At 36.9% G+C, this 72,089-nt stretch overlaps 1 protein-coding gene across 1 annotated transcript; it reads right to left on the minus strand.

Annotated features, from left to right (window-relative positions):
* Nucleotides 1-13,575: 13,575 nt before the first annotated feature.
* LYPLAL1 (lysophospholipase like 1) lies at nucleotides 13,576-43,270 on the minus strand. Its single transcript, XM_065890110.1, has 5 exons — nucleotides 43,177-43,270; nucleotides 38,623-38,722; nucleotides 24,262-24,431; nucleotides 14,600-14,715; nucleotides 13,576-13,794 (listed from the first exon to the last, which is right to left on the minus strand). The coding sequence occupies exons 1-5, from the start codon at nucleotides 43,268-43,270 to the stop codon at nucleotides 13,576-13,578; spliced, it is 699 nt and encodes a 232-aa protein (XP_065746182.1).
* Nucleotides 43,271-72,089: the final 28,819 nt, after the last annotated feature.

The following is a 72,089-nucleotide window of genomic DNA, read 5'->3' on the forward strand; positions in this document are numbered from 1 at the left end:
TAAGATAATATTTTACATTTTTGTAAAAGTGCACTCAATATTTCAAATTAAATTTCACACTCATTTTCTAAAATGCTGAAGTATGAGAAAGGAAAGAATGAAGGCTTTGCAGGATGATGAACAGAATTTGAGGGAAGTCCATGGGAAATGGCAGCAAACACATTGAAGAAATTGTATGTCAACTGGGCAATAAATGGTCTTCCAGTGTATTTATTCTTAATGAAAAGAAATTATGTAATAGAGAATAACAAATCTGACTCCATATTAGATCTGTTTTGTTGCCTGTGCTTAGTCATGCTGGCTCTGCACCTTTTGCAAAACAATGTTGCCTGAAATACACAGGATAGACTATTCTCAGGGCTCCGATCTTTGAGTCCATTCATATAGAGATAAAAAGTTGCAGAACAGGGAATAATATTTGTCTTGTTGCAGGGTTACAGGAACATCGTGACCTGACAAACACGGACAGCTGCAAGAACAAAGGAATCCTACCCCAAGAAGTCTGCAACAACTAACCATGCCCCTCCCTCACCTTGCCTTTAAAAGTGCTTTGCTGAAACCCTTCAAGAAACTCGCAGTTTTTTGGGCACGAGCCACCCATCTCCTTGCATGACCTTGCAATAAACCTTTCTCTGATCCAAACTCCAACCTTTCAGTTTGTTTGGCTGTGCATCGGGCACACAAACTTGTGTTCAGTAACAGTTGGAGGGGGCATTGCAGGCTAAGGAACGGGATCCAGACAACTATCCAATTGGTACCCTATCCATTGCTAATTCTCCTTCAGTGGAAGGACCTCGGTCAGCCTCAGCTTCGGGCCCACCCCTTTAGAATAGCTGATAGTAACATTCATTCTGTATGGGTAGAAGTATCTTTTCTCTTTCAGACAACAGTTACAGAGACACATATCTGCCTTGAGTGTGAAAGGAGCGAAATTCACAATCCCTAAGAGGAGAAACCAGGCAAATCTTTAGAACGTTCCCTGGTTCACCTGGTAGATAGACAGCATCGTGCAAGGATGCTCCTTAAGGAAGAACAGAACAGCTAGGTCGGCTTATGGCTCAGACCCTCCTGTAGTCTGTTATGCCAACCTTAGATCCATTTGAAGATGGCAGTAAAAAGTCTCAGAGCTTTGTCTTATTTTTTTGCAGTGGGTCCTGCCTGCTTTCAGGGAGTTTTGGCCCCCTGGGAAAACTACCCTGAGACAATTTCCCATGGGAAGCCACAGAGAGGGCATTGACTGGTATTCAGGCTTTTAGTGTCCTAGGTTTGGTTTACAATGCTGTTGAGGCGGATCCCCTGAAGAATGAGAAACTGACTCCAACAATCTAAATAAATTATTGCTTGCTGCTGACATGCCTCCCTAAACTGAAATGTGACTTGCTTACTGCGTGGAGTCACCCTCCCTCTCCATACGCCTGTGACCCATCCTGTCTCCTTTCGCTGACCTCAGCTGGTTTAAGGAGTAAGATGGTTGGGGCTAGGTGACATTGCTGTGTTCCCAAAAGGGATGAGAAGCCATAATCTATCAAAGGGGTTAGGGAATGTCGGGAAGAGAAAGGATTCAAACTTTTGTGGCTCTGGTGGATACTGGCACCTGAGTTACCATCCAACTGGGTCCCATTAGTGAGTTTATGCCCAAATTCAACTGCTGGGGTCGGGACAGAGTTCACAGTAAGAAAGGAATGTTAACGTGACCAGGGAGTGGAGTCCTCTGTGTTAATGCAATCCATTGTTCTGGCTTCCACTGCTGACTGTGTAATTGGTATTTATGTTCTATATTCTTATACTGTAAATGCCCATAAGATCCAAAAGGGAGTCTCCTGTTTGGGAAGAGCTGCACGTAGAGAGGTACTGATGCTTCTGGGGCCTACATCCTCAATGATCCCTTTGAGCTACAAGTCTCTGTGAGTAATGATGCTACCAGTTGGAGCGTCTGGCAAAGGGAGATGGCCTCTATTTGGAGGTGCCCCTTAGGGTTTAGACTCCTTGACACAGCTACCAGTTTTACTTCTTTTGAAAGCAGCTCTTACCTCACTATTGGGCTCTTACTGAAACTGAGTGCCTGACCCCTGGAGCAACTGACTCTGGCCTGGTATTTCCATTTTGGGATGGATCAATTCAGACTCAATGACTAACAAAGTGAAAAAGGATCTGGTAATGGAAATGGTACATTCAAGAATGTAGCCAGCCTGGCCCCAGAAGCATCTTGGCTCTACATGAAAAAATGGCAGCTATTCCACTCCACCACCTGTAGCAAAGTTGCTGGCTCATTGGGGCCCTTGATTCACAGAGGGAAGTTCCCCATAATGTCTGGGACTGCTTCACTGATGGTTTGGCTAAGCTGACAGCTGGTGGTGTCCACTGGGCAGCTGCAGTTGTTCAGGCTCAGGGCCAACTTATTCAGAACTCAAAGTGGACAGGGTCATTCTGCTCAGTGGGCAAAATCCAAGGTCGTTCTTATAGCTCTGAGAAATACGACACTTGATAAATCTCATTGTATTTTTATCGACTCTTGCGTTGTTGCCATGGCCTGATTATTTGGACTGTCACTTGGAAAATCACAGACTGTAAGATTCAAGACTACCCCCTTTGGCACTGAAACCAACTGGAATCAAGCTGCTGGTTGAGTCTGCACTGCCAGACTGCAAGTGTTGCTTACTTGAACCATCATCAGACCAGACAGAGTGACACATCAACCATCTTGTTGGGTACAAGGTAAAACAGCTTCTGTTCTTGATACACAGGCTACCACTACATGCCAAACTTTTGAGTCCTGACAAAAGCTGACCCAGTTGTCTGGCAGTGAAGGCAACCACATAGCAGGGGGCACTGCCCATACTTGTTCCTGACACACTGATTACATCTGACCCTTCACCTCTTCTTGGGGTTATAGGTGGTGCCTCACTACTTATTAACACTTTTTCAGGTTATATGTTGACGTTCCAGTGTGATAAGTTTACGCTGGCCACACTATTGTGGGTCCTGAAACTCATCTGTGTTATATTTTTGGCTTATATTTCTGGACGGCTTTCAGTCTGGCAATGGTGTGCCTTTTGTTGCAAAACAGTGGGCTGGTAGTCAGGTATTCGGTAGTCTTTGAACATTCCCTGCAATTCACTGGGATTTGGTATTGTTGAGAATTGGGGGATTCTTGTCAAAAATTGACTCAAAAGATGTCTGGCTCTACCTCCTTCACTTTCTTCTGGTCCAGGCACCTTGGTAAGGTCAAGGAATACACCTGTCCTCAGAAAGGGATCATCTCCTCTCAGCTGTTTCCTGGGTAAGGGTCAGAATAAAAGTGTTGGGAGATTATATAAAGTGCTTTTGAAAATTTGTTGTTCCTTCTGACCACCGAAGTGTAATGCTTCTTCTTTCCCCTAATGGCAACCCAGGCCGATCTGGTTGGTACACCTTCCCGGAGGTTGCTTAGTCAAAAGCAGGAAGGAGATTTAAACTTCCTTCTGGTTTACAAGTATGGATTTATCTGTTTCAATGACATGATCTTGGAGAAACAAGATCATGACTAATTGGTTGAACACAGTGTTTGCTGAGTCCCCCTATAGTGGTCCATGTGGCCCAAAGTGGGGGGCATAATGGGTCTCTGTAGGTTTTATAAAAATGTCTTTGCCCTTGTTGTACCCAACCCTTCTGGATGAAAGGTCTGGGCGTGAGTAAGGGGCAACTAGAAAAAAGATGAAGTTATAGCTACTGGAATAGGACATAAATTATGTATAAGTGGAGAGAAAGCAATAGGAGAGAGCATCTTAGACCCCAGGAACTTATGGGGAAGAGAGGGACATTAATGATTGTTGTCTTTTAGGACCACCCTGGAGCTTTCCTCAAGCTGGAAAACACCCTGGTGAGGTTTCCCACACTGTTACAAGCACCTTAGATTTAACTGACTGCCGGGTCTGCCATCTCTCTACAGAGGATTCAAGATTTGATCACCATTCTTCTTAACCTTACTAAGTCTGTGGAAACAGCAAAGGATGGCCCCAGCCCCTGTACCAAACCCTTCCCTCACAAAAGACAAAAACCAACCATCTGTCAGCACACTCCCCAAATATCTCCTCCATACCCATTCCCATAACTGTCACTTATTCAGTCTGTGGTATGGACAAACGCAACACAGCTCGTGGTGTGGACAAACAGCACAGGCTGGGGTGACTTCTCCTGGGCATTCTCTGCAAAAACAAGGACTAGACTCAATTGCTGAACTGAACTGGGAACACTAAGGCTTCTCAGCTGGCCAGGAGTCATGCTGGAGACACTGTCACCTATGCCTTTGGCTGATGTAGTGTAGGTCCCATTTGAGGGGGCCTCAGAATTGCAAAGTAGGTATTAACTTGTATCGCTGGAAAACATGGTGACTTTCACCTGTCATAAATAGACTTTCAAGCGTTTTAGGAAATACCACAAACAGCTCATGCAGATGTAAGATGACTGGAGATCTCTCCAAAACGAAGCTACCTTGATCATTCGGGAAAGCTTTCTAGAGAGATGACAACCAATCTGCTATTTATGTACAGCCTAAGGGCTGTGACCTTACCATGGGAACCATCCAATTGGAAAAACTGGTATGAAATTTGCGTGTATCTTTAGCTAAAATGATCAATGATACCTTCTTGTTCCTGGAAGCATTCAGGTCCACCTCAGTTCATGGCCATGGTTGCTGTGGAGGATACCTTGTCCTAGACTGTGTCCTCGCAGGCCAAGGTGGAGTCTGTGCAATTGCTCCTGCAATGCCTGGATTAATGCTTTGGTTCAAGTAGGAAGGTTAATACAGAAACTTAAGGAGAAGGACAGCTGGCCTCCTAAGGCACATCCTTACTAGGCCATGCAATTTGTTCAGCTGGGTGGCACCAGGGCCCTGGGGAGCACAGCTGAGAGCAGGGCTGTAGGTTGACCTCATTCTGGTGCTTGGAGTCCTGTTCATAGCCTTACTGCTGTATGAAACAAACTGAGCTGATTTGGTTGCAGCTAAATGGCAGAATTTAACAAATATGACAGAGAAAACACATGCATGGGTCTGCATCTTACCCTCAGTGTAGGAACATGCTGAGGCGACACTCCCTTCAGAAGACTGTACATGTGTACACTCACAGAAACATATTTCTAAAGGGTACATTTTAAAGGAGAATCAAAATGTACATAACAGTACATTTGTTCTCTGTAAATATAATTCTAGCTTTTCATGTATTAAACTTATATACAAAGTCTTGTGAACCAGCGGTCTTTGTGTATCATATAATCTGACTTTTCTTGAAATGTTTACCTGGCTTTCTGTTCTCTTATTGTATATCAGGAAATTCCTTTTATATGATAAAGACGTATTGTTTAAATATATTCTGGCTAAGTGATATCTGGACTTTTTTTTTTTAACGTATTAAAGTACTTTAAATTCTCAATAGCCAAATTGCCAGTCTGTTTCATATTTTGTTCTCAGTTCATTTTGTTAATTGAAATTCTTAACTTCCTATAAAGAATACATTTAATTTTCCTACCACTGATGGTGATCTTTCCTATTCAGTCCTTAGTTGAGAAAAACTGCCATCAATAAACATTTTACTTCACTTTAAGGATTACAAAACCAATAAAGCTCATTATAAAAATTCAAACAGAAGAAATATATAGTAAAAAGTGAAACATCTCCCTTCACTTACATACTAGCTTTATCTCTCCTCTCTTGAAAAATTCCAGTTTCCCCAATATATAAACATATATAATTTACTGTGATACTGATTTATGCTTTCTTCTTGTTGCTATTCTTCCTCTCCCATGTAAGAAAGTATCAAGACCATTTCAACTCTCTTGCCTTAGGAAATGTTTATGTGGGTGAAGCAACAGAACATGAGGAAAATGGCTGAGCTGTTTCCTTAGGAGGATAAAACCTTAAACCCTCGTGTGCCTAGCCTTAGCAATCAATGACTTTTCAGCCTCAAATACTTGGCTTTAAGAGACCTCATGCGTATGGACAATAGGTGTCTCAAGGTGAGTGAGCACTGGATAATGGAGGGCCTCCCCTAAAGATACTGCCCTTTGCAAGGGGGCCCAGACTGGCATGATTTGGAATGAGGTAAAGCAACAAATGATAACTAAGATTGAATATCCTATCAGCCCAATGGGTAGGGGAGTAGAATTGGATCGAAGATTATCATATAAAATATTTAGATATATCTTCCATGCATAGATCAGTTTGTGGAGAAAGATTTATAACCATTACACACATACATTCCTCCATTTCTCGCAAAACAATACAGGTAATACCTTCAATTTCTTTAACTTTACATTTTATTAAAGGCTTTTACACATGCTATACAACTTGATCCTCACACAACAATTTCACAAGAGTATACTGTAGCAGAGGCTGAGATTTATCCAAGAATACATAATTATCAAGTGATAGGACAAATATTCACCAAAAAAATCTGGATTCCTTTCTCTTATATTTGGTATGTATATACTCAACACATATAAGCCTGACACCCTTATCTATGATACGTATATATGTTACTCTTAAGGCAAATTGCAGCCATAAGGGCTTTAAACATGAGTGATACCATGTATATTCAAGCCAGGGCATTTAAAATTTCAAGAAGTTGAAGGTCATTAAAAGCTTAAGATAATTAAAACACTGCACGAACTGAGTCTTCTCTGAGGGGATTTGGACTTTATTAGTTAAAGTCTCAGTCTCTGTCTCTCTTCCTCTCTCCTTCCTACCCTTTCTTTCTCCTTCCCTCCCTCTTCAAATTTACAGTTTATAGCTTCAAATAAAAGGGGAATGAAGGGACTTCCACTTATGACCAAGACGGCCAAGGTGGAACAGGGACCAGATTTATTTTTTGACCTAGAACAACTGAAAAGGTGGGCCACGTATATATTTTCAGATATTGGGCACTAGCAGTGCAGGAGAGTCATCCCTTAAGAAGGAGAAGCAAAGGCAGTGAGCTCTACAAATGCCCAGCTTACTGTGTGAAGAGTTTCAAGGCTACAGCATGGAGACGGAGACCCAGATGGAGCTGAAGGAAGAGACAGAGTTGGGAGTCCAGAAAGTCAAGGAGCTTCGAGTTCACATGACAGAGTACTGGACGGCTGCAAGACTGCCAGAGATCTTCAGAGGGTCCCCCTGAAATCTTCAGCAGAGTACTAACCAACAGATTTGTGTAAGGCAAGTATGAACTACCTAGAAGGAACAGAAGGAATGATCACTGAGGCTCAGAGAGGACTGGGAAAAATTTGAGTTCCCACTAGTCAGAGTGTAAAACCTCACAATCCAGTGAGTATCAGCTAGAGTACTCAAACATGTGTTGCTTGAATGGTGGGGCAAAGTTAGTCCTGGAGCAAACCCTGCTCTAGTACTACCTAAGAAAGCTTAAAAGGAAGCCTGAAAGGATCAAAATACTTCTAAGTACTTTCCAAGTAACTTAATTGCATTCCATGGCAAAGCTCATAAATATTTATAGAAATGCAAACTGATCTAGCACTTAACAATGTAGAATTCACAATGTCTGAAATTCAGTAGAAAATCACTAGGCATATAAAGGAAGCAAAAAAACTTATCCTTAATAAAAAGAAAAATTAATTGAAACAAAGTCAAAAATGACAGAGATGACAGACTCAACAAATAAAGATATTAAAACTGCTATTAAAACCATATCCCATATATTCCAGAAGGTGGAGAAAAAACTAAGCATATTAATTATATGAATTCAAGAAATTAAAAAAAAGAACTTCTAGAGATAGGCAATATCTGAGATAAAAAAGATGGGATTAATGACAAATAACTGCAGAAGAGAACATCAGTGAAATTCACAACAGGAATAGAAACTATCCAAAATAAAATGGAGAGTGAAAACAAATTTAAAAAAAGAAAAAAATAAGTACCAGTAAGCTGTGAAACAACTTCAAATAGTCTAATATAAGTATAATTGAATTCCTACAAAAAAGGGACAGGAGATAGGCAAACAAATATTTGAAAATGCAATGGCCAAAACATCTCCAAATTTCATGAAAACTATAAATCCACAGATTAGAAACTCAAGAAATTCCAAGCACAAAGAAACTGGAAAAAACAACACCAACGCACATCATAATCATATCGCTTAAAACTAAAAATAGAGAAAATTGTAAAAGCAGCCAGAGGATAAAAGATTAGAACGACAGTAGAAAAAATGCAAACTAGAAGATGACAGCATAAGATCTTTAAAGTAATGAAAGAAAGAAAACCCTGTCAAGTTAGAATTCTATACAGCTCTCAAAAATAAAAAACAAAATAATACTTTTTCAGATAGAAAAATGTTGAAAGAATTTAACAGCAGCAGACATGTCTGTCATAAATGTTAATGTATTTCAGGCAGAAGGAAAATGATACCATATGAAAATCTGAAGCTATATTAAGGAATGAAGAACATTAGAAAAGGAAAGAATATGGGTAAATATAAAAGACTTTAAAAAACTTTAAAAAAATCTCTTTAAAGGATAATTTAGCATTCAGATATAATGTTATTAATAAACAGGGACTAGATGGATTCTTTCACCTGAAACAAACAGAAAACAAAAACAAAACAAACAAACAAAGGCAAAGTACTGGAGATAATGTTTTTCAAAGCAGCATACATCAGGCAATGAAGGATAGTGATCACTGAGAGAAGGAAAGGAAACACGGTGGGCCTTATAATGTCCCTAGCTTACTGCCTTGAGAGAGTTCCCAGACTGCAGAACAGAGAGGAAAAATCCATGCAGAGCCTGGTGGACTCCCTGAGTTGACATGCAGAGCTAAGAGTCTGAGTAGATGATGTTGGCTAGAATTGAGAGGACAGAGTACCAGAGAAGAGTAAGTTTCACAGAGACAGAACTCCAGAGATCTAGAGATGGTCCACCTGGAGTATTCACAGAGAAAACTATCTGGGGCCAGAAAGAACCACCTAAAAAGATTAGCAGGAACCCCTGGGATAAGAAACATGAAAAACTATACCAACCAATATATGTCATAATCAAATTGCTCAATATCAGTGACAAGAGAAACTCTTAAAAACAGCAAGAGTAAAAACACATACCAGATACAGAAGAACATATTATTAACAGGCTAAAGAGAATAATTTTATATTATTAATAACTATAATATAATAATAAATTATATCATTAATAATTATACATAATTTTAACCCTTGTTGTGGAAAAAGCATTTGATAAAATTCAACAACCATTCATGATAAAAACTCTTAGAAAACTAGGAATAGAGAGGAGTTTCATTGACTTGATAAAGAACATCTACAAAAAACCCTACAGCTAACATATTTACCAATGAAAGACTGAATGCTTTCCCCCTAAGGCTGGGAACAAGACAAGGATGTCTGCTCTCACTGTTCTCATCCGGCATGGTGCTGGAAGTTCTAGCCAGTGTAATAAGCAACGAAAAGGCAATACAAGGACTTCATTTGGAAAGGAAGAAATAAATTGATTCCAATTTGCAAGTGACATTTTCTTTGTAGAAAATCCCAAGGAATTTACAGAAAACCTCCTAGAATTAGTAACTGACCTAAACAAGATCATATGATATAAGACACCCACACAAAAAACAACTGTATTTCAATAAGCTAGCAATGTACACAGGGAAACTGTATTTAATAATACAGTACCATTTATAATTCCTCAAAAAATAAAATACTCAGGTACAAATCTAACAAAACATGTACAGAACTTGTGTGTTAAATGCTACAAAAAAATAATGAAAGAAACTCCAGAAGACCTAAATAAGTGGAGTAATATATCATGTTCATGAATTGGAAGATTCAATATGGAAAGGATGTCAATTCTCTCTAAATTGTTATACAAATTTAACACACTTCCTTTCAAAATTCCAGCAAGATTTCTTGGGTGGATATAGATTAGTGTATTTTAAAATTTATATGGAAAGGAAGGGAACTAAAATAGCTAATACAATTTTGAAAAGGAGAATATATTAGGAAGAATTAAGTGTAACTGACTGCAAGAATTACATAACTATAGTAATTAACGTTATGTGGACAGACACAGAGATCAATGGAACAGAACAGATAAACAAGAAACAGACACACAAGCAACAGACAACTGATTTTTGATAAAGGTACAAAAATAATTCAATGAAGGATAGTTTTTTCACCAAACAGTGCTGGGCAACTTGGTATCTATAGGCAAAAACAAAATGAATGTCAACCTAAATCTCACACCTTGTACAAAAATTAACTCACAATAGCTCACTAACACCAAAAGCATAATCCACGAAAGAAAAAGTCAGTAAACTGGACTTCATTAAAATTTAGAACTTTTGCATAAAAGGACCTAAGAAGTTGCAAAGACAAGCTACAGACAGTGAAAAAATATTTGAAAACTATATAACTAACAAAAGACTCACATCTAGAAGATATTAAAAGAAACTTTCAAAACTCAACAGTTAACGCAAACAAAAAAGAAAATCCAATTTGATCATGGGCAAAAGACATGAAGAAACATCTACCAAATAGGATATAGAGATGGCAAGCAAGTAAGCTTATGAAAATAGGCTCAAAATCGCTAGCCATTAGGGAATGCACATTTTGACCACAATGAGATTTCATTATATACCTATTAGAACAGCTAAAATAAAAAAAAAATAGTGAAACTACAAAATGCTGATGAGGATGCAGAGAATATTTATCTCTCCTGCCTTGCTGGTAGGAATATAAGTTGGCACAGCTACTCTGGAAAAGTCTGGTAGTTTCTTAAACATACACTTATTATACAACCCAGGAATCACTCTCTTGGGTATTTATCCCAGAGAGAAAAAAAATTACGGCTAGACAAAAATCTATACAAGAGTGTTCAAGGCAGCTTTATTCGTAGTAGCCAAAAAAACTGTGTTTTAATTGGAGAACAGTTTAACAAACTATAATACTGAATACATTCATGTCATGGCATACTACGCAGCAATAAAAAGAAGTAAACTATTGATGGTTGCAACAATTTGGATGGAGTGAAAAAAGTCAATCTCAAAATGTCACATACTGTATAGTTCTACTTCTGTAACATTCTCACAATGTCCAGTTATAGAGATGGAGTACAAATCAGTGGTTGTTATGGGTTAGATGGTGACAGAGGAAGGGATGGATATGACTATAGGCAGCACAATGGGCATCTTTGTGGTGATGGAACAGTTCTGCATATTGATTGTAGTGGTGGATACATGAATCCATGCAGCCATGTGGAAAAATGGCATATAACTATACACACACATTGTACCAATGTCAGTTTCCTGGTTTTGACATTATACTATAGTTATGTAAGATGTAACCACTGGGCGCAGGGTACATGGGGCTCCTCTGTACTACCGTTAACACTTCCTGTGAGCTTGTAATTATTTCAAAATTTTAAGAAGTTTATAAAAATTATATGCTATAAACCCTAAAGTAATCATTAAAATAAAAGTACAAAGTATCATAACTAAGAAGCCAGCAAAAGAACACATAATCCAAGAAAAAAAGGGGGAGTAGAAAGAGAGGAATAAGGGAGCAAAGAAGAAGAGATGGAATATAGAGAACATAAACAGTTAAGATGGTAGCTTGAAATCCAAACATGCCAACAATCACATTAAAATGTTCTAAATAATCAATTAAAAAGCAGGGATGATCATACTGGATAGAAAAGGAAGGCCTAACTGTGCTCTGCCTGATGGCATTGCTCTTTACGGATAAAGACACAAATAGGTTAAAAGAGAAGTATGGAAAAAGATGCTAGTCTAAAGGGAGCTGGAAGGACTATATCAATATCACACAATGAGTATTTCAGAGCAAAAAAAATCTATCACGGATAGAGATGATCAGTTCATAAAGAAGAAGAGGCCAGTTCATCAGGGGAACATAATAGTCCTACATGTTTGCGCATCTAATAATGGAGCCTCATAGTACATGAAGCAAAAACTGAGGGAACGGCAAAGTGAAACAAATTCAGTTATACTTGGAACGTTCAATATTCCCCTCTCAATAATTTATAAAACAAGCAGGCAGAAAATCAGCAAGGATATCGTAGATTTAAACAAGGATATCAACCAACTTGACCTGACTGATATGTAGAGAACACTCCACCCAACACTGGCATCATACATATTTTTCTAAAGTGCACACAAAACATTTACCAAGATAGACCATCTTCTGGGCTATAAAACAAGTCACAATAAATTTAAAAGGTTTCAAGCCATACAAAGTATGCTCTCTTGACCCACAATGGAATTAACTTAGAAATCAATAGCAAAGATCTCTAGAAAATTCCCAATATACTGAAACAAAATAACACAATTTTAAGTAACCCAAGGGTTAAAGAAGAAATCAAAAGGGAATTTAGAAAGATTTGACCTGAATGAAAATGAAAACACAAAATATAAAAGATCGTGGGATGTTGCTAATATAATACTTGCGGGAAGATTTATAGCACTAAAGGAGTGTATTAGTTGAAGAAAATATACGAGAAAATCTTAGTGACCTAGGATTTCTTAAGATTGCTTAAATATGACATCAAAAGCACAAAGTATAAATGAAAAAAAAATGAATAAACTGGACGTCATCAAATTAAAAACTTCTGCTCTTTTGAATTACACTGTAAAGAAAATAAGGCAAGCCACAGACTAAGAAAAAAAAAAAAGGTAAAACATCTGGCTAACAAAGGACTTCTATCCAGCATATATAAACAGCTCTTACAATGCAAGCTCTTACAATGCCCTAATAAAAAATGGGCAAAAGATCTGAATAGAGATATCATCAGAATTTATACAGATCACAAATAAGCATATAGAAATTGCTTAACATCATTAGGTTAGGAAAATGCAGATGAAAACCACAAAGTGTTACCACTGTATACCCACTAGAATGGATAAAACTGAAAAGACTGGCCATACTGAGTGCTGACAAGGATCTGAAGAGCAACCGGAACCCTAGGACTGGAGCAGAGCAGCAATCTGGTCTCAGAGAAAGGGAGCTCCACTGGGACCAGAAGGTCCGGATTCTAGTTTTTACTCTTGGGGCTTTGGGAAAGTTTTCAATCTTTCTATCCCTATTATAAAATACCAGTAACAACTACTCAGTCTGCTTCATCAAGCTCTTGTGATGGTCAGGTGAGGTAACGGGAAACTACTCTATAAATGTGGGGTACTAATGTTATTCTGTCAAAAACTACACGAGCATGAATATCTCCGGAAAGGCAATTTAAACAAAGTGATAACAAAGATAAAATAATATCATGTTAAAACTTTTCCTGGTTTCTCATTGCCTTTATTTAAGCTAGTTTAATTACTTTCTAATATTTCAATATTTACTTACTTACAAGGCCTTCAAATATTTATAAAAATGTATCTGCCAAATAATACACAGATGTTTGCCTAAATTAACGTTACCCATTAATAAGATTATACTACTCTCTATGGTGCTAAGCATTTCAATAACTAAGAAGTCAGTAAACTGCTGGTATTTTTTAATATTTTAATTATTGTTTATCAAATTAGAATTTGGCAGTAAAAATCACTTTTCATAAAGACATTACTCATATATTAACAAATCAATCTTGACTCATTCAGTCTGGTAGCTTTGTAAGAATCCATGACTTCAGTTTTTCTAGCTCAGCTTTGCTTAACTCATGGTAAACACCTGGGAAACTATGAAACTTTGTCCTCACTCCTAGAGATTTCAACACTGAGTTTGTCTCTTCACCCCAAGAATGAAGAACTAACTCATCTGCGGTACCATGACACTGAAATAATTCAGGGAGGACACCATCACTTTTCTGAAGAGCCTAGAGAAGAGAACATAAAAATGGAGAAGTTTAAGAAATTCATTTAAGAACGTTATTCTTAGAAATCAGAGGGGGCAGAAAAACTCCAATTTAACCAAAGCGTCAATATTTAAAGGGGAAAAAGAGGCAGTGGTAGAGCTCTCTGAGGTATATATTGATGGGCCAGGACCAGGAGCTTAGCTGGTTGCTGGCACCGCTGGAGCTGCAGTTGTACGTGATCTGAATTTACTCTGTAGAGGACTGTCTCAAAAGTGGTCAAAGCATTTCCCGAAGAAACCTTGTGTCGTGGGAAGACAAACCTCTTCACATGGAGTGGAAAGAGGGAGGAACACAGAGCTCAGGTACAATCAAGGGAAAAAAAGCATTCTTGTTTTCATTTCCAGACCTACTGGTTCTACTTCTTGTAATGAGGCTGAGGCACTATAGTATGCCATACTCATAAGTCAGGATATTGCTGAAAAATAGGTATCAGCCATGTAACTGATTCTCTGGTGTGATTATGTTCATGACATAATAAGCAAACCTAGTTGTAATCATCTATATTTTTAATATGTATGCAGGATACATATATAGCATACACATATTTTTTATCCTTTTCTCTTTGATACTTTAGTTAACAATAATCTCTGTACAAGGCACTTCCTAAACATGAATGACCAGCTGGAATTTATCAATATAACTAATTTGAATTCCCAGGAATGCTCTGTGAATCAATTGCTATTGTGTAATTATCAATGTTGTTTTAGTTTCAATGTGTGAATGTCTCATTTTCTTTTTTTTTTTTTTTTTTAAATCTGGAACTTACCTGGTAAACAGCAGATGTCTTATTCAGAAAACTAGAAAGAGCAAATACTCCTGCCACATCTTGATGATTTCTGTATGCTAAATGCATTGCCATGCACCCTCCCATAGAAAATCCTCCTAAAAGAAGCAAAAATTCACTTATCAGAAAAAGCAGAATATATGTACGATAATTTAGACCAAGATATAGCTATGCCAATCTTCCATAAATATTTGGAGACCTAAAAGAGATACAATGCTAAAGAGAATTTTAGCCTACTTTAGATCTCATGGAAAAAAACCTGCTATGAGTAAATAACACTGTTCTATCTATGCCATCACTGGTAAAATAATTTGTTATAAAAGGAGCTAGAATTGAAAAAATAAATTTTGGTCATCAAGTAAAAATATTTATTATATTTCAAAATATGAGTCATAGCACAAGTGTTATTTATTTAAACTTCTAGTGTCTACTTACATTTTGTTTATACTTATAGGAGTCCTCACACTGCAGCTACAATTAATAACATGCACCTTTCTGTCTTACTTGCCAAGCTACAAGCTCCATGAGGATTATATTTCTAGAGTTTGCCATATAATAGATGCTTAGTGATCTCTGAATTAGGAAGGATGATCAAAAATTTGGTGAGAAAGATAAAACATCTTCGTATTATAATATTATTTTGAAAACTGACTTGTGATGGTATAATTCAAACATATGTACCCATATGTCCTTTTAAAAAAGAGTTTGGGGAAAAAATATTCACTTGACAAACTTTTATGTTCTTTTATGTGCCAAACACTGTCACTGGAGTGACACCAGTCACCAGAGGTATGCAGATTAAAATACCTGGACCCTTCTGTTCAAAGGCGAAAACCGACACAACACAGAATATGGAGGTAGGTACCTGACCGTGACATAGCAGAGAGGATGGCCCAGCTTCAGCTTAGAGACTCGGTGTGATATTCCCCAGCATGACTGAGAGTTAAAAGACATCTCATGATTTAAAAGAAATCCATATGTTGGAGATAACAAGGCTGTAGGAACACAGTTTTTATTTTTTGGAGAAATTCAAGAGCTTGAGTTATATTTTTTGCCAAATGTACCTAAGTAACATATTAAATGGGACTAGTATGACTGAGGAAGTAAACATTTACTTTAATTTTACCTAGTTAAAATTTGAGTTTAAATACATGTGGTTAGGGGTTATCGTACGGGACAATGAAGTTCTAGATAATCTTAGCTGCACCAATGATAGAAAAAAAGCTTTAAATTTCATAAATGGAGCAAAACGAAATTAATGTTCCATAAAAACATAACGTGGCTAATATCATTAAATGTGATCAAGATTTTTAAAAAATCATACAAAGATAAAATGTGAATAAAAATAGACCAGTGAGCAAAAACATATTTAAAAATTATTATAAAAGCACACCTACTGAGAAAATTTTTACACATTAAATGCGCTTTTATTGACTAGGGTAACTTAATCACTTTATGGGATTTCCAAGCCTCTCGGGGGGACCAGCCTCACAGCAAGAACAGCAACAAGAACAGCAACAAAACTAAGAAAGAAAACACTTTCCCACGTATGAAATGCCATTATGAACAAAGGTATCCTTGAGACATTTAACCTCATGTTCAATTCTCCTAATTTATAATGAAGAAAAATGTACTCGTTGAAAACTCATTATTTTAAGATTCAATCTAAGTTCCTTGTCCATTTATAATCTCGTGAGGTAGCCTGCAATTCCTCACCAGCGATCTTTGACAATACAGTCACCTTTAACGTTGCGGACACCGGTGTGAAAGGGACTTTATGTACTTTTTTCTAATGGAAGAAAATTTAACACAAAAGGCTAGTTATTTCAATTTTCATCTAAGTGTTTAAAATGCAATATAAAATATACTGCTCAATAAGTAAATACCAATGAGTAAACTCATTGTAGGTAATAGTTATGATGTATATTTATAGTCGCTGGTGAAGCATTAAAATGTCAAGAGTTAACATTTCAACATACATTTAAGATTAATAGGCTGAATAAAAAACATGTTAAAAAAATAACCTAGTTTTTATGAACTCTTTAAATTAAATAAAACAGTAATAATGTACAAAAACTGTACTGGGAAAACTAAGCTAATCTATCTGAAAACAAAGTCCGGGGGTGGGGGTTGCGGGGGGGAGGCAGGGAACTTACAATTCAAGTTTACTGTCAATTGAATGGGATTTTAAAAATGGAATAAAATCCACCCTCCAACCAAATTGCAACAATTTTTCCGCTTTATATATAATTATTTTTCAGAATGAACTGTGATAAAGTCTCAAAAATTTGGGAATATATAAATTATGCCCACCATATTTGTATATTTTCTCTCATATAAAATTGGCAGGGTAAACAAAATATTTATCATCTTCTATGGAAAGCTATTAAAACAGCAGTCCCAAGCCTTAAAAGTTCTGATAGTTGTTGCTGAAGAAACGTACATTATTTAAGATATATATATATGTTAAGAGAAAGTAGAAGGATGCTATCATTCTCCAGTTTTCCCTCCAAGAGCTTCAAAAGAAACTTATATAATGTCAGGAAAGTCAGCCTGGAAATTGTGGAGCTAGGTTTCATCTTGGTAACTGCAACTACCCCTTCATTTTAATTTTAAATCTTATTTTAAAATTAATATGTGAATATATGCCCACTGTGTAAAGTATTTCCACCACACAAAAATAAAGAAAATGCGTTATCCAAAATCTCACTACTCACATATAATTTTGACATGTTTTTAAAAAATCATTTTAACAGTTAAACTCACTCTATATGTACAATTTTATACCTTACTTTCATGTAATACTGATTTGAATGTCTTTAAACAGAATTACGAAATTCCATAATTATTTTTTTACTCCTTGAACACATACTAAGTATACTAAGTACCTTCTAAATGTATGTATATAGTATATAATGGTTACATAATAGTCAGTTGTATTAACAGACCATTACTCCCTTAACCGCTTTCCTCATGATGGGTATTTAGAGCATCATAATGGGTATGTAGAGCATCCATGTAAATTATTCAGGTGTAATTCCAGAAGCACTTGATTATCCCTGCTTCAAAATTCTGATAATATTATCAGAGAACATGAAAAACTATACCAATAATCTGGTCATTATCATTTGTCAGGTTCTATACATCCTAGATCAAAGTTAAATCTAAATTATGTCAGTTTTCTCTTAACAACAAATTATCACCACCTAGTGGTTAGAAAAAGGAATCTCATTATGGTACAAAGTTCCTAAGTCAATGCATAGGATCTGGGTTCTAGTTCCAACTCTATTTTAGCCAGCAGTCTCTTTGAACTTTAGTTTCTTCTTATCTGAAATGAGAATAATAATTTCCTACTTCACCTATTACAAGGGTCAAGAAAGATACTGTATATGAAAAAATGTGTATAATTTAAACACATTATAGTGTTAAACTATATTCTTAATAATTTTCTCAGAATACAGAATCTGAATCCAGGTTTTAACAATAGCTATGTTGCCAAATTCAGAAAGTAATTTAAAAGTCGCTATTTTATTGCCTGTGTTTCCCCTAATTTTTACCATACCCTCTGTAGAATCATGTGTGGTATTATTATATAAAAATAAATAAACTTTCTTATATCTGATCTTCTTAATATGCATAGTAAGGATTCACAAATGTCTCCAAGGAACACATTTAAAGCTTTTGCCCAGTTCCTCCTTTCTAACCAAAGTTTATTCTTTCCATTAAGAAAGAAATATATTTCCATTGTTGAAAACAAGAAAACAAAGGATTTTTCTTAGCTAAACTCGCGGTTGACTGCAATGTTCTTTAGTGTAATCTTACTCATCCTTTGTTTCCAAAGTCGTGAAACACTATACGTGTTGGTCTTTCATCATTCTACTGGATCTATTGCATTTGCCATCTTCCTATTCCCCCGGACTTCAGACTAGCCAGCCTCCACAGTGTTGTCAGTGTAATCTTTTTAAAATGCTCATCTGATCATGTCATTCTCTGTATATAATTCAATAATCCTAGGAGTTGAAGCGCATATCAAACTAGTAGTCCCTGAGAGATTTTAATGTGTCCCTTGTTTTCTTTCATGAATGTGTTTCCCTATTTGTTTACCAGTCATATTCTCACTCATTCTTTAAAACTCAATTGGAGATGATCTCTTCTAAGAAGCAGTTCCTAGCTCCCCCCAAAATCGACTTGTTCTTTAGAACACTTTACTTCTGTTATCTCCCTCATTATACTGTAAAGCTTTTGATAGTTTTTGGTACTCCAGCACTTAAGTTTTATTAACAATTTGGAAATTAAATTGAGTATGAGAAGTTTCATTTTTGACCTGACTAAGCTGTGTAAACTACCTAGAAAAGGTGGTATATCATACTCTATAAAAACATTGTTTTTAAACTAAGTTTAATATAATAAAATATCACTAATCAAAATAAAATCACAGAAAAAGAATAGGCTGCCACCTACGCAAATATAGAGAATAGTTTTGTTTACAAAGCTATATTGGTTAAAATTACAATCTCAGAGAAAAGAGTTCCATGAGGACACAATGTGTGATATTAAATCTGAAATTTTATCACATATTAAACAAAATCAACAAGGGTAACAATTTTGTACTACTATCTCTATTTTGTCCTTTTTTTAAAAAAAATTATTTATGTTTGGCTGTATTGCGTCTTCACTGCTGCCTGCGGGCTTTCTCTAGTTGTGGCGAGCGGGGGCTACTCTTCGTTGCGGTGCGCGGGCTTCTCATTGTGGTGGCTTCTCTTGTTGCAGAGCACGGGCTCTAGGTGTGTGGGTAGTTGTGGCATGCGGGCTCAGTAGTTGTGGCTCGTGGGCTCTAGAGCACAGGCTCAGTAGTTGTGGCACACGGGCTTAGTTGCTCCGCGGCATGTGGGATCTTCCCAGACCAGGGCTCGAACCCGTGTTCCCTGCACTGGCAGGCAGATTCTTAACCACTGCTCCACCAGAGAAGTCCCTTTCCTTTCTAATCTTCTAATTTTTCTAGTTTTTCCTCTTATAATTAATTTTTTAAAGTAACCTATGTTGTTTGTATATGTGTCTCTAGCATCTCAAATGCACTTTGCTTTGACGTCCCACTGGATCCCTCCTTCATTAAAATGTTATAAATACCATTTAAATCTTACTTAATTTAAAATGTTCTATAATAGACACTTGACAAAAGGATTAAACCAGTAGAAAAATATAAAGCAGTAACTTCTGTTTAAAGAATCTATGAGCAATGAAAAAGAAAGAGGGAAGTACAGCACGTATACTACTGAGGAAAGAAAACAGCTGGTAGGGAAGGAACAATGAGCTCCCTGAGTCTCCACAGGCAGCACTGGTCCAGTACGGCCTTTCTGTTGTCTGGAGAGACCATGGGGAAGGTGGTATAGAGAGTGTTTAATAACAGCAAGAAAATTTCTTCAACATTACCTGCCAGGCATATTTCTAAGTGTTTCACATGAATTGACTAACTGAATCATCACACCTCTGTAAGATAAGTACTATTATTATCATCCACACACAGAGGTTAAGGAAACTCATATACCTACAAAATAGTGAATCTAGGATTAGAAACCTGCAGTCTGAGTCCAGAGCCCAAGTTCTTAACCATGTTATACTGCTGTCAGTTGCACTCATGCATTTGCAATTATGATATTCACAACTCAAGAAATGCATGTACAAATATTTGAATACATAATGATATTTTGCTTCATGTGCCATGTTTTCAAATAAGTGAGAAGTTCAGTTAGATCAATAAGACAAAAAAATAAAAAACAACTACAAGAGAAAATCCCTATAGGACTAGAATGCTATTTCCTCTATGCATCAATAGCTAATCCATGTAAAGAAAAAGGAGGTAGTATAAGTAACGTCTTGTCATAATAAAAGAAGGTCAAGAATCACGTGTATTTTGGCACACTTGTTTAACTCTACAGAAATGTAAGTGAAGATTTATTTTCATTGACTGCTTAAATAACTAAAAGTAAAGTAACAAGGACCAACAACCTTGGATCTGCACTTCTGTCGTCTCTTTCATATCTCAAGCTAGGAAAGAGGCTTTATAGGAATTCATAAGCTCATCTCACAAATTCTAAAAAAGCATTTTTTTCTTTCCCAATTTTTATATTCATAAGTGTATACAAATATCCTATTATATGCACTTTGTAATAAATTTCAAATTTTATAATATAGTTTATAACCCTTCCAAAATGAAATTTTGTTAAAAATTCAGTGGAGCTTTGATAAAACATCGACTACATTACTGATTCCTTTATAAATAAGATCATCTTTTAACAAGGTTCTCTTGGTACTTCAGAAAATAATTAAAACCTTCCATGATATGGTAGAAAGAAACTAAAAAAAATTCCAGATGAATCAAATAATTAAATATTTAAAAAATTATAGAAAAGCCAGTAGAACACCTATTTGAATATTTATTCAAGTTCTAGAGAAATACCTTTTTATTTATTTTTTATTTATTTATTTATTTTTAAACATCTTTATTGGGGTATAATTGCTTTACAATGGTGTGTTAGTTTCTGCTTTATAACAAAGTGAATCAGCTATACATATACATATGTTCCCATATGTCTTCCCTCTTGCGTCTCCCTCCCTCCCACTCTCCCCATCCCACCCTTCCAGGCTGTCACAAAGCACCGAGCTAATATCCCTGTGCCTTGTGGCTGCTTCCCCCCAGCTATCTACCTTACTACGTTTGTTAGTGTGTATATGTCCATGACTCTCTCTCGCCCTGTCAAAACTCACCCTTCCCCCTCCCCATATCCTCAAGTGCGTTCTCCAGTAGGTCTGCGTCTTTATTCCTGTCTTACCCCTAGGTTCTTCATGACATTTTTTTCCCTTAAATTCCATATATATGTGTTAGCATACGGTATGAGAAATACCTTTTTAAACTGAGAAATTATTTGGAAAAAAACAGACAAGTAAAAATAGCTTTCTTGTGTCAAAACATAAACAGAATTAAAAGCAAAATAACAAATTAAGTGCATATTAATTACCACTTTTGTTTACTTATTTTTAGCAAATATTTTTCAAGACAATATTATTCAGTGAGGTATAATAAGATGGACATTCTAAATATAGGTGGGAGAAGTATCAACTGGTACAGTTTTTTCACAAAAGGAATTTGACAAGATGTATTAAGAATTTTACAAACGTTCAGTTAAATGGAAGAACCATGGGCTTTGAAATGAAGTAAACCCAGATTCAAAATTCTTATCAGCTCTCCGACCTTACAACAATCCATAACCTCTTTTCAAAGATGAATAAGATGAAGTAACTGATGGATACAGGGAAGGGCAAGGAGGAGGGATGGGGCAAGAGACAAGCAATTACAATTCAACGTGATACGTTCTTTAACACATATACATTAGAAGTACGATTTGTATATTTTCTACGTTTTTATGTATGAAGATTTTATAATTTTAATTTAAAGCAATTTCTTACAGTAATAATATTTTGTTTTCCCACTGTCATTACGTGACTTCAGGATCTCATTACCCTATAATCATAAATTCAGTAACTGGTTTTCCCATACCCAAATTGTTATCTCTTCACTTACCCCTTCTGCCAGATTAATTTTCCTAAAGCACAGTTCTAACTATATGACTCAAAGACATACTTTAATCATCTCTCCTCAATTACCTACAGAATAAAGGATAAAAGGGGAACCAGAAAGTATTTATTGAGAGTGTAAAATGAGCCAACTGTTTTACAAACATCATATCCCAGTAAAATAGTATTTTTATAGTATTATTATTCCCACTTTGCAGATGAGGTAGCAGAAATTCAGTGTGGGCAATTAAGTGATGAACCAGCTAGGCAGTAGTGGACTTTAGATTCGACCCATTTTGGTCACTACACCATTATACTCTTCAGGTTGTTAGTCCAGCTATCAGATCAATAGGCATTTTCCAGTCAGACAACAAACTTTCTGCTAAAGCAATCTAACATCCAGACAGATAAAAACAAGCACTATTTTTTTTTTTTACTTCTATTTACCATTCATATTACTCTCTATGTTTAGACCTCTACACTATAATAGTTAAAATTTTATTTATTTGCACATCTCAAAATCTCAAATGCCTCTGATACTTTCCTATTAAATTGTTCTCTAATAGCCCCAAATACTTATTACCTCTTTTCATCTGAATTCCTGTGATACTTAACTACTTAAGTCATCAATTTACAGATCAGGTCATGCTGCTCATTATAAATGTTTAGCTCTGTGCTAGGCATTGCGATGGGTCCTGAGAAATAAAAATACATACAGATGATCATTCCCTTTGAAGAGCTGTCAGTTATATTGCTTTAGGGCAATCATCAAGGCTGGCTGGCCTTACAGTTACCATTTTAAGTACCTCATGGGCTCTTCTAGGTTGTAAGCAACTGTGGCATTCCTGTTCTATTTATCGGTGTGTCTCTTTGAGCATCTAACTTACTGCCAGACACACAGTATTTAGAAACTTAGAAAATATTTGCTAAATCATTGAATGACAGAATCTGTTACACATTCACATATTTTGAATTCTATCTTGTAACTGTTTCATGATGCCCTAGACTGAATTGGTGCTCCTTCACTATGCTCTTCCCAGTACTCCCATAACGTTCTGTATTTATCTCTATGACACAGATGTTAAACACAGAAACATAGAAATATAGAGTTAAACACTGATGAGGAAACAGAGGCCCAGAAAGGTGATGTTACTGCACTGGAGGGCGCACTGCTTTTAACTAACAAAAGTGAATGCTGAAGCCAAGACAGAAAAATGTATTCCATCCAGTATATCATATTGCTTCTCAACTCAATGAATAGTTTAGTACTTCAATAAACACAAAGGAAGTTTATTAATTTGCCCAAATCCTGTCTACACAGGATTTCAATGTACATTTTAATGTTATTTAGAACATGATGAAGATACTTAATTTGCTTTATAATTTCAACATTAAATACAACTCATTATAAATTAAGTAGTTATTTGGAAATAACTCTTTAACAAAAATCCATCCTGTATCATTCACATTCTATACAGTTTATCTTATTTTTGTATGTATTATAAAATGGTTTATGTATTTTATGATTGCAGAAAAGGAAAGGGGTGTAAGTAGAATAAAGCTTATATAAAGGCATGCTCTATCCCCTTGGGAAGAGAGATTGCTAAAGACATGTTTAACAGAAGTTTATGAATACCTTATTCCTACAGTATTAACTCTGAAGAATTTACTTTTCATGAGTTTGCTGTTTTATTTTGACTATGTACTCGAATTTATCTTAATTATGGCGATAGTAGTTTAAACATATAAAACTTAAGCCAATTAAAATAAAATGTTTTAAAAACTGGAATGAATAATCTCTTAATTGAAAATTAAAGTAGAAAGAAAATTTTAACCGCCATGGGAGTCTTAAAGTATGTTATTATTAAAAAGAAAATCATTTAAAGTTTTATGAGTTTTTGCTTATAATTCTATTACCCTTAAAATTCTTAATATGTAAAGTTTATCTGAAACTGTGAATAGGTCAAATGATACACAAAGTGCTTCCAAATAATGTTCCAAGTAAAATTCAATGTATAGAATTACACAAAAGTGAAAAAAATATTTAAATTCTCAACACCTAAAGATCTTACCTACTAATATTCTGTTCTTCTTGATACCACTTCTTACTTCACCATCAATCAAATCTGTAAGCACCTGACACATTACATCAATTGATTCAAGGTGTTCTGGGCAGTCATTAGATATTTGAAATCTGTCAAACCATACATTGGAGAATCCTCCTTTCAAAGGAGTATATGGCCTGTTTAAAACCAAAAAAAGAAAAAGAAAAAATTAAAACAGATGTTTTAATTTCTAAAAAATTAGTGTTTTGAATAATTACAATTTCCTCCAAGTTTTAAAAGTAATTCACATTAAAAATATTCCCATGCTGATTGCCTTAACTCTCCTATACTTACCTTGGTTCTATTAACATTTATTAATGCCAGTTCATCATCTTAGTTTCTCTCCATCTTTTAAGTTTCATAAATTCTCCAGAAAATCCCCATGAAAAAAGGGTAATTATTTATTGCGTGTGCATGTTATTTTTTCCACTCAATTTAAATGATTATTTAACTATTTACAGCTAAATAAATAATGTCTGGCCATGCAAAAAGTCAATGCCTCAAGAGTAGAAAATATGATTTACCAAAATGCTTTTCAAAAGGTGGTTAGTTTGTAGCACATAAGCATGAAGGCTACGTTAGTAATTTAAAGGTTTCTTGATCATACCCAGGTAGATTATCCTTAGAATAGGAGTCTTAGGTATTTTTGTTTTGTTTTGTTTTGTTAATCAAGAGTTGGAGCTATTTTATTTTTAAATCTTCTCAGGAACCTTGAAATGAGTTTAATGGGATACAGATAATCTTTGGAAGTGCTCATCATACAGATATTCCACACTGTTTGCATCATTTGGATCTCAAATTGGGTGCCTTGTTGGACTTAAAAACATTTTATGTGATAAGATGCCCTGAACTGGGTGTCTTGTTGAACAAGACTGATATTATAAGACGCTTTACATTTAAGTATGAGATGGGGTGGTTACAGTATTAGTGAATCTTGCTCTGGATGCTCTGTTATTTTAAGTATACATGTGTGTATGCACACGTTTGTGTGTATCCCAAGGTATTCCAAATATTCTGTTTTAATCAATTATAATGGGGTCAAGGGGTCCTGTATCAAGTCTTATGTTGGTAAAGGTAAATGAAGGGAATGAAAACACTCTTAAAGCTTCCTGTAGCAAACACACAGACGTTTATGGGGATATATAAGACACACATGGAGAACAATAGTTTTCCAAAGATGAGGAATAGGAAAGTTTAATAAAAGATACAGCTTTTCACTTAGCAAATCTTGCTTTCTCCTCATGTGACCGTGAAAAAGTTTTATGTTATAAGGAAGAAGACCACAGAAAACACAAACAGTGACAAAAGTATACATTATAATTTGAAAGAAATCTAAACCAGTGATGACCACAGATGCAGGGTTTCTCCTAGACCAACACCTCTACTACTTTGCCCCATCTCAAATTTAGCTACATATACTCACCCTCCAGAGTCAGTGAAATAAAAGCATAAAATGTACAGCCAGAACAAAAAAGTGGAGGGCTGAAAGACACCAGCTGAGATCTGAATGTGCTTCTTTGCATTTTCTCTAGTGAAAAACCAAGTGGAATCCTGGCAAACCCAAGGAGGTAGAACTATTCAATTCTCATTCTCTCAACCACTGTAGCAAAAGGACTCTGCAGTCTGTGCAGATCTGACCATCAGAAACATCCAACTGTTAGGACCAAAGGGTGGCGCTGAAGGGAATAGGAGAACTACACAACTGTTGTTCTGTATTGGTCTTAACACTCTAAAATAAACGGATATCCACTTAAGGAGCCTAAGAGTCAAGAGAAATATTTTGGAAACTTTCTCAGAGAAAGTGAAAGAAATCTGGAAACAAGGCAGTTGCTCTGACTCAGATTTAACAAGAACTCATCTTCAGAGAACCTCGTATTTACTAAAATATAATCGTGTTATAAACTTGGTAACATACTTTCTAAAGTTTGAATGTATATTACAAATATCTCTGTAAGTCAGTACATAAAACCCTAACATTTTCTCCTAGTTTATGCACATGCATGAAATCTTGCAAATACAGGCTATTTTGTCTGTGTGTGTATTGTTTTGATGTCTTCCAATTAAGTCCTTTTTATTTTTTTGCTCAACTCTCCATTCCTCCTCTCCTCTCCCACCCCATTGTACATCCTGCCCTTCACATTAGGTAAACTATGTTAATGATCTGGAATGTTTTTCTTTGCACATACATTAAAACATGTTTCTTTACATTATAGTTTTTAGAGCATTTGCTTTTCAAAAATGAAATAAGCCTATTTGGTTTTCTTATGTGTGTCATACTTTTGTCCTTTAACAATACCTCATGGAAATCCTTTCATCTGATATAGCTCTTACCCATCCTTTTAAATAGCTATATAATATAATAAAGATGTTCCACAATTTAATCTGCCCTTCACCTACTAATGGGCATTTATTTGGTACCCAGGATTTAGCCACTAAGAACAATTCTGCATCAAACATATTCACGTACATGTTTTTACATACTGGGACTTTTATTCCTATGGAACAGACTCTGTGAAATAGGACCACAGGATGGAGAGGTATGATTTTTACCTTAATAGATGTTTCAAAGTTGCTTCCACAAAGGCTATAAAAATTCACCTTTCTACAAGAAAGGTCTGAGAACATCCTTTTGCCCAACAGCCCTACCCTAATTACAACAGGTACTAACATACTTTAAAATACTACCATTGAAGGGTATCAACTATGGTTTTAAAATCAACTTTACTGAGGTATAGTTTACATATATAAATGCACACATTTTAAATACAAAGTTCAAAGACCTTTGACAATGTATTTCCATTATGATACAGAACATTTACTTTACTTCAGAAAATTCCATCATGCCCACTTACAAGCAAGTCCCGTTCACTTCCCAGGAAACCGCTGACTGATTTCTATCACTATAGATTAGTGCTGCCTTTCCAGAACTCCACATAAAGGAATTACTTATTCATAACGTTGGCTATTTTATTCTATTGGGGTTTTGATTTTTTTTATTAGTTTAGAACCGCATCTGTGTATTATTGCCATAAATATTTTTCATTTGTATTTCAAGTATTTTTTTCAAATCAATTTCTGTATATTGACGTAATGTATTTAAAGTATCTTTTTTTTAAAAAGCCAAATAAAAGACTTTTACAATTGATATAATCTGTCCATTTTTTTTGTATTAAACTAAATTTCTGGGTCTTCTGATTTATTTAAGGTATTCTCAGTCCACACATTTTTACATATAGAATCCAAGATTTTCTTCTAAGTTTTTTTTTTTTTTTTAGCGGTATGCGGGCCTCTCACTGTTGGGGCCTCTCCCGTTGCGGAGCACAGGCTCTGGGCGCGCAGGCTCAGCAGCCATGGCTCACGGGACCAGCCGCTCCGCGGCATGTGGGATCTCCCGGGACCGGGGCACAAACCCGTGTCCCCTGCATCGGCAGGCGGACTCTCAACCACTGCGCCACCAGGGAAGCCCCCTTCTAAGATTTTTGTTTTCATTCTTACATTTAAGTTTTGAATTTTTCTGGAATTTACTTCATACGTGAAGTGACCTAAGGGTTCAAATTCATTTTCTCCCAAATGTTTAGCCAGTTGTGCCTGCACTACTACAAAAAAACCAAAAACTTTTCTCATAAAGGTGAAATTCTACCTTTGCCATATTATAGTTCTGAATTATCTAGTCTGTGTCAACCTAGGTAAATAAGAGAATTAAACCCTAATACCTAATAACATTTACTGTCTATAATGAATGGGCTTCTCTCCAAAGCATCTAGATTGGTACTAGTTCTGTTCTATCCTAGGCAAAACTCAAGAAAATGACAAGTCATTTTGTGTGTTCTGTGATTCAGGTGGAAAATTCTGGTTGGGAAAGGCTCTATTTTGTTCCACTGATCTGTTTATCTACTCCTGTGTTAGGATCATGTCGACTGTATCTACAGTGGTTTTAGAATATGTTCTGAGGTGGAGTCAGGTGGGCCACCTCTCCCTACCATCATTACCACATGTCTTCCAGACTTGTCCTGCCTATTCTCAGATATCTAATCTTCTTTATCTCTCTAAGAAATTAATCAAATATTTAGTAAATTCTTAAATAATTCCCCTTAAAAGTCCTTGTGGGATTTCAGGACTTCCCTGGTGGCGCAGCGGTTAAGAATCTGCCTGCCAATGCAGGGGACACGGGTTCGATCCCTGGTCCGGGAAGATCCCACATGCCGTGGAGCAACTAAGCCCGTGTGCTACAACTACTGAGCCTGCACCCTAGAGGCCACGAGCCACAACTACTGAAGCCCGCAGGCCTAGAGCCCGTGCTCTGCAACAAGAGAAGCCACTGCAATGAAGAGTAGCCCCCGCTCGCCACAATTAGAGAAAGCCTGTGCACAGCAACGAAGACCCAACACAACCAAAAAAAAAAAAAAAAAAAAAAAGTCCTTGTGGGAATTAACTAGTATTGCATTATTGCCTGGGGATTAACATTTTAAGACATGAATCTGGGAAGATTTCTGCAGACTGTGCTCTTCCCAGGATCGGCCACATTCTGGGCCTTACCTAAGGCTTCTCCTGCCTCGTTCCACAGGCTCTAAGTGGGTACACTGGGTGAAGCAAAGATAAAATCCTGCGCCAGCTCTCTATGGGGACCCCCACAGAGCCTAAATTCTCCCTCATTCCTGTAGGCCTTCTGACTTCAGAAGCTGCTTGGCTCAAGAGAGGTAGATAAATTGGAATCAGAAGGGGAGAGAAGACAGAAAGCATTCTATCCTCCCACCTCCCAGAATCCCTTCTCAGGATTAACTTTCTTAAAGTACTCTGAAAATGAAAGCAGGTGCTTTCCACATAGCACTTATGTCACTGTTAGAGAAAAAGAATTCTCAAACTATTGAAATTGTCACTTAAATCACAGTGATCTTCTGAATGAAAACAATATACAACACTCATACTAAAGCCTGAATTAGACTGGTACTTTTTTGACTTGTTTCTACTTCCCTTTTCATTTTCTTCTGTTTCTCTAAGGGTTTATTTGCCTGTCGAAGCACTTAAATAAGGATGATATCATAGGCTAAAATATGAATCATTCTGGGAACTCAGCCATTAATAGAAAAAAAATGACATTCACTTAACTTTTTGTCTTTGACAGTACCTTACTTAATTAGAGATAGATGCTCCATAGAATATAAGTTTTACTAATATAGTAGCCTTTTGTTCTCTCAGTTCTCTAAGAAAATTAATTCTGTTCAAAGGAGATAATAGGAAAAATGTGATGAGACAAAGAATAATTTTGAACTTTTTTTGTTAATAAAACCATCAAGAATGCATAATTCTCCTAAGATGTTAGAAAAACCTTTCAATAAAGCATGAAAGTAAGATTGTCTTTTAAAGCAGGTAAACAAACTGGCACATATATTACACTCATTCACCTTCTTCCTCAAATAAACCACTTTATTAGCTGGTATAAAACAGCTCAGACATTACCACCATAAATAAATATGTTTGGCAAAGAACATCCGTGTGGCTCCTCAATCAATCAATCAATCAAACCATTATACACTGGTAAAATATTAAGCGGGAATGAATGTCCAAGGTCTAAAAAAATAAAGAGTTGACATTTCAGCTTGACACCAAATTTTGTTCCCTGTAAGTCATAAAATCGAAACGTCATTCATAACCTTCCAGATAACATCATCGGCTTCCAGGCTTCCTCTCTGTGCTCATTTCACTGCTCTTCCCCCAACATTCACTAGATTCCAGTCACATTTCCCTCATTTTTCTTCAGGACCACCTCATTACTGATCCAGGGACTTAGCACCTGACATTCCCTCTCCTTGTAATGCTCTTTTCCACAGTGATACCCCCAGTGCCAAGAACAAGTATTTGTTGAACGATGAATGCCAATAATCATTTGTGATTTGGGAATAATTTTTGTCAGCAGAATACCTAAAATTATTTTATTTTGCTCAGAATATCTTTTGACTTTAATTCTTGTAATATCCATTCTGTGATTTCCAGAAAAAGGTCAAAATTTTCTTTTGTTGGTTTTTTTTTAAAAAGAACATGTTTCTAAGAAAATAAGCTTTTACATACTAATAGATATTTAAATGTACCATTTAAAATACTTACCAAAGAAGTATACTATTTCTTCAAAATAGCATTTTTTAATGAGGGTTCCTTGCCAGTGGAGTGTACTTATAGCACAGATCCACTGTTATCAGGAGAGAGATCTCCTAATATCATGCTTCAGGTATGAATCCTAAGTGATGGAGTAAAGATGAACCCATTACTAAACCTAAATCAAGAGTGCCTAACCCTGTTTCAGAATATATGTTTAGTGAAAAATATAAACATGCGCTTCACGTGAAAAAACAGTGAATCTAAAAGTAGAGGCACTACAGACTGAATCTTATTGCTTTTAGAATTTTTCAAAACACCGAGAAACTATATCATCATATAAATTACTGATGGCCCGTTAAAAATTACTGTTAATTTTTAAATGGAAATTCTACTAGTAAACCCAAACCAAGAAAACCTCTAATTACAAATACAGCTAAAGTATGTCACAAAATAAAAATCTTTATTGAGCACTTCAATTAAATATAGTCTAAATTAACATAATAAAACAATGAAGCAATATTTTCCATTTAAATCAACATAGCAACTAAATGCTGATTTTTACTTAATATGCCCCTCACTCAGCTGGTTAAAAACATCTATTAAATAGAGTTGAGAAAAGGAATACCTTATAGCCAAAGTGGCAATTCACAATTTAATCAAAACATACTGATATGTTGTAATAGGCCACAACTGGGTAACCATAATAGACTATTGTTCTCTTCTTAAGTTCTTTAAAACATGTATGATGTTTGAAAGCAAAAATTATAACTTTGTTTGACAGAGTTTTCAATGTACATTGATAAAACATATACAACAAACATAACATAAAGGTGGGGAGGATAAAGGAAACTATATGGTTGTAAGGCTTCAACATCTTGTGTAAAGTGGTAAAAAGTAAACAGGTGAAAGGTGTGATATGTATCTTATAATCCCTAGAACAATCAGGAAAAAAAGGAATAAATGAAAATAGAGTATTAATTTTCTTAAATCCAAAAAAGATGGAAAAGGAAAAAAGAGTGACAAAAAGCAATAAATCTAAACATATCAATAGTTACAGTAAATGCAAATGGTCTAAACAAATCACTTAAAAGAGAAACTGACAGATTCGTTAAAGAAAAAACAAAGCCCAAATATATGTTATCTGTAAGAAACCTACCTTAAATATAATGATATAGGTGTTAAAAGTAAAAAGATGAAAAATATACGCTATATGAACAGTAAAGATAAAAGCTGATATATACTATATTATTATTAAACAAAGTACACTTTGAGGAATTACCAGAGATAAAAACAAACATTAAAATATACAAGTAGCTATTAATGAGGAAGACAATAATCCTACCTGGGAATGTACATAATATAGCTTAAAAACCATGAAGAGAAAACTGACAGGACTAAAGGGAGAAATAGACCAACCTACAATCATAGTTGGAGGTGTTAATACCCATTCGTTACTAACATAATGACTTAGAATCACTAAGAAACTATAAAATTTGAGTAATACTATAGCCACCTTAAGCCACTGACATTTATAGAACCCTATACACAAAGGCACAGAATAACAGTCACCAAGAAGACCTTATGCAAGACCATAATACAAGTGCCAAAGAGTATCAAAAGACTGAAACTGTACAGAATATTGGCAGCAGTAGAATGAAATCAGAAGTCAACAGCAATAAGAGATTGAGAATAGCCCTAAATATTTGGAAATTAACAACATATTTCTAAATAACTTACGGGTTAAAGAAGCTTGCAGAACTCTGTTTTCCATATCTGGCCAGAACAATATCTTTCATCCCACATGCTCTTCTTGAGGAAACAGCACTATCTAACTTCTAAGACTATGTCTTAAAAGGCAATACAGCTCCTTTCTGGTTCTCCTTAGGGCATTTGTTCTTGGAACTCAGCCTCCACTCTGCCAGGAAGCCCAAGACACCAGATAATGAGAACTCATGCAGGTGTCACAGTAACAAGACCAAAGGAAGGTCCCAGCTAATATCTAGTATTAAGTGCCAGATATGAGTGAACCTTCAGATGATTCCAGTCCCTAGCAGTTGCCCAGTCATCCCCAGCCTTCAAGTTTTCCCAGCAGAGGCCCCAATTATCATAGAACAGAATCAAGACATTAGTGCCGTGCCCTTTCTGAATTTCTAACCCATAGATGTTTCACCATAATAAAAGTTGTTTGGGGTGGTTTGTTACACAGGAATAATGATGGGAATGTAAGAGAGATTAGAAAATATTTCAATATAAATAATACTAAAAATACAAAAGAGAAAACTAGTGGGAATTAGCTAAGGCAGTAATTAGTGAGAAATTTAGAGCTTTAATGTAATAAATAGGAGGAACTAATAAATATAAGAGCAAATATAAATGACATAGAAAACAAATAAGAGAGCAAAATAACAAAGCCAAAGCTGGTTCAATGAAAAGATTAATAAAATTAATAATCGCTTGGCAAGATAAAGCAAGAAAAAAGAGAAAAATATACAAATTATTAATATCAGCAATGGAATAAAAGATATCAACACAAATCCTAAAGGCATTAAAAGGAAATATCACAACCAACTTTATGCCAATAAATTTTGTATATTAGATAAAAATTCCATGAGAAACACAAATGATCAAAACTGACAGAAAAAGAAACAGAAAATCTTAATATTCTCATTATATGAAAGAAATTATCAAAATCTTCACAGAAGAAAACTTCAGGTCCAGATAATTCCACTAGTGAATTTTATCAAACATTGAAGGAAGAAATAGCACAAACTCAGAAAACAGAGAAGGTAACATTTCCTAACACATTTTAAGAGACAGTATGACCTAGATAACAAAACTTTATAAAGACATTAAAGAAAACTACAGATCAATATTCCTCATGAACACAGACACAAAATTTCTCAACAAAATAACAGCAAATCAAATTCAGCTATATATAAAAAGGATAATACATTATGACCAAGCAGGGTTTATAATAGGAATGAATAGTTGGTTTAACATTTGAAAGTCCACCAATGTAACTCACCATGCTGACAAAATGAAAGATAAAAATCAAGATTATCTCAAAACAATACAGAAAAAGCATCTAACTAGTTCATAAAGAAAACTCTCAGCTAATTAGGCAAAGAAATAAATTTCCTTAATAAAAGGTGCAAAGAAAAAACCTATTAACTAACATCATACTTAATGGTGAAATACTGGACACTTCCCCTCTAAGATTACACAGGAAGGCATTCCCTGATTCTATTAAACACTTTATCAGAAGTTCAAACAAGCACAATAAGGCAAGACAATAAAATAAAATGAAAGGAAGACTGGGAAGGAGAAAGTCACACTGCCTTTATTCATAGATGATATGATTGTTTATACAAAAATCATAAGGAATCTACTAAATAACTACTAGAAATAAGTGAATTTAGGAAGATAGCAAGATATAAGAACAAGATACAAATATAAAATGTTTCTATGTACTTGTAACAATCAAATTAGAGATTTAAATTTTAAAAAATTCCATTTACAATAACAAAAAAACATAAAATATTTGTGAATAAATTTGGCAAAAGACCTCTATACTGAAAACTCTAAACCACTGCAGAGAGAAATGAATAGAGATCTAAATAAACGGTGACACACCATGTGCATGGACTGGAAGACATCAATTTTCTGTAAATAAACCTGCTATGGATTACATGCAATTCTAATCAAAATCCAAACAGGTGTTTTGTAAAATTGGTAAGTGGATTCTAAAATTTACATACAAATGCAAAGAACCTAGGATGAAAAAGTGATAAAGAGAACTTATACAATTTGATTTCAAAGTTCCCTATAAAGCTATATTAATCAGAACAGTTTTATATTGGCATAAAATTAAAAAAAATAGACCAATGAAACAGAACAGAGTTCAGGTAAGAATCCATTAAAATATGTTCATAAAAACACAAAAGTACTTATAGCAGTGACATACATTGTTTTCAAAAACTGGAAATAATCCAAATGTCTATCAACAGTAGAATGGATAAATAAATGTGTGGTACATTCACATATAATATCTACTCAAAAAATTTTAAATGAACTACTGATAAGCACACAAACACTATGTTGAGTGAAAGAAGCCAGACACAGAAGGTTAAATTATCCCATTTAGTTGAAATTCAAGAACAGGCGAAACTATACTACAGTGATAGAAATCAGAACAATGGTAATCTATGTGTGGTAGGAATTGATTGGAAGGAGGCACAAAAAAACTTTCTGGGGTGGTGGGAACATTCTCTATATTTGAAGCAAACAAGTGCATATATTCATAAAAACTGATTGACCTGTATGCTTAAGATGTTTGCATTTCACTGTAAATTTTACTTTTCAAGAAACGTATTAGGACTTCTGGTCACAGGATTTCATTAAGAGTGACAATGCAAACCAGACAGGGACAAGATATTTGAACGCACACATCTAACAACAACAACAAGCTGTATCTAAAAGTATACAGAGCTTTAACAAATCAGTAAGTAAAGGATAGACAACCAAATAAAAACATGGGCAAACAACATGACTGGGCATTTCTTTTGAGGATATCATCTGGAAATTTGAGCACTGTCTCCTCACCTAAATTAAAATAAAACTGCAAACCCAAATAAGGCTTAAGAATACAACCCAGAAACACAGATCTGGAAAATTTCCTCAAGGATTATCAGTAATTCTTTGGATATTTCTATATCTTGCCCACAAGGATATCATAGACTACTCTAAGTAACTAACATTTATTGAGTGCTTATTTTATGTCAGACTTCGTGCTGAAGAATTTATGTACATTATATGTTCAATTCTCACAACTCTGAGGTAGATACAATTATCTCTACTTCAGTGCTCAAGAAATTGGGACACCATTAGGGAGGCAATATACCTTTGCTCAAAATCTTATAGCATTAAGTAGAGAAATCAGGATTCAATCACAGGTCTGCCTAATCCAAAAACTGCATTCTTAAATACTGTACCACAATACTTCCATGTATCTTCAATCTCCTACTGAATAATATTATCATCTTGGGTATTTCCCTGACCTATTGGCCTAACAAGTACAGCAAAAAAGACAATGAGTATTACACTACTGGTTCTTTTTTTTAAAATGATTTTTGTTTAGCTTGGTTTTGAACTTCATATAAACCCAGTTTGCTTTTTATTTTATTTATTTATTTAGAAATTAAAAATTTTTTTATTTCTATTGTTGGCTGCATTGGGTCTTTGTTGCTGCACACAGGCTTTCTCTAGTTGTGGCGAGCGGGAGCTACTCTTCGTTGCAGTGCGTGGGCTTCTCATTGCAGTGGCTTCACTGTGGAGCACGGGCTCCAGGCATGTGGGCTTCAGTAGTTGTGGCATGTGGGCTCAGCAGCTGTGGCTCACAGGCTCTAGAGCGCAGGCTCAGTGGTTGTAGTGCACAGGCTTAGTTGCTCTGCGGGATGTGGGATCTTCCCGGACCAGGGCTTGAACCTGTGTCCCCTGCATTGGCAGGTGGACTCTTAACCAGTATGCAACCAGGGAAGTCCCACACTACTGGTTCTTACTCTATCTTTACTAGATAAAATCTGAAGGGTCCCCAAATCCAAAAAGTTAATCATTGTAAGTGATTTTAGAGATCTAGTCAAATCTGTTAATTTCCGACGTGAAAATTAAGACACAGAACTGACAAATTCTTCATTAATAGCCCTTATAATTTTATTTTAATTAAGAATTAGATGACCTATTTCTAAAAGTCTTCACTTTTCCTCTTTAACTGAAGTACTGGTTTCTCAAAGATTCCACGTTGTATAGTACATACCAGAGTTTTCATTCAAACTAATTACAAGGAATAACAAGTGGATTTATTTTTGATTTATTACTATATTTGTCACTTTAGACATGTATTACATATGCTTCACTCTTATTAATGATATATTGAAATATAAATGGCATTAAAACTGTCTAACTATAACATAAAAGTGACTTCAAATATATTTCCAAAGCACATACCCATTAACTAAGCTTAAAATTGATCAACAAATTAGTAGTCTGCTCTTATTTTGATACAACTCTATATTTTTCTTTTCAGTCTTCTTTGAGAGGCTGTTAAATTATAAAGTAGGTATCATTGTAAAGGCAACAATTAATTTTGTGATCAAGAAAAAATATTTAAAAAAATTTGAGTGTACAAGAAAAAAAAAATCACACATCTATACCTATTTAACTACCTATCTATCTACTTTTGTTTTTTTTTTTTGGCCGTGCCATGTGGCTTGTGGGATCTTAGTTCCCCAACCAGGGATCGAACCTGGAGCCCTGGCAGTGACAGCACCGATTCCTAACCACTGGAAAGCCAGGGAATTCCCAATCTACTATTTTTTTAACCTAACCACATTACATTAATAACAGGCTAAGTTAAATAATGCAAATTGTTCCATTTTTGGAAAACAATTTGGAAAAGCTAATCCTCTAAACAAGAAGAAATTGACTTTAAGACCTCTGAGCACTTTCTAGGAATTTTTCCTGAAGGAAAATAAGAAATAAGATAAATAGGTATGCATAGTGATAAACTGAGGATAAAAACTAAAATGGTCTACGACACGAAAATGAACAAAAGAATGTAAAATATCATTTTAATAATTTCATATTGATTACATGTTGAAATGATAATATTTTGGATATAAGAGTTAAATAAAATAAGCTATTAATTTTAGCTGTTTCTCCTTCCTTTTTTTTAATTTGGTGCCAAAAATTTTAAATGTATATATGTAGCTTATAGTATATTCCATTGATAGCATGGTCTAAAATGTCTGTTGATCTGTCCAAATAGCTATTGACTATGAAAACATATAATAAAAAGTTACTATGAATTCAGTAAAAAATTTCAATGCTTTTATATTTTATTAAATCACAACAGCACCTACAAATAATGCTTTAGAGCACATGGAGATTTCTGGACTCTCAGAAACATCTATGGCCTAAGTATAAGGTACACTGGTCTAGAATTCATATCATAATTGGTGGTGACATGATATTCATAAGCGAAAAATAGTAATTCCTAGAATCATGCTTCCAATGATCTTCCATTCAATTTTATCAGCCAATTACATTTATATTTAGCCAAAACTGAACTTATCTTTCCCATTCCCATGGGAAATACCACTGTCTTCCTCCCTCTTAACTTCACTCACCCTAAAAGTCAATAGTAAATAATAAGCTCTTTGGACATTTTCAAAGACCTTCAATTTACAGCACAAAAATTACCCACTGGCCATTAGGTCTTTTATCTTCACTACCAAAATACTAAACTGCTCCAAAATTATATTAAAATAATAACTTTTCTTTGAATCTTAAATCTTAGAACAAAATTACCATTTTATTGTTCTACCTTTTTCAATTCTATCAACTCAAGTAAGTAAATTTTTAACAGTAGATATGGAAAGGTCCTTGAAGTTCTGCTTCCATCAATACTTCTCCTTAATACTAAGTTTCAGAAAAATAAATCAAAGCATTTGCAAAAGCACACAGTGTGCTAATAAGACCAAATCATGAACAGATTATGGGAAGTCAGATTGGGTTGCATAGTTCGGCACAATATTTCACTTACACACACAAAAAAACTTGTAAATCCCAGTTTAAAAGACCATGTGGATGTTAATTTAATAATCATAGAAAAGCAGTTTGACTTCAAAACTATACCAGTCTTATGATTGTGCATTTTGTTAAACACGTCTACAGGTTGTATAAATATGGATTAAGTAGTTGATTCCATGTTCCTATTCTGGTTTACTGATTCAAAAAGCTTAAAATTATTTCTAAAACCTTCTATGTGTAGAAAGAATGCCACAAAAGCCTTTTTCCAGAGATTATGAACTCTGGTTTAACTGAATTATGAGAAAGATTATCCTTGTTTGAGTTATTAGTTTCTTTAGGGGGTGAATGAAGGGGAAGAGTTTGAAAGATGAGCAATCTGCAGGGCCACAGAAAGCAGAGTCCTGTAAACCATGCCTGGGACAAAGTTTAAGTTAAGAGCTTCAGGGAATGCTTTTCAAAGAATAAATTACCTAGCAAAACTTGGTCTAACAGAGTAATTGCTAAAACAAAAAAAAAGTTCTGGAAAAAAGAACCCCAATTTAAAATATTTTAAATACAGAATTAAGCTATAAAACCATCTAGCTGGTACATTTATATATATTTTATGCCACAGAGTTATACTGAGTAACGAATTAAATTACTGCATACCTGGGAGGAGCTGTTGGATAAATAACTTTTACATGTTGGAATGTGAAATCTTGATTTAAAACTTGCTCGATCCACGTTCTCAATCCTTGTCCAGAATCACCTGATGAATCACAAAATCTAGATTAAGTTAAAACAGTTTGACAATACAGTGTATTTAAAAGCAGTCTATAACTTTCATGTCACACAGAGGCTGGAACACAGAATAAAAAAATCTTCATCAATAAAAATAACTGTATAGAAACCGATTTATTAATAGGAAATAACTGATCAGCCATCAATAGTTAGAAATAATTTTGATCATTTTACTCCTGACTTCACTTTAAAGACCTGTCTAACTTTGAGTTTTAAGTTTCCTCATTTGTTTAAAGGATACAATAGGAACAAATAAATCAATTGATTTTTCTAAAAAAGAAATCCTTTCCATATCTGATTTTAAACACTGTCATTTATTTTTTTTACTCTTAAAAATAGTAAATTCCTAAAGTGCTTATAAAATTTTGTAATTGTAACAACCTAAAACAATTTTCTTGGTTAAAAAAACAAATTTCTTCAAAAGGGGTATTAAGCATACTTTCATTTTTTACCTGAAGAAATGAGAATTTAATTTTGGCAATGTTTAATCTAAAATAATGACTGTACATCCCATGGCTGAAAAACAACCAAGCCTCGTGCAAGAATTAATATATGTGTATTTCCATAAAAAAATGGAAGGAATTATAGGTTCACTTTATGTGGTCCTAAAGAGAAAATTCTCAAGTTAACAACTCTAGTTTTTAATCAATCAATTCATTAAGGCAGCAATTAAAAAAGTATCTATTGAATACCTACTAATGTGTCAGACACTGTGCTTACTGCTAGAGAGGCGGTGATGGGAAGGTGATGGGGAGAAAGAATTCCTATACTCATGGAGTGTGTAGTTTATTGTGAGAAACAGACATTAGTCAAATAATCATATAAATGAATGTGAAAGACAAATGTAACCACTGCAAAGGTAAGACACTTCGTACCTCAAGGGTTTATTAGATTCAGAATTGACCCAGTTAAGGATTCAGGGATAACTTCACTAGAATATAAACTCCACAAGGCAAGGTTCATTTTGTGTTTCAGCCAGTGAGTTACTTGTTCATCTGATGCCTAGGACAGTGCTGACACAAACTAGGCATCCAGCAGATAGTCGTTGAATGGTTTGAACTGCGATCTACAGGATGGTAAAAACTGAAGTGCACAGGGAAAAGCATCTCAGACAGGATATGGCAAATGCTGAAATGCTGTGCAGGAAACAGTATGGCATTGAAGAAATGAAAAGCAGAAAATGAGAGGAAAAGCAGTGAATGCAGGATGGATCCTAACATCCTGACAAAGCCTGAGAGCATGGAGAAGCCATGAAGGTTTTTTGGGGGCAGAAAGGGGGCATGCTTCTAAGGATTACTCTGGAAGCTATGTGAAGACAGACCTGAAGGAGGACAAAGATAGATGTGGAAGGATAGTTAGGAGGCTACTGTTCAGATGACAGATGCTTAGACTACAGTGATAGCAGTGGAGTATACAGAAATAGATACTAGAGATATTTAGGAGATAAAATTAAAAGAAACTGGCAACAGATTAGTTATGAGGGGTCAATTATGAAGGGTTTCTAGGGTGATGGCAAGGTTTTTGGCCAGAGCTATATACACCAAGACAGGAAACACACGAGGCAGCAGGTCTATACACACTGAGTGTGAGGTACCCCTTTGTTATGCATTCTAGGTCCTACATGAAGGGTTGAGCAAACTACAACCAGGTGGAGGACAAAATCCAGGTTCTTAAGAGCTGAGAGCGTAGAACAGTGCTTTGCACAGTGGCCATGTAATAGATATTTCTTGAATGAATCGATTAATGCATGAATGACTATTAGGCAGTTGGATAACCAGGTTAGAGCTCAAAGGAGATCTAAAATGGAGACACATATTTGTGTCACATGAACGGAGATAAAAATAGAATCTGTGGGCTTGTACGGAATTTAGCCTGAGGAGAAAAATGTAGAGGGAGAAGAAAAGAGAACCTAGGACCGAATTTTGAGGAAGCCCAACATTAATGGCCAGGGAGAGGAGAATGAGTGTGCAAAATACATATACAGATATAAAGAACCAGGAGAGTGTTTCAAGAAGAAAGGTGAATGCTGCTGACAGTTCAAATAAAATGACGACTGAAAAATGTCCATTACATTTAGCAACACAGAGGTTACTGGCGAATTTAGTAAGAGCCAACTCAGTCAATTTGCTGAGACTTACTCTACGGGGAGAAAGCAAGTCATGCATGATTTGGGCCTGTGTGAACCTTAGAGCTCAGTGTGGAATACACACATTAAATTAGGTAATTACAAATACGGTGAATGCCACTGAAAGAAGAACCACAGTGTCCTAAAGGAGCGTATAATAGTGAACTTATCTAATCTGAGAAGCTGAGCAAAGCTAATTAAGCTATCATTTGTTTTCATCATCCTGAAAGAAGAAGGTACTTTTTTGGTATTTTAGTAGTTGGAAACACTCAAACTAAGTTGGCTAGATATAACCTCTATTCCTATATGATGTTCTATGGCTGCCACAGCCTAGAAGAGAACCTCAAGTTTTCAAGATTTTTTAAAAAAACAAAATCTGCCTCTAAACACTTTTTCAACCTTGAAAAGCAAAACTAAATGCTACAAAACAACATGCATCCATCCATTCATAAAGTCCGCTCTTTAAAAAGCCAGCACCTTATTCCAAGAGTATGGTAAAACTGTTAAAATCGGTTTGCCCACATTTGTATTAACCAGAAGCCAAACATATCCTATAACATAACCACATATATTATTGTCTAATGTAAAATCACATTCCCAATAAGTTGGAGCTCAAAATACACAGGAACTGCGTTATACTTGCATAACTGGCAGGATTCTTTGGATAAACTCTTCGTTCAAAGCACAGAGGGAAAAAATATATATGTACAACTTTGGCTTTCAGAGACATATGGTTACAAATTTTAAAATGTCAGTAATTTGAAACTGAAAAGAGTGAGGATAGTAACTTTAAGCAAAACTGTCCAGGGAAAAAAGAAGTCTCAGACTTTTTATGAAATTATTTACTTATGAAAAGGACTATGGTATTGGGGAATTTCTGGGTGCTTATAAACACCCTTGGAGCCCCAAATAATATTAGTATTAGTCTCCGAGTTATAAGTATTGCTGTCATCTTAGACCCCTCATCTTCTAAGTATATTTCATTAGTCAAGTCTTTCCCTTCAAACACCTTTGGTCTTTTTCTTCCCTATTTCCAAAATGATACATCCTAGTTCAGTTTTTTCAACTTACCTCTCCAGAGCACTGATTCTGGAGTCAGAGATCTGGGTTCAAACCCCAATTCCACCACCACTCACAGTAATAGCCAAGTGACCATGGACAAACTATTCAATCTACCCAGACTCATTTTTAAAATGAGAATATTTCCTACAACTGCCCATTTCCAGGTTTCCACCCTGTACCTTTACAATCCTCTCCACTATCCAATGACTGTCCTCTTTAAGCCTACATAAGTCCCAGTTTAAAGACCACTTCCTCTGGCAAACCTAACAAGCTCTTCATTTTCCAAAAGCCTTAATAATGCCTATCCAAAGTTTTTTTCCTTACAATTCACTTGGCAGTAAATCATGCACCATCTTGTGATCTCCACTGCTGAGTCAAACTAAATGAATTGTTTTTAAATTTAGGTAGGCCCCCTGAGGACACAAGCTGCATTTCATTTCTTTAAAAAACACTTCCCAAAAACTTACCCTGGGCCGCACTAGGGATGCAAAGATTCAAACAAGCGTCCTTAGTCTTGAGGAAGAAGTGAAGTGGGGAAGACAGAAGTAACTACAGGTAAGTGTAAGAAACACTGTGCAGAATTAAACACATCACTAAAGGCAGGCGGTGGAAGGAGAATACCTGCCCCTGGGACTCAGAGTTGACTCTGTGCTTTATCTTGGGGTCTGAAAGACAAGGGGGAGTGGGAAAGGACAAGGAAGGGGGAGCAGGAAAGAGTGAAGTGGGAAAGGCATTCGAGCCCTGGCATGGTCCCTCACAGAAAGGAGATAAATAATCCACTGCGGTTGAAAATTCCAATCACTAGTAGCTGACTCTGAAAAGTACTAGATAATGTTATTTGTCTCTAGCAAAAGACTTACCTTTCTAACTTGCTCTGTTTAAATTTGGGGGAGAGACATGGGGTGGGGGAATGTGTGGCAATGGTTGCAATGGAGAGAATGTAAACAGAGGGCCTCTGGCCGAATGACGGGACACAAAGGCCAGAACAGCGGGCCAGTTACTGCAAGACAGGCAAAAGGAAGACAAGGGTGGGGTGGGGGGTAAGGACGGCCGGGGACACGTTACCAGACCCGTGTGTCCACAGCCGCGGGGCTACCGCGGGGAGAGTCACCCTCTCCGAGTCCACCGCGCCCTACTAGGGCCAGCGCTTCCCCCACTAGGGCAACACTGGGGGAACCGAGTGGGGGAGGGCGTTTCCCATGCTGCAGTAACCCGGACGGAAAACTGTAGTCCACCTGAGCCATGCAGGAAGATCAGAGAGGCGCTGTGCCTCCCCGCCGGCGACACCATGCAGCGCTGTAGGCGAACTGAACCCGACGCAGCCGCCATGACTGCCGCCACGACTAGAGATTCACGAGCCCCGCCCTTACGCTGTTCCGCGGGCCCGCGCACGTAGGCTGGCAGTGAGCGCGCCTCAAGGCGCGCATGCGCAGTCGGGCTGCGCAGTCCTGCCTCCGGGTCAAGTCTGAGGCAGTTTAGGCTGTACTGAGCCTTTTGTTTTGCCAAGACTGGTATCATACAGGTGACCCCTTCGGTAAGGCACGGATATACTTCTTTGCCGTAGGATTTTCAACTGCAGTTCGAAAACTCAGGATTGCTTTAGATTTGGAGAAATATTGGTGTTAGGATGTTTAAAATTTAACATATAATAACCATGTTTTACCTTCTCCTGTGAGACTTACACAGGATGTTTGTAGCATTTTATATACAGGATAAGACAGCCATGTAATAATAACTCTTCGTGTAGTTTATAAAAATAGTTTGCTTAGGATAATCTGATTGAAAGAGGTACCATTTCATACCTATTGGGGGCCTTTTTTTTTTTTTTTTGCGGTTTGCGGGCCTCTCACTGTTGTGGCCTCTCCCATTGCGGAGCACAGGCCCCGGACGCGCAGGCTCAGCGGCCTTGGCTCATGGGCCCAGCCGCTCTGCGGCATGTGGGACCTTCCCGGTCCGGGGCACAAACCCGTGTACCCTGCATCGGCAGGCGGACTCTCAACCACTGCGCCATGGTAGGCCTAGGGGCCATTTTGTTTTTAAAATTTAATTTTATTTATTTTTTATACCACAGGGTCTTATTAGTTATCTGTTTTACACATATTAGTGGTTTTATGTCAATCCCAATCTCCCAATTCATCCCCCCTGCCCCACTTTCCCCCCTTGGTGTCCATAGTTTGTTCTCTACCTCTGTGTCTCTATTTCTGAAGGTGGCCATTATTGAAAAACAAAATAAATGTTTGTGGAGAAGTTGGAACACTTGTAGATTGCTGAGGGGAATGTAAAATGGTGCAGCAGCTGTGGAAAAGTTTGGCGGTTCCTTAAAAAGTTAAACAGAATTACCATATGATTTAGCAATGCTCCTTCTAGGTATACATACCAAAGAAATGGAAGCGCAGCCTCAAATACTTGCACACCAGTATTGATGGCATTATTCACGATAGCTAAAAGGCGGAAACAACCGAAGTGTCCCTGGATGGGTGGATGGAAAAGAAAATGTGGTATACACATACAATGGAATATTATTCAGCCTTAAAAAGGAATGAAATTCTGATACATGCTACAACACAGATGAACCTTGAAAATAAACTGGACATAAAAGACAAATATTTTATGATCTCACCTGTACGTGGTCTCTAGAATAGACAGATTCTTAAAGACAGAGTCGAGTAGAATAGTGGTTACCAAGGACTTTAAGCCAGGGTGGGGGGCTGGGGGGGGATGATGGGAAGTTGTTGTTTAATGGGTACAGAGTTTCTGTTTGGGATGATGAAAAATTTCTGGAAATGGTGATGGTTATACAACATTGTGAATGTGCTTAATGCCACTGAAACTATACACTTAAAAATGGTTAAAATGGTAAATTTTTTGTTACGTATATTTTATCACAATTTTTAAAGTACCAAAAAAAAAAAGGAATTGCTTTCTATATCAAGGCCTAATCATAGGCATCTTTTAATACTGAGGGCTTCAGTCCCAGCAGGTGGCTCACTCCTCATGTAAAATTCAGCAAACAACCCAGTGGATCTTTAAGAGCCATTAAACACCAGCCTTCCATTCATTGTAGTCTGCTCCATATTTAAGCAATTGCAACATATCTTTTACTTGTTCAAGGTAATTATGCTACTCCCAGGTGACTAAACTGCTCATCTTCAGTTGCCAAGGTAAGCTCTATGCTATCAGTGTTATACGAATGCTGTCCCTGGGAATGGCCCTACATGCCATTAGTTAACCAGATCAAAAAGGAACTCTTGTTTTCTTTCACAAGCCTCTAAATCTTCAACAGAGAGTACTGAGAATGAAGTCATTAAGGAGGACAGGCTGGGATGGGCAGAGATCTGATAGCCAATTCTCAAAAATTGCTTCTAGATTAGGATTGACATATATATGCTACCATGTGTAAAATAGATAGCTAGTGGGAATCTGCTGTAAAGCACAGGAAGCTCAGCTTGGTGCTCTGTGATGACCTAGATGGGTGGGATGGGGGGGTGGGCTGGGAGGGAGGTCCAAGAGGGAGGGGATATATGTATACATACAGCTGATTCACTTCATTGTACAGCAGAAACTAACACACCATTGTAAAGCAGCTATACTCCAAGTAAAAAAACAAAAAATTACTTCTGTCTCTAGATCGGCCTTCCCCACTTGAATTCTCGATGGCCTTCCCCACTTGAATTCTCGATAACCTTCAAGGCCAGGTGAGAAGGGGGCAGGGCTGTACGAGGAGTGACCACTGGAGATATGCCAGGTAAGGCTTTGAGTTCTACTCTTAGAACTCCATTTACTGCCAGAAAAACTTTTTGTGCACTACTCCATGCTTTTGAAATGGCAAAAAAATCAGAAACATAATTATTATGATTATTATTGCTAATAATAGTAAAATAGTAATAGTAAAAAAGAGTAAAACATTGGGACTTAACTAGGTATCATAAGTACATTCCCATAAAACTGAGACAGGCTGGAATCTGGGACCCTTTGCTGCAGTACTTGCACCTGGACAGACGTCTACTACAAAATACAAAGAAACTATAAGGGACTAAAAATAACTGCTTGCATGCCAGTTGGGTCAAATAATGAACAACAAGATACAAAAAGACCAAAAACCCAATTGCCACTTCTGAAGAGCCAGGAGCAAAATCAGGGGACTGCACATGCTCCCTGCACACAGCACCACCGAAGGGGTAGGCAGACCATCTAAGGCACCCCTCTGGCCTGACCCTTGGACACATCCCTTCCCTCACCCCATATAAGGAACTAGCTCCCCCCCCACCTCGCCTCCAGGGAGGAAGCAAGGGGACCTGTTGCTTGTTCTTGCTGCCCGTGACTGCAGCAGGGGCCCCAGTAAAGCCTTGCCTGAATTTCTTGTCTGGTTTCTTATCAATTCCTATTGATTAAGGAGGCCAAGAACCCTGGCCGGTAAGAAAACTGTGCACTGTTACTACCTGTTTTTGCCAGTGAGGCTCAGAGGTGTAAAGAACTTGGCTCAAGCTCATACTGCCAGTCATTTGTAGAGCCTTGATTTGTATATTGGTTCTATCTGACGCCAAAGTCCAGTCACACACATTTACACAGTAGCTCACAAAAATTAGGGTATGTCCCAACTCTTCTATTTTAGGAAAAAAAATGCTTCTGGGATTTAGATTGTAGCCCTTTAGAGTCTCTATCGATTAGGAGTTCTGTGTTTCTTCAGATTATCCCCAAGTCTCCTGGTTTTCATTCCTGGTTTGCTCCTCCACCTTGAATGAGCACCAGTTCGCCTTGAATGAGCATCACTTTGAGCAAGTAGATAAGCAGTACCTGAATGCTGGGATTCTGAGTGTCACCTAGAACTTGAGCCTTCCCACATTTAGGATCATTATTGGAATAAGCCAGATTCTTATAAACCTAATCAAAATACTCTTTTATTTCCAGTAATTTCAATGCTTAGCTATTGTTGCTATTCCTTTCATCTTTATTCATAGAACAAATAGAAGGTTTTAGATTACTGTATTTAGAAATGCCATCTGGTAGGAAACTGTTGAACAAAAATGTTTTGTTCCTTTCAGGTAACTTGTTTTGTAACTTTCATGATCCTTTCATGCATTACTTTGCAATGTAATTAAGTCCCAGGATGGTTGTTTGCTTCTTTTCTGGTGGATCTTTTGCTCTTTTGAACTTGGGGGAAGAGTTATCCCTGGAAGATTTTTCTTCATACATTCTTTTACCCTTTGTGTGTCTCTTAATTTTTTTGTTTTTTACTCATTTCCTTTCAGCCAATCTATATGCCCATTATTGATGCACTCCCTTTTTGGTAACTTCAGTGTTTAACCTCAGAAAAACAAGTAAATAAAATAAAAGCGAAAAACAAACAAAAACAAAAACCCTCCCTTTTTGCAGTGTTTCAATATCTGTTGGGATCTAAAGATAAATGGTAAGGTGAGAGTTTAGTTTGCTGTGACACTATGTGTTTAGAAATCCTTTAGGACACACTTACTGGCTTCAGAAGTGATGATTGTAAGTGATGATTGTAAGTGATGATTTAGAGTAGTATATTTGGTACTTGCAAATGATCACAGTTAATTGGAATCACTTTAGTCATCAGACAATACACAGTTTATGCATTTGTTGTTTTCCTCATTCTTGAGCATCAAATCTTGCCCTCTTTGCGTTGGTTGGTTTTTATCTGTTGCATTATTCAGAGAGAGAAACACATATACATTAACAGTACGTACAAATTGGACAAAATATCTCAGTGTTAGGTAATACTTAAAATTTTATAAACTAACAAAGTAAGTTCCTTTATACTTTTCCCTTATCCATTTATGAAAGAAAAACTAGAAAATACTTCAAAGTCCTGAATTCTTATTAAACAATAAGAATGAACTTTTTAGAAATGAATGGCTATATGAGATAATAAACTTTAGTATAGCCATTTCCTCAGTTCTAGGGACCTTAAGTTTTTTCAGTTCAGTCCTTCTAAATGCAGGTGTGGGGAATCCTCCTTTTTTCACCCACTACTCCTACTAGATATGCATGGCAGACATGGGGCCATTTCACAGCAGATGGGTCACCTGGGGTATTGTGAGCTAGGCTGAGGCAGCATGGCGGGGGGATGACACATGAGTTACTCAGATACGGACTAAATATAGTCTTGGAGCATGGGCACTTGTCACTCCTGATGGACTATTCACAGTCAGAGTGATTCACACCAAAGCAGTGTACAGGACTTGGTTGAGGATGGTGGAAGTTTCTGCCTCAGACGTAGGCTGGGTGGTCAGTGTATGTGACTGGAAACTGCAACGGTGTTGTTTGCATTGCGACATGACTCTTCTTTAGGAAAGGGATCATCTCCCTTTTGAGCACTTCCCATGACTGGTTCTCATATTCCTAAGCTCTTGACACTTTCTGGAAATGCTTCCTAGTCACCTTCCTCTACATCCTCACATCCCTCATGGGAATCCCTCCATTGATCTTCGGAATGTCTGTGTACCCTAGCATCCATTCTTTGCCTTCTATAACAGATCTTGATGGCTCTTCAAATTCAGAGCAAGAGGTATTAGCAACGCCTAACCAGATCTTATTCCCTTGAGGGCAGGAAAGTCTCAATCTTCAAACCATCCCATAGGCTGAGGGAAAGATGATGCATTCCGTACACATGTTTTTAAAGAAAAGCAAAGCAAAGCAGAAAGAGTAATTTCCCTATTAATACAGTCTGAACATCTATGTCCTGCTACGTTCACTTAAGAGCAGATGAAATATATATGTAATCATAATAGCATAATGGCACAATAGCATGCAGTGAGCAGAATATTGAAGTGATGTTCCAGCTTCAGGAGTAACAAGCTGTGTAACATTAAACAGACCATTAGTCTCTTTGAACCGGTTTATCCAACTGAGAAATCAGGGAGTAGGGCTTGATAAGCTCTCAAGTCCTATGATTCTAAGATCATGAAGGAGTTTAAATTTGTGACACATGCCACTTTTATAAGTATACCTCTGATATTTAATTATGCTTGGCTCAAAACTCTTAATTGTACTGTACAAACTTTTATTTAGTAGTATCAGAAATATCAGCAAATATAATTCTCCTCCTTTCTTGTGTGGCTGATTTTAGTACCTTTACTCTCTCTTTCTACTCTCTTCCTGATGATTTCTAAAGCCAGGAAAAAAAGAATTAAAAAAGATCTTTTAAGAAGGCAATCAGATCATATGAATCAACCTTTGCAGTTTAGAAAGTCAGTGCAGTTTTTTCTGAAGTGGACTGTTTTCTGCCTGTCTGTCTGTCTAGATTATTGACCAATGGAAAATATTTTATGTAAAGGTATGACAATGGATTTTCTATTGTCATCTCTGTTTTATTAAGAAAATACAGAAACTGTAAAATTCTCCTTAATTCATATTCTAAAGGCAAATACCATTCCTTTGTCTAATTATACTTTCAGAGAATTTTTTATAAAATGCTGACAAAATGTAAATCTTTAGGAGAAAATTTTCTTTGTATAGGTTAAAAATGGATGCAAGTGAATATATTCAAAATAACTGAAAGCAGGGTCTTGAAGAGATATTTGCACTCCTATGTTTATAGTGGTGCTATTCAAAATAGTCAAGAGATGGAAGCAGCCCAAATGTCCATTAAGAGATGAGTGGATAGAGTAAGGTATATGATACAATGGAATATTATTCAGCCTTAAAAAGGAAGGAAATTCTGTCACATGCTACAGCATGAGGGAAACTTGAGGACATTATGGTGAGTGAAATAAGCCTTTCACAAGAGGACACATACTGTATGATTCCACATATACAAGGTGTCTAGAGTAGTCAAATTCATAGAAACAGAAAGTAGGATGGTGGTCACTAGGGGCTGAGGCAAGAGGGAAAAGAAGAGTTGCTGTTTAATGAGTATAGGGTTTCAGATAGAGCTTCAGATTTAAAAAAGAAATGTTTTTATTAAACAGTGTTGAAAATCTACAAACCCATACACAATTCCCACCTGGTTTGGACAAAATTGTCAGTGTTGTATGGTGGAAGGTGCAGTGGCTTTCAGGTATGAAACCTAAGTTTAAATACTTTTCCTGCTATCCCTGTGATCTACTCAACTGTAGTTTCCTTAAGTGAAGACCTATTTTACTTGCAGGACCTATTTTACTTATTTTTATATCTTCCTGAGATGCCTAGAATGGAATCGTAAATATTACTTGTTGGAATTGAATTATGCTTTTAATTGAGTTATATTTTGAAGGAAAAGCCTGAAGGAAGAATTAAACTCTACACCCCTTCAGACATCTACCTGTCATTGGTTGTGTTGGCAGTAGCCAGGAAGAGCCAGAGAGGTGGACAGGCCAAAACTTGGAGGAAACCAGACAAGGGCAGAGCCAGGATCACAATATTAGGACTGGTTCTGGCTTCACTTGGGAAGCAGAATTTTTTGAAAATCAGAGAGCACATTGTCAAGAGATCGTGTAGTGGGAATAAAACAAAACTAGGACGTAACCCTGAATGAGAAGAAGAAATAGGTCATAAGGACAGGGAATGTGGCCATAATCCAGGAAGGCTGGTTGCTTAAAATGTGGCATATGTGATTGGAGCACACAGGTCAGCCAGCCCACAAAGATAAGATTTTGTCCTGTGATAAGTCTATTAAATTGTTGGTGGTGTTGGGTAGGGGCTGGTCATGGTCTCCCTAAGATTCAGCTTAAAGTTATGGGCCATTTCAAGTGAAAGGGAGACACACACACACACACACACACACACACACACACACACACACATGCACACCCCAGTGCACTTTGGGGGTTTTCTGAATCCACCAAAGGACTGCCTAGAAATATATGGACCTCAGGTGTGACTACCTTGCTCCATGCTTTTATAGTTTTGAAAGCAACAACATATAAGATTAATGGTGACAAGATCATTCCGATTCCCAGCAAGCAAAGCTTATGAGAAGCCCTGTGCTTTATATCTTCAGCTAAACCAAAGCAGCACTCTCCACCTGGTGCTAGCTACCGTATCATCCAGCTTAATTGGTAGGAGAAAAATATTAACTTCTATAGAGATCGTCTCCAGAACTTTTCTGTTATATATGCCCTATCACTAAAAAGTTTTTAGCACACCTCTTGTATATGTATATTTACTTATAAGTTATATGAATACATTATTTAGTAATACATTCTGTGTACACAAAACATAAATAAAAGTAGAAATTTAAAAGCTTGGGATAAAAATAAGATGTAAACAAGTTTTCATATCTTCTTTCCACATTCCAAAGGACTGTCTTGTACACTCTTGAGGTCAAGTTACTCTACTTAGAAAACACTTTTCTTGAAGATGATACTTGCAGATCTGAGCATGGCAAGAATAAGGAAATGAGGTCATTTTTATGGGAATGCCTCACTTTAAGAAAGAAAGCATCATATACATCTCAAAGTCTATATGTACAAGACAAATTAAATATGGCATAATTTATATTTCATTGAGTATATTTCGTTGACCTTTCTGAAGGCAGATTGGATTTTTTCCATCTTTGCAGTCCCAGTGCCTAGACAATAAAAGGATTCTTCACAGTCCTTTTTCTAGGTGCTTTTACATCTGGTATAAAGGTTGATTTTACAAAACAATTTTCAAAACACTCTTCAGGAACATACCTCTTTATTTTTCCTGTTTATTTCTGGAGACAGCCAATCTGTTCTACTCTTTTCATGATGTTGAACAGCAAGAGTTCTCCCAATGTGCTGTGCCACCGTGGGCCCCTTTGCCTTTGTCCATTGTGATCTCTCAGCGGCATAGCTCTCCCCTCCTTTACTAACCTATTCATTCTTCAAATCTCAAATCTATCTTCTCTTCCTTTGTCTAGTCTTTATTGAGCTCAAATGCCCGTCTTACCTGTTCCTCCAGCACGCATGGCCATTACAAACACTGCATATGCACATTTGACCATTTACTTTTCTGTCTTTCCCACTTCCCACTCCCCTACTCTGGCCCTAAAAAACAATGCCAACAAAAGTAAAGAGCTTCCATTTAATGTTGCCACCGTGCTACAAAATTTACAGTGATTCTCTCACTTGAAGGCAGGCTGCAGATGTGTATTTGTGTGTGTGTGCGCGCACATGTGTGGAGAACGCATTGTCATTTACTTTTTTCTCCCATACTCCCCACTAGTTTATATTTACGTGGTTGTTATAGAATGTGTAATAGCCAAAGGACGTTCAAAAAATATCATTCACTACATTTGTGTCAATAGTAAAAGTACAAGAGAGAAATAAGCAATCTATTCAATAATTTACATTTTTAAAACACTCGCTAAACATTAGCTTTTGGAAATTCCACTGGCAAAAATCTCAACTTCTTGCTTCAATTTGTACCAATGATAGTCTTTGAAAAACTGTTCATCTGAGTAGTTTATTTCTTTCTTCTAACAATTTGTATGTTCTTCTTACCAGCATTGAAGTCTAAATGGAAAAACATTAACAATATTTTGTTGATGAAGACAAGTGGGTTGACTCTAATAAAAATATTGATTCATGTCTTGCGTCTCAGTGAGAAATGCCACCCACGAAGTCTGCTGGTACTTGCTTCCAATGGTATAATTTAACGAAAGCCAGAAAAAGTACATACCTTCACTTGCAAAAGTGTGAATTATTTATTTTTCTTAACAAAAAAATAGAAAGTGCATCAGTGTTCAATGTTAGCGGAAAACAATTTAAAAGCAGATTTTTACCTAGACTATGTAATAAGACATCAAAAGGGCTTGTCATATCTTAACATAGATTGTAAGAATGTACATGCCTTTCTATAGAGCATAAGCACAAAATTTAGTCTTAAAAAAGTTTAAAACATTAAAAGATAAATAATAACCAGCTTTCATTGTTAGTTTATTTTTTGTTTTAAAAAAAGAAAGATTCACATATGCTATATAGATTTAAATCTTCGTCTTTCCCATAAAAAGTATCCCATTTATGTAGGTTTTTTACATTGTGCAGGTGGAGTTGATAGACAAAAAAGTGTGCTTAATGGTTATTAAAATCATCACATATACTAACAATTCCCATCACTTGCCTCTCTTGTCAGAGAATAGTTCTGTTCAGTCACGTGGTTAACATCTGGAAACCACTTGGGGTAATAGCTACCACCAATTTGTTGCTTATTCAGGGAGAACATACTAGAATGGGAGTAGAGAAGGTAAATTCCATGTTTTCTTCAGTACACACACACACAGACTCAAGTCTTATCATTGTCTTTAAGCCATTCATTAGACCAATGAAAAGACTGAACTATCAATAAATATGTTCCTTGTCTTAAAACAAACTTCCAGAAAACATAAAAATGCACTGCAAATGAAATCTCTTGATTACTTCATTTTGACCCATGGCTCTGGTCATAAACACAAGGTACATGCGGTTTTTCCTACAAGTTGTGCATTGTGTAAAGAAAGCACCAAGTTTCCCTCATCGCATCATTCAGGGGCTTGTTCACTTCTGAGTAAGGAAAAGAAGAGAAGAAAAATAGAACGTGTGGTATTAAAAGTTCAGTCAGACTCTTCGTACTCAACAGCAACCATTTCTTAACTGTGTTCCACACATCTCTAAGGCATTCTCAATAGGGGCAATCCAGAAGCTTCTCTAGGGATTTCATTTAAAAGATCATATGAGTTTAAAAAAAAAAAAAAAGGAAAATAAAAGGCACACAAATACTGTAAAGAAACAAGAAACAACTATTTCTTTTTTTTCCTTTTCTGTAGTGGTCCATATCACAGGTTAGAAAAAAGGTTGTTCTTTATATTCAAAGGTTATGCTAATCATGCCAATTATTTTGGGATCTGAAGCTTAATATGAAGTCCTTTGAAGAGTGAACTTTAATTTGTGGCTATGGCTGTTGTTCTCCGAGATTGTCACTGTTTATAATTATTTCCTTTCTTGATCTGTGGTTGACTAAATCCTTTCCTCAAAAGATGTCACCACATGCCACATGGCTATAGTCCAAGCTGTTCTGCTGAAGTGTCTTGCCCACCTCCCACATTGTTTTAAAAAAGTGCTTTATTGCATCCCTAAGAGTGTTTTTGTCATGCCTCGCTGTTTTGCTGTTGATTCACTTAAGCTCACTTAAGCCTTTTGCTTATTTTGTGCCTAGTCCAGTGAAGTTGTATTGTGATGGTCATCATTTGAATTCAAGTGGAGGAACAAAATCTCATAGTAAGTGATATAAAATCAGTGATTTCTCACATATCCATATGTCTCATGTTAATTTAAAGTTTTCTGGTGTTCACCACTTCCCCAACGTGAACATTCCGAGTCTTAGAATAACATATATATAGATATTCACACCTATCTATCTATTTAAAATAATCCTCTCTTCCGGAGTGAAATTACTTAGCCAAGTTAGACAAAATGTCAATAACACTGGTAGATTGCCAGCTATATCCGGTACACTAAAGCAAAGATAACTGACAAGTCTATATTCTTAAAGAACTCATGGTTCCTCTCTATAGCTCAGAGTATAGCAGCAGGGTGATGAGAAAAAAAATACATTTTAAAGCCATCTGTTTAATAGTTAGAACCTACTACAATGAACCAAAATCCTTCTTGTTTTAACCATTTCAGTGTATATAATGGTAAACTGAGTGGTAACTCAGTAGTAGTAACGCTGAGATTAATAATAGTGATGGGGGAATAGATTTGTTCCTGGAAACCATCTGCCATTTGCAGAATTTGCATTTGTTTGTGAGGAAAATACTCCGGTGATGCATTTTATTAAATTATGGAACATAAAAATGATAATATGTCTCTGCTCATGTAACTGTAGTCTTTGGTTGTGTCCTATAAAATATATTCACATACTTTGGGGAATTTGGGAAAAGTCACTTTTCAGTGGCTTCTTCATGTAATTCCACATTTTAAAAACTGTAATCAGAGTTCCCTCATTTCTCCTATCACTTATTGATCAGCACATGATTTAGACTGCCTAAACAGTATTTCTCCCAAATATTAGGCATGCTTTTTTGTTTTCTCAATTAGTATTTATGTTTTTGTCTTTATTTACTACTGAAGTAAGTATTATCTGATGCTGTGAGTATTAGATTATGTATTGTTTGACTCCACTGAGGACATTTATTCAACCAAATGACAGAATATTCAAAATGCACCATGCTAAATACTGTTGGTGAATGAAAGATACGTCAGACTTTGGTCCTACCCTTAGGAGTTTACATTTTGTAGGGAGACAAGAGGCATACATATCTATAACGTAAGATACATACTAGTAACTTCTATAAGAAGGTTACAGATACAATTTTAATAAGTTCAGAGGAAAGAATATGTTCCTAGCTATGGAAAATCAGGGAAGGCATGTATAGAATAGACAATCACAGTTCTTTAAATATAATCAGAAATTCCCAGCCACTGCACCCTAACAGCACCTAGAAGCCTTAGGAGAGGGTCGTGAGCTGCTCTGTCTCCTCTTTTCACTGAAGTTCAATGCTTCTCTGTGGGGAAGGAATGTACCCTAACAGTGTATGCTCTTGGCTCTCTTTCCTTGCTTACGTTGTTCTGGCTCCATCAGGTTGATTCCTAGCCCCTGAATGAAGGGATTTCTCCTCATGATCAGTTTGGGCCATCTTGCTATAATTGTGAAATTCTCATGACTTAGTAGGCCTGTGTGACCTGGACATGGTAAACCTGTACTAGATCTTTGCAGATTGAGTGCTGAATGAATGGCGAGTAAGTGAGAATGAGTGAATGGCCATCAGATAGGAAACATAGCCCAATCAGCTGGATCCTGATTTCAGTATTGAATGTAAATTACATGGGAGCACTTAGCCTCACTCTGAATTCTGTGTAGTTGTTCGATAAATGTTTGTTGAGCATGGTATTCCTCAAAATCCTCAAAGTGTGCATTCATATTACAGTATTTATATTGTTAGGGAAAGCTCAGTCTCCTTGTAAAAGGGATAATCCTGTTTCGCTACTGGATAAATAGATCGTTAGGCAGTGTTTCCAACAGCTTTTCTGGAAACGACTGCTTTGAGGTTCAAAGAGGAACAAAAAGTGATTAGATTTTATAAATGTTATGCCACTTCTTATTACATATAGTATTCAATAAAAAGAAAATCCCACAAGACCCGTTTGTCCCACAAGTCTAATACCATAAAGTTTCATTCTTACAGCATCTACATTTTGGCATTTGTTTGTCAAAAATGGGGTTGAGGTAAAAGTATTATTTTCGCCAGTTTATGTGATGGCATAAAGCAGCATTTTTCATTTTTCAACACTTATTAGCTCAGCTCCCCAGCTGTGTAGCACCACGCCCTGGTATGAAATTGAGAGGGAGAACGCTGACAAGTTTATATTGGCCTAAATTTTGGATGGGGGAAGGGTTGTGTTTTTTTTTAAAGGATACTATAATTGTGTGATTTTTGTATCACAGAACTTCTATAACATGGAATAATAGCTTATGAAAATGATTATATCATGTTTGGCTCTCCTAAACAAATATTAACAGCTATGTAATTAGAGAAAAAGTGAAGCAGGAAGTTAATTAATTAGTTAATGAACTGATTGACCCATTTAATCTAGGTGTTTTTATATGCTGCAAAATACATATAGCCCAGTGCCTTGCATGACAAATTTGCTAAAAATTGTGAGCCAGTAGTGAAAAGTATGTTCAAACTCTACTTAAATAGTTGGGTTTTGCTGTAATTATTTGTATAATCACGTCAAATCTTTATTTCCCTTATTTTCTGGAGAAAAATTTCAAAAGAAAAACTTTAAATTGATTTCACAGAAGGTTTGGTATGGCCAGCAGGAAATGGGTTAAAACAATTACTGTAGCATGATGTAGCACATTAAGATGAAATGATCGACGACAAGCTAAAAATTTTAAGATAAACAAACTTAATCCTTGGCTTTTTCTTTCCTGCTCTCACACACACCCTAACACGTGACGAGCAAGGGGGAGATTCTTAAAGCATTTTTAAGATCCGTCTTGAGTGAGACAGTACAAGTAAACTCAGATAAAGCTTTTTATATTTATGTTGTGTGAAAGGCTTAAAAATCAACATACAATAAGGCTTTCAGTCTTCTATGAGGTAATGCTTTACATTGGGAGGTAGAGTAGAAGAACCTTTACAAATCCTACACAAGGCTTGAAAAATATGCTTAAATTCTCCCAGCCACAGCTGTTGGTGGTGGGGACAGGGAGATTCATGCATCAAGACTTGGTTAGTGCCCAGGCTGGCACTGACAGCAAATAAGCACCTTCGTGTGTAGTCAGAGTAAACCGGAAGCAGCTTTAATTGGCGTTATAGCTTTGTTCGCACGTGTAAAATGCAAAATAACAATAGGAAGTCTTCTAAAATAATCTAAAAAATCCAGAGCCGTCTTCAATTAGGTGAGTCCTTTTGATCCTAATCATAATCTTATTCTAGATGGAAAGCCAGGACACTGGGCATTTCAATTTCAGCCAGTATTTATAAAAGACACATTAATTTTTATGCCAAGTGGAAAGACTGTTCTATAGAAATAAATGAGACATCTTTAAGAAAGGTCACTGAAGCCCACATTCCATCACTTAACCACGGTTTCCTTGAAGTACAAGGAAACTGCAACAGCAGGCAAATGAAGATGGGATGTCACCACTGACATGGAGAAACCCATTTTGGAGCAGAGCAAACTGCATCTGGAAAGAGGAAGAAATGGTTTCACAGATGTCACCTGGTACTTTGAGCAAAAGAAGAAAATAGGAAGCATCTCTCAAGTAAAGCCCACATGGCCAAAGTTATACACTGGTCTTCTCAACCAGCCTGTATATGTAGACCATATTTTAACTTGGGAAGACATAAAGGACAAACTAGCTTTTAGAAACATATCTCAGATCCGAGTCGATTCTTCTTTTTAAATAGAGGAGTCACGTGGTCATATATGTAACAAGATGGCTCTGGCAACACAGAAATAACTTAAGGGACAATATATTGGGTAGACTGAAAGAGGCTATAGGGAGGGACTCATTAGAAGTCTTTTTCAATAGACTAGAGAGAGACAGGGATTACCTGAATTTAGGTAGTGGTTTTCAGGATGGAGGTGAGGGCAGATTGGGAAGTTGGAATGGGTTAGGACTGGGTTACCCACTGGACTTGGAGATGAAAGAAAAAATCTAAAATGACTGTCTCCAAGTGTTCTGGTGAAGTTATTAACAAAGATAAAGAATATAGAAGAAGGAGCAAGTATAGAGTAAAGAGAGTGAGTCTGGCTTTTCCCGGGTTATTTGAGGTGTCAGCAGAAGTTGGTGACTGTTGGAAATATGGGTCTAAAGCTTAGATTGAGGGTGGAAGTAAATTTTGGGAGTCATCAGTGTCTAGGAATCAGATGAAACCATAGGAATTGAAGAAATCACTTTTAGAGAAAATTAGTAGTAGGAGGGAAGAGAAACTAAGAATAATTTTTCTTTAAAAGACCCACATTTAAAGGCTAGACCAAAGAAGAGAAATCAGGAAAACCTCTCAGGAGGAATCATGAAGGTAGAAGGAAGTATGGAGGAATGTCATGAAAGCAAAGAAGACAATTATTTTGAGACAGTTATTTAGGTAAATACCCGTGGGTGCTATATGAGAATGAAATGAGGCCACTGGATTTGGTAGGTAGGAGGGAGGTGACCAGCAACGTTTTTTTTTCAGTTTTATTGAGATAGAATCGACATACAGCACTGTGTAAGTCTAAGGTGTACAGAATAATGACATATATATTGTAAAATGATTATCACAATAAGTTTAGTTAACATATATCATCTCATAGAGATACAGAAAAAGAATTTTTTTTTCCTTGCAATGAGAACTTTTAGGATTTAACTCCCTTTGCAACTTTCAAATATACCACGTGGCAATGTTAACTATAGGCATCATGTTGTATATTACACCCCCAGTACTCATTTATCTTATAACTGGAAGTTGGTAACCACAAATCTGATCTCTTTTTCTATGAGTTCGTTTGTTTTTAGATTCCACATATAAGAGGAGTTATAGTGTTTGTCTTTCTCTGTCTGACTTACTTCACTTAGCATCATGCCTTGAAAGTCCATCCATGTTGTCTCATATGGCAGGCTTTCCTTCTTTTTTGTGGTTGAATAGTATTCTAATGTACATATGTACATTTTGGAGAGCATTTTCTGTGGAGCAGTAGGGCTAGGCATCCAGTTTCTGTGACTCAGTTTGGGAATCTGGAGTAAAAAAGTGAGTGCAGCAAGTGTAGTCTTTAAAAAGTTTACTTGTAAAGTCAAGAAGGAGACAGAGCTGAGAAAAGGGGTATTCGAAAATATGGGGGTGATTTGAGCATATTATAAATTGACAAGAGAATCCAGGAGAGGGAGAACTGGAACAATGGCTTGAACAAGAACTCAAAGACGGAAGGGGAAGGAAGCAAGAGGCGGGCAGAGTAGAGATGCTCTTCCTCTAAGACTAGAAAAGAATATAGGCAAATCTGAGTGTGGGGATAGTGAAGCCGAGCACGACTGTACATAGTAATGGACATTTTCTAGGAATGAAAAGAGTAGGAAAAAGATTAAGGACTTAAGAAAATCTATAAAGGCTTAAAGGAAAAGGAAGCTGGGTAAGGTTGGGGAAGAATTGTTAAGTAGCCATAAATCCATATAGAAAATTTAAAGGAGCTAGTCTATGTCGTCATCAAATTTGTACCAGTAGGTACTGAAAAGACACTGAAGAAATGAACAATTTAATAATCTTGTATTGGAGTTGGCAAGGCAGAGGGTCAAGGTGAGATGGGACTATTGATTGAATTGATGAGAATGTAATAATGTATAGGGTAAGTGGGGATAACATTAAACTAAGAAAGGGCAGGTAGACCAGAAAAATAATGAGAGGATAAAGCCTGCAGGTCCCCAACAAGGTCTCTGAGCCAATTTCGTGAGAATGAGGGACTGAGAGAGATAGAAGGACAGGAAGCTACATATAATAAAAGACTTTGAGAGTTAATTATTTCAGAGGTGGAGTATTACTATGTAGAGTAGAGTAGTGTGAGAAGACTCCCTGAAGAAGTAGACTGAGCAGGATCTTCAAGAATGGGTAGGGTTTAAATGATGGGGAAGAGGGAGGACATTCTGTGCCCAGCATTAAAGAAGGTCTGGGGACAGGGTGAAAGAGTCATCATGAGGCCTAGAGAATGGGGAGGTCCAGCTGGAAAGGAAGCAGTGGGAACACTGCTGTCCTGGAGTTTACGAACAAGCCAGATCGACAGATAAATTGAATTACATTATAGTGGGGTTTGAAAACCCATTATGGGATTAGCACTGAATCTAGTGGGCAATTGGGAACCATAACAAAATATTAAGAAGGGGAATGCCATGAAGAGAGTGATGCTTTAGGCACATTTAGCTCAATGGAGACGGTGGAAGGGATTCCAGAGGGGAGGAGTGCATGCCCAAGAGTGTCCTCTAGAAGGCTCAGGTGATAGGAGCTGGAACCATGACAAGAATGGAGGCAGCTTCTGTTAAGAGGTGAAAGGAGGGAATTTCCTGGTGGTCGAGTGGATAGGACTCGGCACTTGCACTGCCCAGGGTTTGATATCTGGTCAGGGAACTAAGATCCCGCAAGCAGCACAGAATGGCCAAGCAAAAAAAAAGGTGAAAGGATTTGATGGCAAATCAGATGCAGGGAACATACAGAAGGAAGACCTGTAATGGTCCTCAAGTCCTTGGGCTAGTACACCAGAAAATAACCCTACAGCTGAGGATATGGGGAAACTGAAAAGGAGGGGCTGTGTGGGGATGGGGAGAGGCGGGCATGTGTACACAGGAGAGTTTTCCACTTGAGAAGATCCGCCCCAGTGCTTCTTGTTTGTGCTGTGAAAAAATAAGGTTCTTATGAAGCCACCAAGTGTCAAAGGCTTGTAAACATAGTTATCATCATGTTATTTGCTTTATTAAAACTGACGTGTGACAGAGCAGTGCACTGTTGAGAGATGGCAGTAGCAAGCATCAGCCTGGCATGAAGGAGTCAGAAGTTGGGTGGCTCCTTTCGTCACTTGGAGCAAAGACTTCTGGTGAACAGGCTCTGTTAATGGTGGCTGTGTTCCAATTAAAAAACCTTTAAGGGAGGATTATATGAAAAAGACTGTTTAATCACACCTTGAGTTTTTTCAGTCACAGCTGCACATGGGTAGCGGGCACCATGCTGGGAGCACTACCTTTGAGTGAAAAGCATAAAAATTTTTACGGGTTTTTTTTTTTTTTCCTACGAAGTTAAAATTTGGGGTCTCTCATATGTTACACTTTGGATAATAATCTAGGACAAAATAGTCAAAAGTGTGTAAATGAGCCCAGTTAAAATAGGTTATAAAAAAATCATCTTTGATGGTCCCTAGTTATTTAGGTTGTGGAAAAATGTGGATTGATGAATATTTTAAATAAACTTTACTGTATAATAGGTTTAAAACAGCTAGATAGATCACTAGTAACCAAGAGTAATGAAAATATTTCTGGAAATGGTTGTTTGATGGCAGAAATATGACAGTATTTTCTTATATTTTTGGAATTCATTGTTTTCTAAAATATTTCCTTTAAGGTTTTTTTAATAGACTGTGTTTTTTTATAGCATGCTATTTTATAATTGCATGGAAGTATGCTACACAAGAGAAAAAAGTCCCCCAACTGTAAGTAGATTTTGTTCTCACTATTGGACCATCAAAAGTGAAAATAAATGTTGCCAGTAGTGACTTGTTTTCTCCATGTAGAGTGTGATTAATAGAATTTTCTCCCCACATAGAGTGTGATTTACAGAAGTTTTAATTTAGTTCTAGAGTCAGAATCTCTGATTCTTCAGTGAATTCTAAACCCATTGAAAGACCTTTTCTAATTCTTTATAGAATAAGCAAATAAGTGGTGTATTAGTTCCCTAGGGCCATTGCAAGAAATTATCACAAACTGAATTTCTTAAAAAGGCAAAAGTTTTTTCTCTCACATTTCTGAAGACCTGAAGTCTGAAATCAAAATGTCAGCAGGGTTATCCTCCCTCCTAAGGCTTTAGGGAATCATTCTTCCTTGATTCTTCCAGCCTCTGGTAGCTCCAAACCATCCTTGGTGTTTCTTGGCTTGCACTGAGGCTCTTCAGTCTCTGCCTCTGTCTTCACATGACCTTCGTTTCTGTTCTTTGTCTCCGTGTCTGGGTGTCTTCTGTGCCCAAGTCTCCCTCTCCTTTCTTTCATAAGGACCCTGGTCATTGGATTTAGTGGGTGCCCGAAATCCAGGAGGATTTTATCTCAAGATCCTTAACTAGTTACATGTGTAAAGACCCTATTTCCAAGTAAAGTAATATTCTGAAGTTTTGGATAGATGTGAATTTTGGGGGGATAATATTCAATCCACTATAAGTGGTAATAATAATGTCTCAGGCTTGCATCATTTCACAGCTTAAAAGTGGTCAGCCAGAGCAGCTGTAGAGGAGAAGGTCTGCTAGGATGAGTAGCCAAAAATGTTGAGGCCTCAGGATATAGCACAGGAAGTGATCTGGCAATGGAGCCATCCCTTGGGCCTTGCATGTTCCATGATAGAATTATTGGATGGACCCACAGCAAGATCTTCGACCTTGTGTTAAGTCTTCTAAGGTCTCCTGACTCTTCCATACATGGGCACATAAACAGCAGCTTCTACTCTGATAGCTAAACCTAATTCACTACATACTAGACTAGACCGAAGAAGGGGAAAATAAGAGAGAGGAGCAAACTAGTCTAGCTATCTATGCAAGGCTGTCATTTGTTTCTTAACAAATATTGTTGAAAGCCCCTTACACTTGTATAAAATGTGTTTTCTCCTTGAGACTCAATGCATGTCAGTGAGATAGGTGGGTGATGCCGGATTCACAGACTTGTGAAAGAACACATCGCTCATCAGTGAGTTTAGCAGGTGTTTTACTCTGGCTAGGAGGTCCCTAAAGCAGAAACAGTGCAGGTTTGCTGGCCACTGGTCCAGTGCTATTAATTATAATGTACACCTTATGCATTAGTGGTCATGAAATAGGGATTCTGGGGCTGGAATCTCAGTTTCCCCATTTATCTCTCTGAGGCTCAGATATTATACATGCCGAATGAAAAGAAGAAGAAGAACTCCTTTGTAGGCTTGTGGTAAAGATTCCATCAGTTTATACAAGTAAAGTATTTAGAACAGTGCCTGACACATAGCAAGTATTTAATAATGTTCAGTTAGTGTTACTACTCTACATAAGGTACTTTAGTTGAACAAATGTGTATATAATCCTCAACCTCAGGGAGATTATTGTTATTAATACAAACATACTTGCATGGTGCTTATAGTTTGCAAGACTCCTCTTAAAATCCTTTCAAAGCCCCTTCAATTTAGTCAATATAGTTGTAGGCTAGAAAAATGGACTTGCGTGAAGTTAGGTGATTTGTTCAGTACAGCGAGTTAATGGCAGAGTTGTGTGCCCAAATCTAGGTTATATGATCTATTGGCCACACCTTAAATATTAAAGAGAGGGAAAAAAGGTGGTGGATATTCAATAACTCTATTACAGACTTCAGTGATGCGGAAAATTGAACTGAGAGGCATCCTGTGTAATGGAAAATATACTGGTATAAAAGTTAGAAAACTTGCATTTTAGCTTCTTCTCTGCCATTTGAGCTGGAAAAGGTTGTTCATGCTTTTGCAAAGTATCCTGACTAACATGAGATGAATCCTCACTCCCAAAGTCCATGTGGTGTATTTCAAGCAGTAGAGCTTTAAGTTGTAGCATGCGAATCCCTTCTTCATTTGCTGAGTTTGTGTTTTCTGGAAAACAACAGAGTCTAGCTTATGAAGCAGATGTGTTTGTATAACATGTTAGTTGCCATGAGTTTGGGAGATGTTCCCATGCACTGTTGTTGATGCAACAGGGATGGAGCTCTTAAGTGTCGATGCTATGAAAATGTAATGTGATTGGACTTGGACAGGTGCCAAGTCCAGACTTGGAACTTGGTCTTGGTGGTCTTGGTGAACCAGACCACCCATCGAATTTATTTTGCTGTCAAACAGGTCAAACAAATTCAGTTGAAGGGCTTTGAACTTTCCTGATAGTGAATAACTCACATTTCATTTTAAATGTGTGATGAGTTACACTGAAATATTCCTGCTGAAAGCTACTTTTGGTGCCTATTTTTTGAAAGATCTTTTCCTTTTGTCGACTTTATAATTAGGATTTGCTTTGAAAAGTTATCCTATCTTGTTGAGGGAAAGAAAATCCTTTTTTCTTTTTTTATTAACCTTACCATGGGACTTTAATCAGTGTTCAAGGTCATCCCTCAGAAGACTGATCTACTTTATGTTTGTTCCTGAGTTTGTTCACCAGATGTAGTGACCAGGATCTGTCATATTCCCATGACTCTTTGCCCTATGAGATACTCTTCCATATGACTTGCAGGAAATTCTCCCATAAGAGACTAGCATTATGCCTGGCATGTAGCAGACATTCAGAATGTGCTTGATGACTTGAACTGTGTGTCTGTCTCACTAACACAGGTAGGTCTGGGTCTTAGTTCCCTTTTTAAACTGACCTATTCCCCTGACTACTGAGGTAAAGTTCCTCATTTCTTATTGGGAATGAGCAGAGCATCAGGAGGCTGCATCAGAAAGATGTATCTGACATTATCCCTCTTGTTGATGACAACTCGGTATCACAACTGGAGCTGTCCTGTCTTAATCTGAGAAGAAAGTGAATAGACCTCATCCTTCCTCTTTAGAAAGGACTGAAGTTTAAAGTACTTGCCATCACCTACTCTGGCTGTACAATTACCCTATACCCAAGGGAGTGACTTTTCCCAACCCCCAGGAAACTGGATTCTCCAGGACTGTGACTTGAGGCTGGTGAGAATGACTTGGTCTGGAGTCTATATTCCTTTAAATTTTTTAAGTCTCATATAATCTGGGCTGCCATCAAGGCATGTAAGAAATTCCTTGCTTCCACTTTCTGGTGTGTCCACAGTGAAGATATATAAATTTATGTTCCCCTAAAATTATATTTTTATTTATGCTGTATATGGAATCTCCAGTTCCACTTGGATATCTGTTGCTTTGTCTAAGCTTCCCTGTAGCTCTGAGACTTCCCCTACATCGAGAACCCAAGTTCCCTGAGTGACAGCTCATACTGAGATCAACCAGAGGCACCAGCTCCAAGAATGACATTTGTGGCTGGGGTATAGTGGGTATGAGAGCAGCTAAGCCACTGCTGTTCAGGAAAAAGTTGTCAGATCATACCTTCACAGTGGCTTTAACCACTCAGAGTCACAAACACACAGCATTCATTTTTTCTCAGAAGTCTTCTTTTTATGGCAGCATGATCGTCTCTTTCTTTCTTGAACTCCTTAGAACTTTGTTCTTTATCACCTTTTCTTGTCAGGCAGTTTAGCCTAGTGGCTAAGTGTGCAGGCTTTAGAACCACATTGCCTGGGTTTGAACCCAAGCTCTACCATTTACTAATTGTGTGACCAAGGGTATGTTACTTACCTGTTTAGGTGCCTCAGTTTTCTTACCTGTAAAATGGACCTAATAATAGTACCTAGTAAATAAGGGCTAATATGAAGATTAAATAAAGACATCTATATAAAACATGCTTGAAACAGAACCTGGCATGTCGTAAGTACTCATTACATCGTAGTCATTAATAGTCACTACTTTCAGTGGGCCCCTAACCCCCACCCCTACAATAAGATCGCTGCTGTCAAGTTACGACAAACATGCAGTCTTGGGCATCCAGGTGAGATTCTAAACAAAACAAACTCAGAAGCAAAGGGAAAGTTTAGGTCTCAAAGAATTTCAGAATTGAAACCATCCTAAACGCTCCTGATATTCACTGGAAACTGAAAAGGGTGAGGAATTGACGTTCCTCCCGGTCAGTGTTTCTCAAACTTTGTGTGCCCAGAAACTCTTGGTGAGCTTACTAATATATGAGAGACTCAACACATTTGAAATGGAGTCCGCTACAGTGTGTTTAAACAAAGTCTCAGAAGAGTGAATGATGTAAACGGTACAAGGATTACATTTGGGGAAAGCTCTTCTAGATTTTGGTAAGGTACTACTACTACTTTCCTCTCTCACATTCATTCACTCATTCAATATATGTTTTGAGCACATGCTCTGTGCAAAAAAATCATGCTTGGGGCTTTGGGGAATCCAAGATGAATTAAAAACTGTTTGTTTTTTCAAGAGATCAAAAATATAGTAAGGGTGGTATGTCACATAAAGATCTTTTAATTTTGAAAGGAAAGGAATGAAAAATACTCCATATTGGGCTTCCCTGGTGGCGCAGTGGTTGAGAGTCCGCCTGCCGATGCAGGGGACACGGGTTCGTGCCCCGGTCTGGGAGGATCCCACGTGCCGCGGAGCGGCTGGGCCCGTGAGCCATGGCCGCTGAGCCTGCGCGTCCGGAGCCTGTCCTCCGCAACGGGAGAGGCCACGACAGTGAGAGGCCCGCGTAACGCATAAAAAAAAAAAAAAAAAAAAAAAAAAAAAAAAAATACTCCATATTATTTATAGCTGAGCAGTGTAATTAGAGGGTTGAACTTGTCAGTTGGGTGAACATAAGAAGTGACTCTCCGAACTCCAAAGGGACACATCCAAGAATCTTAATTTGAGAACATGAATCATAATATTTTAAGAAAATGGGCCTTGAATAAACCATACAACCCAGAAAGTTTTCTGTGGTAGAAATATGAGGATGTAACTAAGGAAGTTTTAAAAGAATACTTAACCAAAGCTGACTCTAAATTATGTTAACTATTTTCTTTCTTCAGTTTTAATAGTTGAGCCTTTATTTGCTTTCAGTTTATAGCCATTGAGAACTTTACTCCACTGTGTGCATAAACTATGCCTTTAAATTCAAAAACAGGAAAATCCTGAGGAGACAGTGTCATATCCAACATATAACTGTCTAGGGTAGTAGGACAACCCTTCTTGGTGCCCTCATTATAAAGATTACAGCAGAATAAGCTTTTAAATTTTCTTCTACTCTTAGACTCCCAGCTCTTCAATGACAGTCTTATTCACCCTTGTAACCTGTTCTGTTGCAAGTCACTGTGAATTTCAAGTTCCTGGTTTTAATAAGCACGTGTACAATGAACAATTGGCATTTTCCCACAGGCAGTATCTAATTTAATTTTGGACCTTGAAGTGGAGATTCAGAGAACTGAGTGAGTTGTCCAAGGGAAAGCAGCTCAATAGTCACAGGTCAGGAGCTGTGCATCGGGCCCAGAATTACCAGCTCAGGATTCGATTCAATTGATTGATTGACTGATTGATTGAAATATAGTTGCTGTACAATATTATATAAGCTACAGGTGTACAATATAGTGAGTCACAAGTTTTATAGGTTAGACTCCATTTATAGTTATTATAAAATATTGGCTGTATTCCCCGTGTTGTATAATATATCCTTGTAGCTTATTTTATACCTAATACTTTGTACCTTTTACTCCCCTACCCCTATATTGCCCCCCCCCCCACCGGTAACCACTAGTTCGTTCTCTATCTCTGTGACCCTGCTTCTTTTTGTTATATTTACTAGTTTGTTGCATTTTTTAGATTCTACATATAAGTGATTATCTTACAGTATTTATCTTTCTCTGTCTGACAAGATTTGTTTTAATAGGTCAGTGGGCTCCAAACCTGTTTTTGATTCTGCATCCCTATTAGTAAAACAAAACAAAGGGGCATTTTGAGCCTGTTCTTCCAATATCTGTGTATTTATCTGTAAAATGTATACATGTACTATTCAACTAGTATATTGTTCACATTATACACTATATTTTTAAAAGAAAATTTAAAGGAGGAAGTTTAAAATAAATAATATATGGAAGCCCTAGAATTTCTTCTTCTCCCCACTTTGGAGTGAGGCCATTCAGACTTTTATCTTAATAGGGCAGAATGATTTATGTAAGCAAGGAAATAAAAAGTCCTTAATGATTATAAATGAGGGGTAAAACACTTCCATCCCTAGTGCCTTATTTTCCACAACACCTTGGTCCAGGAATGTTTATTAAACGAGTGGCTCAGGACCCAATTTCCGCATGGTTTTCTTTCACTGTGTATTTTTCCTGATAAAATTTTTTTCCACTCTCGTTTGATAAAAGAAAAGCTCAGGGCCTTCATTTATGAAACTCAGAAGGTACATTTTATGTGCTGTATTGAAAACCACACTTTTTTTTTTCTTTTCTGCAAATACCACACATATCTGTTTCATCTCTCTTTAATTCCAGAGAAGGTTGATGAAAGAGAGCTGTTTTTCTCCCTAGGAATTTCCTTTGGATTATTCTTATTTCAGTATGCTAATCCTCTGTTTTTAAGTTTCTTCTACAGAAATTACATATATCTCATAGCCAGAGGATTTTTATTTCTATTTTTCAGTGAGGAGCAGAAGAAAGGAATGCCTCTAGCCCTAAGATTTTGTCACCAAAGGAGTCCTTAGAAGTAACAGGGAAGGAGTGGGGTTTGGTGATGAAGGACATGGCAGGGGTGGGTGGAGGGAAAAGCAGACATCAGTATAAGCAGATTATCTCTAATGTATTACAGAACATTAAGAGTCTTTATAAATACAAACCACAGGGAAACTAGAATCTGACAGCTGTTGGAGGAATGCCCACGAAGGAGGAGGAGGAACCGGAGGTATTGTTGCTAATTTCCTAAACCGAGATGTCAGCCATTTTAATGAGAAATATAAAATCCCACGTGATGGTAAGCTAATGGCAGAGAGGTACTAGCCGAATGTGGGAACAAAATACCTTTCATTAAATACTCAGACATAGACCTTTAGTGTATGCTTTCCCAAGTTTGTAGAGAAAGGAAATGCATGTGTCCCCATGCTTTATCAAATATACTGGGATTAGGTGAGAAAACCGAGGAATTATCAGCTTGATGAAGAGTCATTAAATAGATAATTTTGTACTTGTTCACTCATATCCTGGAGAGAGTCAGGTAAAAATTTCTCTCTATATATAGATAAGCAAATTGTAGCCCGTGGGTCGCGAGAGATTACAGAATTACACCACTTGATCCTCTTTAATTTACTACTGGGAGAGAAGAGCCTTCTCTTCAGACTCCCTGGTTGAGCAGGCTGCCCTGGCAGTTAGAGCCTCATCCTGCACAAACAAACAGAGCTGATGGGGTGTCAGCTGGTCCCAACTCAAACAAGTTTCGCACCATCAAAGGCTTACACTCTCTAAAATAAAAGTGACGAGAAGTAGAGGGAAATATCAAAATAATTTCTCCCAGCTGCAAGGTTTGGAGCGAGGAGCCGTCAAAGGCAAAGTGTGCCTGATCCAGTTAAGAACTCTCTCATTCTTTATGGAATTTGAGTATTAAATGAGGCCCCAAGATTTCTGGGTTCAGGTTCTCGTTGTTTACTAACTAAAATAAAAGAGCCCACAGAAACTGTTCATGAGGCTTTGTGCTTGAAATCATTCTTACCAAACATGTTGATGAGTTAAGTATAAATGAATCAGAAACATACGGTTCACATTTCTGTGGAAATCCACAGGGTATATTAAGGGAATTAAAGGGAAATGTGTTAGGCCAAACATATTTAAGAATTTGACAAAACCAAAATCCACCAAAATAGTTTAACATTTTCTGGTGAGTCTGTTCGAGTTTATTCTTCTTTAATAGTAGATTTTCTCAATTGCTTTAAACTCACATTTTCATGTGATGTGATAGATCCATAAATAAATATCTTACAGTGAATTTACCCATCTACTTCCTTATATTAATCCCATGTAATAAAATTTATCTCTGCTAATGCTGCAGCAGTTTGACATAATTCAAATATATTGAAAGCTCTAGGGAGTTTGGGTCAATTACAAAGAGGCTACATTGTGAACGGGGGAAGTCAAAGTAATATATTGAACTTAAATCATTTCAAGTACCTTAACTGTTTTAATTCAGCATCAGTATTTAGTATTAAGGCACTGTCCCTAGGTGTTTTGGGACCAGGAAGATTTTAAAAAGTAAGTAAATCAGACATGGATCATGCTCTCAAGGAATATACAAGACTTGGCCTATACTAAATTGTCACGAACTCAGAGATATGGTATTCCTGCTACACAGCTTAAAACAATATTATAGGATTTCTTTGTAAGTGACTCTCCTAAAGTGGGGAAGGGTCTATTGCCCAAAAGAAGCATGTGCGGAAGTGACAAAGTTTCATATAGCTAATATTTTTGTAACTTAGCATGTTACAGAAGATAATCTTTTCTCACTCTAGAAATAAGTGGACATTATCCTCTACAGGAAATTCTTAAAGATAGTGTGACTTTTTAATTAATAGTCACCTGAGTGAAAGAGAAGTTTGGATTAATTAATTTCGTTTTTGTCATTGGCATTTTAGAGTACTCCTAAATGACAGTCCCTAATTCCAGTAAAGAATATTATGCAGAAGTGAACACATAATGAAAAGAGGGCAACTTATCTGTTTTTTAATATTAATGTAAAATCACTCAGAACCATGTTTTATGCAAATCATAAAAAGACAGAAGAGGAAATCCACACTTAGGTGTCAGAAATTAATACAAGATAACTCTAAAAAAGCATCTCATCAAGGTGTATTTTTGATTTAAACTTTATGTTGGTATATCCACTGAAGGACTTACCTCAGTGTAAAAATACAGTTATCATGGTGTTTCTCATTTTCAGACTCTCCAGGTGCCCTGGAAAGACTGTTTTCCTTCTTACCTTCTTACCTTTTCTTTTTTTTCTTGAAAAGGAAACACCCTAGGCTGACAATATCCATTGGTAAGTGTGTTACTGAATGCAAGTTTGTGTGCCCCATGCACAGTGAGGCCAAACAAATGGAAATATCAGAGTTTAAAGGTTTATTGCAGGGCCATGCAAGGAGACAGGTGGCTTGTGCCCAAAAAACCCCAAACTCTCTGAAGGGTTTCAGCAAAGCATTTTTAAAAGCAAGGTGAGGGAGGGGCGTGGTTAGCTGTTGCAAACTTCTTGGTGTGGGAATCCTCTGTTCTTGCAGCTGTCTGTGCAGGTCAGGTCATGATGTTCCTGTAAACTTTCAACAAGACAAATGTTATTCTCCATTCTGCAACTTCTTATCTCTATGGAAATGGACTCTTAAAGGTCAGAGCCCCAAGAATAGACTTTCCTGTATATTTCAGGCTATAGGCAACATTCTTTTACAAAGGTTGCAGAGCCAGCATGACTAAGCACAGGCAGCAAAGCACAAAGGTTAAAGCAAAAGGAACATATCTAATATGGAGTCAGATTTCTTCTTCCCTCTTACAAGTGGTCCTTGGTAAAGGCAACTCCTTCCATCTGAGCTTCTCCTGCGGTGATCATAGTTTAGGGTCCCTGCCATTAGATGGTGTCTAGGCAGTTAGGGTCCCTGAAATAGATGTTCTGATTGAGTCCAGCCCCATTGGAGAGATGGTCGTGACATGAAAACCTCATTGTCATGGCTGGCAGCTGGGACCACGTGTATACTAGGAAGTTAGGGAGCAGCTAGAGTGCTGTGGGTGGCCCTGAAGAGTAGAGAAGTGGAGTCCCAGAGCTCCCAGTCTATGGTGGGAATCATGCAGGGTGTTGGGGTTTTTTCATGATTAGTATGTTTTCAGCTACAAAGCGCATCATTTGAAATGGGCTTTGTGAAATTGACATGTAGGGGCAGTTGTGGGGAATGAACTGTGTAGCAGAAACTGTGGGCTCTTTAAAGAGCATGACTAACTCTGATACTGGTTTGTCTGGCATCAGTACTGAGATCTCATGGTATGAGTAAGTGCAGCAGCTGGATCTTCAAGGAGCTTTGGTTCTTGGCAGAAGTGCAAGCCTGGGTGTTATCAATCAGGAAGACCTGTGTGAATCATTGCAAGCAAAATAGTTGTTGTGGTGGGGTAGGATTGGGGGAGTGGGGGAAATAGTGGTGGGAACAAAGAGGCCCAATCATACTTTCAACATTAAGGTCCAGTTTCATTCCAGGAAAATGGCAAGGAATTCAAATAGGAATAGAGTATTGGGATAGTAGTGAGAAGTGGACATGAAATTTGGTCAGTCTCAATTGTCTAATTCTGTTTATTTAAGACACCAATTATGCACTAAAGCATTAGTTAAACATTAACTCAGAGAAAATTCTAAAGCATTTTAAGAAACCTATTTCATTGAGAATACAATATTAAAAAAAAAAGAAGACCCCAAT

Source organism: Phocoena phocoena, chromosome 1 (genome assembly GCF_963924675.1).
Source record: "Phocoena phocoena chromosome 1, mPhoPho1.1, whole genome shotgun sequence".
Lineage (NCBI taxonomy): Eukaryota > Metazoa > Chordata > Mammalia > Artiodactyla > Phocoenidae > Phocoena > Phocoena phocoena.

Excerpts from the sequence above, each read along its gene's own strand:
- LYPLAL1 (XM_065890110.1), bottom strand. The coding sequence starts at position 43,270 with ATGGCGGCTGCGTCGGGTTCAGTTCGCCTACAGCGCTGCATGGTGTCG. Across the intron at positions 24,432-38,622 it reads TATCCAACAGCTCCTCCCAG|GCCATATACTCCTTTGAAAG; the intron begins GTATGCAGTAAT and ends GGTTTTAAACAG. Across the intron at positions 13,795-14,599 it reads AGACATCTGCTGTTTACCAG|GCTCTTCAGAAAAGTGATGG; the intron begins GTAAGTTCCAGA and ends TCTCTTCTCTAG.